Source organism: Hyla sarda, chromosome 9, assembly GCF_029499605.1.
Source record: "Hyla sarda isolate aHylSar1 chromosome 9, aHylSar1.hap1, whole genome shotgun sequence".
NCBI lineage: Eukaryota > Metazoa > Chordata > Amphibia > Anura > Hylidae > Hyla > Hyla sarda.
Genome location: NC_079197.1, coordinates 23626765 through 23680990, shown reverse-complemented (window position 1 = coordinate 23680990; position 54226 = coordinate 23626765). Strand labels below are relative to the sequence as shown.

General features: G+C 43.3%; 1 protein-coding gene across 2 annotated transcripts; it reads left to right on the top strand.

Moving 5' to 3' along the window:
* The first annotated feature begins 5027 nt into the window (after positions 1–5027).
* Positions 5028–49203, top strand: PTGES (prostaglandin E synthase). Of its 2 annotated transcripts, XM_056541000.1 has the most exons (4): positions 8263–8359; positions 9713–9857; positions 19669–19751; positions 48352–49203. In XM_056541000.1, the coding sequence occupies exons 2-4, from the start codon at positions 9765–9767 to the stop codon at positions 48599–48601; spliced, it is 426 nt and encodes a 141-aa protein (XP_056396975.1). In that variant the 5' UTR covers positions 8263–8359; positions 9713–9764; the 3' UTR covers positions 48602–49203. The 2 variants fall into 2 exon arrangements, with proteins under 2 accessions (XP_056396974.1, XP_056396975.1); XM_056540999.1 differs by lacking the exons at positions 8263–8359; positions 9713–9857 and adding an exon at positions 5028–5239.
* Positions 49204–54226: the final 5023 nt, after the last annotated feature.

Below are 54226 nucleotides of genomic sequence, written 5' to 3'. Positions count from 1 at the left end.
AATGTCCCCTATTCGGAGGAGGCAAATACATTAAGTCTTATGGCACTCTGCCGGAGAATGAAAAACTGTCCACTATTGGTAGGTGTCCGCTAGGGGAGATTTTGGGAGGTGTCCGCTAGGGGAGATTTTACTGTATACAGTAAAATAAAGTTTCTTACCAGGTTTGGATATCCTCCTTGTCCTCCTCTTAAGTGGAGAAAAGAATCTTTTTAAATCCCCCATGCTGTATGTAAATTTGGAGCAAGTAGTCCCCAGGGCATCGTGTAGTCACAGGGCTCTGGGCTTCCATTACAGCATGACTGACAGCCCAAACACAGAAAATCCACTGTGCAAAATCTGCAGCAAAATTTGCACATGTGAATGTACCCTTACACCTTTTGTTCATCTCCAACACAGTGAAGCAGCTTCTCCAGCCTTAGGACTGTTGCTCGGGACTGAGAGCACCCTTCATGATCTTGTTTCAGAAAGTCAAATAAAGTTTATCTGACCGCCCACCTTCAGGGAACTGAGCAGAGTCCAGAGTCGTCCTCTCCATTGGTTTATAAATGTTCTTACTATCTTATCTTTTGTTTTCATTGGAACCCAGTAAATTTACAGTATATTTTGTCAGGCATATTTGGTTAAGCCTGTAAACAGCGATCCTACTCATCCTGACGTGTGTTATAGTTGGTTCATTGCTTTAATAAATCCCTTTGGGGAAAAAACAATAGTTCTAATCCTGTAAAAATAAAATATTCTCTTTACCCATTTACCGACCTAACCCTGCTGCCTCTGTGTACTGGACTAACAGGAGGCGTTCTGGACTATCAGGTACCAGGAGATTTCATATTACATATAAGACTCTGGATGTGTGTCCTACAGCTGTAAGGCATCATGCGTCCATCTTGTTCAAGTGTTTTTATGAGGGTGAACATCCTATATACCAGCAGGAGAATGGTTGTCCTTATAAAATGCCTTAGCAGTAAAGTAACATGAAGCTCCTGGACAAAATCTTGGGTCCCCCCAATTGACATGACACACCTTACTACTGGGTCAACAAACCTCCTCTTCATGTAATCTCCTTACTACTGGGGTGACACACTGTAACAACCCCCTACTCGTGTAATCTTCCTACTATTGGGGTGACACACTGTAACAAACCTCCTTCTCATGTAATCTCCTTACTACTGGGGTGACATACTGTAACAAACCTTCTCATGTAATCACCTTACTACTGGGGTGACACACTGTAACAAACCTCCTCCTCATATAATCTCCTTACTACTGGGGTGACACACTGTAACAAACCTCCTTCTCATGTAATCACCTTACTACTGGGGTGACACACTGTAACAAACCTCCTCCTCATGTAATCTCCTTACTACTTGGGTGACATACTGTAACAAACCTTCTCATGTAATCACCTTACTACTGGGGTGACCCACTGTAACAAACCTCCTCCTCATATAATCTCCTTACTACTGGGGTGACACACTGTAACAAACCTCCTTCTCATGTAATCACCTTACTACTGGGGTGACACACTGTAACAAACCTCCTCCTCATGTAATCCCCTTACTACTGGGGTGACACACTGTAACAAACCTCCTCCTCATGTAATCACCTTACAAACTTACTTAGGGTATGTTCACACTGAGGAATTGGAGAGGAATTTCCACGAGTAATTCTGCTCGCTTATTCCTCTCCAATTCATTCAGCAGTGCCATACCCCATAGTATTTCGTTAACTTTCCTCTCCTCAGTTCACGCTGAGGAAATTCCGCTAGCGGAATTCTGTCACAGAATTCCGTTCCGCATGAAGAATATACATGTTCTTTCTTCATGCGGAAATCGCGTCCTAACCCCATTGAAGTGAATGTAAACATTTTTGGCAGCCTGCCATGCTTCCACGCAGAATTTGCGCAGATTTCACATGGAATTTGCGCATTTTACTGTGTGTCCTATCCTCTTTCATTTCCACGCGGAATTTTACTCGGAATTCAGCGCGCAGTCCGCACACATTGCGCGCGGAAAAAAACAGCATTTTTGAGCGAATTTTTTAAGCGACCATTCCGCTCACACCATAACCAGTGTGAACATACCCTTACTAGGAAAATTTCCTAGCTGAATTCCATAGTGTGAACATACTTCTAACCTTAGAAGGAATTAGAAATCAGCTGCAGACTGTCATGAAGTGCTGGGACTTTTGGAGAGGTTACAGACCTGACTGGAATGTATACAATAGATTGGGCACGTGGACACATTGTATTGTGTAAATTCTGTTGTTCAGATTTTTAAGACAGTAGAGGGGGCAGGGATTGTCAGTGTTGATGTGTGAGTTTTTTTGGAGCCCCACTGTGTGTTTTCCTTCTTATTTATTACTGTGGCGCAAGTTTCAGAGAAATTGTGGTGCATTCATTCTGGCGCAGTGTGACACCAAAATAAAAGCACAACATACACTGACCTTCTGACTCCCAACAGGGACTTGGCTTGTGAGGGAAGATGGAAACTTTCTGTCCTGGTAAAGAGCGTAGGTGCGCAACAGGTGGGATTTGTATTTTCTTTAAAAGGTTTATGAACCAAAAACACCTTCAGAACAAAATACTGTTAAAAATATAAATTCCAATGGTCAACAAAGTTCACACAAGAGAATTTTAAAGTTCTCTAAAAAGTATTTTTTTTTTTAATAAAACATACACATTATCACAAATTCTTAAAAAAACAACAACAAACCAATAATATAAAACACATACAATTCAAGACAAAACAGGAAAAAACTAAAAATTGTTGAAAAAACAAAACAAAAACAGGCCATACACTCCTTAGACTATTTTCACACACAGTTTTTGCCATTTTTCTGTTTACAGTTTTCTTCAGTCGGTTTTTGATTTAGGGGAATTTTTTCAGCCAAAAAATTAGACTCAAAAATTGTGCGTGAACATAGCCTGATTCCACAATGTAGCTCAGTGGTCCTAGCTTTAAATCTAGCCAGACATATAGGCCTTTTCTTACAAACCAAAAACATACATAGATCAAACGTCAGTCAGATGTTCACACAGCAGAATATCCGCAATTTTGCAGATATTTGCAGCAGAATTGTGGCAAAATTTCTGTATTCTCAAAACACAGAATTCAAGCCCTATTGATTTCAATAGGATTCCACAACAGAATTCCGCAAAATATAAGACTGGTTGTGTAGTTCTTTCCAGTCTGACCATAGTGCTTTCTGCTGCTACCTCTGTCCAGACCAGGTGCAAATCCCCATAGCCAGTGCCAGATTAAGGCTGCCTGGAAGACGGAGCACTTATTTATGATGCCCCCCCCCCCGACAGATCCCCCACATTAGGTGCAGTATAGTTCCCCCGCATTAGGTTGTAGTTCCCCCACATTATGTGCAGTATAGTTCTCCACATTAGGTACAGTATAGTTCCCCCACATTAGGTGCAGTACAGTTCCCCCACATTAGGTGCAATATAGTTCCTCCACATTATGTGCAGTATAGTTCACCCCACATTAGGTACAGTATAGTTCCCCCACATTAGGTGCAGTACAGTTCGCCCACATTAGGTGCAGTACAGTTCCCCCACATTAGGTGCAGTATAGTTCCCCCACATTAGGTGCAGTACAGTTCCCCCACAGACATACAACCTTTAGCCATATACGGTGTATGGCTGGAGGCTGTATGCCTGTTTATTGCCCCACTTCAGTGTTCTGACCATCGTTCCAGGGTCACGATCTACTGCCCCGGGACCGGAGGTATGAACAAAGAAGATGACATGCTGGTGCTGGATACTTACCATTCACGCGCGTCCTCCTCACTGCTCCGCTCTTCTCCTATGGGCGCACGCAGGGACGTCAGTGACGTCCTTGCGTGCGCTACCTCCTGGCGGCCCCTGCATTTTTAAAGTTAACACGGGGCTGCAGAGAAGTAACATCCTTGTGTCCTGAAAAGATTTTTCGGGACACAGGGATGTTACGAATGTGACGGGGGCCCCCTGCGGACACGGGGCCCGGAGCAGGCTCTCCATGAGCGCCAATGATGATCCAGCCCTGCCCATAGCAAACCTCTACTGCTATGGACAGTTCCTGACAGAGATGTCAGCAGAGAGCACTGTGGTCAGACTGGAAAGAACTACACAACTTCCTCTGGAGCTTACAGCAGCTGATAAATCCTGAAAGGCTGAAAGGATTAAGATTTTTCAATAGAAGTAATTTACCAATCTGTTTAACTTTCTGAAGCCAGTTGATTTGAAAAAATTAAAATTAAAAAAAATAAAACAATAATTGTTCCTCCAGAATACCCCTTAAAAATCCACTTGGTAAGCACAAGATAAAGTAGTCAACATTTGCTACCCTTTGATGCCTGATACCAGTCATACTTATTTAACAAGCCCCTCTCTTCCCCGCCACTTAGTGTGAGTGTAGAAATCTCTGTACAGCGCTGTGGAATATGTTGGCTACAGAAAGAATAACTTAATCTAGCAATAACGCATCCTCTTAAGGTTTCGCTCTCATGGCGGAAAATGGGAGAAATGTCCACCCAGAAAACACGAGTGGACACTCCACAAATAGCATGTTTCCTCAACGCTAGAACAGCTCTGAAATGCGCTGTCTCCATAATGCAATGCGTTTCCAATCGGATTCCTGCCGAGAGAATCAACATGTACATTTTTTCGTCGGAGAGCAGAACCGGAATTTCCGAGGCAGAAACATCTGTCGTGGAAATTCCACTGTGTGCACGGTGCAGCAGAACCCCAGTGAAAACAATGGGACTCTGCTGCAAAGGAATTTCCAGGTGGCATTTTTCCGGTGGAATTCTGCCGTGTGAACATAGCCTTAGTGGCTAAGGACAACCCAATGTCCCATAGCATCCATAGGTTGTCATCGAACATAATGCATAGAAGTTCTAACAACTCGACAAAAGAGAACGACTTAAGGAGTTCTGCAGCTGCTCGGTTCGGTGGTTTCGCCGATCTTTACACAGTAATACCTCCTGTCCACATCACGTTCTGGATTTCTCTGTGGTCACACAGCTGGATCTCTCCCCTCCTTTCTGTTTAGTTACTCCTCCTGCTTCCTTTCCACCCTCTTACTACTGTCTGAGATTCACATTTTACACTTCAGTCCAGGCTTAAGTGCTCCTTTCAGCAGCCAAGATGGAAAACAAAGTGTTCCTGTCGTTCGTCTTCTACAGCACCCTCCTCATCATGAAAATGTACATCCTGGCCATCATCACGGGGCAGATCCGGCTACGGAAAAAAGTAAGTCCCAATACCCGGCAAAGAGTTCTGCATATGCAGCAGTTTACTGTGAAGGTGTATTACAGCGAGTATGGAAACATGTGAAATGCCTGTCCATCCCTGGGGGCTCCCCATGAATAGCAGCGGTGTATATTACTGGCGGGGCAGACTGCGGGGAAACAGATACTGTATCGCTTGAGGGAAAGGGAAGGGTAAGGCTGCATTCACACCACGTTTTTGCAATACAGTTCCCGTATCAGGTTTTTGATGAAAAATGGATTACTCCATTTTTGGACTAAATTGCATCAAAACGTGTGTACAAATTTTAACCCATATACGGCTATGTCCGGTTGCATCCATTTTTTAAAGAAAAAAACGTATACGTTTTTAACTTTTCACTCCATTATGAATAAAGTTTCACTTGTTTGATATTGAAATTCCAAGAAAAAAACTGTGCAAAGTCAAAAACCGTATGGTGCAAACCGGATGGAACCGTACGTACATACGGTTTTCTACGGTTCCCATTGACTCCCATGTAAAAAAAAAACGTATACGTTTTCAATATGGTTTTTCACCCGAACCAAAAACCGGGGTAGGCTACGGTTTTGGGTACGGGGAAAAAAACAGACAAAACCGTACAAGACACAAAACGAATGCAACCTGATGCATCTTTTGGCATACAGTTTTCAATGGAGAGTAAATGCATACGGTTCTCAATACGGTTCCGTGCGGTTTTCAGATTGAAAATGTATACGGGAACTGTATTGCAAAAACGTGGTGTGAATGCAGCAAAGTTTACAGTTTTCCCTTTCGAGTAATAAGAGGTTAATGGTTTTGGGTTGAGTGACACACACTTGTTAAGAGAAAGTGTGAAAGGGAAAATAGATGGTGATGATGGGTGTGTGTGGGGGTAAGAAACCTGAAGTTAACACTTTAGCACAGCGGTCTCTAAACTGTGGACCTCCAGGTGTTGCAAAATTATAACTCCCAGCATGCCTGGACAGCTTAAGGTTAGAGGGCCAATGGTCTAAGGCAGTGGTCATCAAAGTGTGAACCTCCAGATGTTACAAAACTACAACACCTGGCATGCCCGGACAGGTGAAGACAGTTTAGAGGCAATTCTCTAAGGCAGTGGTCATCAAACTGTGAACCTCCAGCTGTTGCAAAACTACAACTCCTAGCATGCCCTGACAGCTAAAGGTTAGAGGCCAATGCTCTAAGGCAGTAGTCTCCAAACTGTGGACCTCCAGATGTTGCAAAACTACAACTCCCAGCATGCCCTGACAACGGAAGGCTAGGGGGCCAATGCTCTAAGGCAATGGTCTCCAAACTGTCGTTACAAAACTACAACTCCCAACATTGCTTTGGCTGTCTGGGCATGCAGGGAGTGGTAGTTTTGCAACAGCTGGAGGTCCCCAGTTTGAAGACCATTGCTTAAGCAAGTATATACATTCCATAAATAAGCTGACAGCATAGTGTGCAGCTGCTGGATCCAACAGTGGTCAGCTGTAATCTGCACGAGAACCTGGTAGCAAGTATTCAATTCCCCTGCAGCGCCACCACAGGTGAAATAAAGCATTACAAGGTGTTTAGTAAAATCATTGAACTGTGCGTAAACTCTTTGACACTAGACACTCTTTGTAGCTACTGTTGTCTTCAACTAAGGTATAGAGGTCATATACAACTCTTCTCTAATAACTTGCATTAAAATTAGTTTTCTAAACTTCTTTATGATAGTTATTATAGGATAATATTTTGTTGTTCGACTTTTGTTTTTATGATGGATGCAGGAGTGGAATGTTGGCATAGCATGTGGTATGATGTATAGCTTAGGGATACCTGTGCTGTATTTTGTACTATCATGTATACTACTATGTATGATTGTAATTTATTGTATCGACTTTTATGATGACTAAATGATCAATAAAGCCTGCAAAAAGCTAACCCTTTCCCTGTGTAAATAAATTGCAGTTATAGAGAAGCTGAAAACAACCCAGAAGTATGCAGCACCAGCTGCAACCACCTGCTTCTCATAGTCTTGTGCACAGTTGTTTCTTAGCAGGTGTCAATCTTGTAGCCAACCTTTAGAACAGTGGTCTCCAAACTGTCGCCCTCCAGATGTTTCAAAACTACAACTCCCAGCATGCCCGGACAGCCGTTGGCTGTCCGGGCATGCTGGGAGTTGTAGTTTTGCAACATCTGGAGGGCCGCAGTTTGGAGACCACTGCTTTAGAAAGCTCAATGATACTGATGAATGGTGTTTTGAGAGGTCAGGTAACACTTGACTTAAGGTAACGCTACAGCCCGCAGCACAGATACACAGGATACACCTGCAAAGTAACTTTGAAAACAACAATATAGAGAATATGATTTTTTTTTTGAGTGTTGTTCCTGGAAGGTATAGGTCTTTACTAGTTTTGTCACTTATCTAACTGACCCCAATTGACCTGCGGAGAATCCGCTTAGTGAAGTGAGGAAGACTGTGCAGGTACTGGTTTAACCTGGACGTCAGTTATCTTTACTGAAATCCCCATATACATGAATCAGTGTTTCCCAACCAGGGCGCCTCCAGCTGTTGCAAAACTACAACTCCCAGCATGCCCGGACAGCCTGGGAGTTGCAGTTTTGCAACAGCTGGAGGCACCCTGATTGGGAAACTCTGATCAAATATGTATGAGCATGTACAGATATACAGATAAGAGATATAAAAAGAAAAGTGTAATGTGCATTTGGCTGTCCGGGCATGCTGGGAGTTGTAATTTAGCAACAGCTGGAGGCACCCTGGTTGGGAAACTCTGATGAAATATGTATGAGCATGTACAGATATACAGATAAGAGATATAAAAAGAAAAGTGTAATGTGCATTTGGCTGTCCGGGCATGCTGGGAGTTGTAATTTTGCAACAGCTGGAGGCACACACTGGTTGAAAAACACTGACATAAATATTTAGTGTGATAAGTTTTATCAATGAGGAGGGGAGGGGTAAGCCGTAGCCTAACAACTCTGTCACTGGCTTATCTTTTTGAGAACAAAAGGGTCGATGGCGAACATTTAACGCACCCAACCCCTCTCTCCACCAACATCATCTATCAGTGGAGCGATGGGGCACTTCCGTACACCTTAGACAATTAACTGTGACAGGTGGAAGTTTCGGACGACTTTAGTATAAGGTTTATGGGTACCTTTAGACATATAGGGGGAGATTTATCAAAACCTGTGCAGAGGCAAAGTTGCCCAGGTGCCCATGGCAACCGATCAGATCACTTCTTTCATTTTTAACAAGGTCTTTGCAAAATGTAAGAAGCGATCTGATTGGTTGCTATGGGCAACTTTTCCTCTGCACAGGTTTTGATAAATCTCCCCCAATAGGCTCTTAGGGGGGGAAGGGGGATTTATCAAAACCGGTCCAGAGGAAAAGTTACTGAGTTGCCCATAGCAACCAATCAGATCGCTTCTTACATTTTGCAGAGGCCTAGTTAAAAATGAAAGAAGCGATCTGATTGGTTGCTATGGGCAACTAAGCATCTTTTCCTCTGGACAGGTTTTGATAAATCTCCCCCTTAAAGGGTACCACAGCAGCCACTGCCCAACTAATAGGGGGAAATTTATCAAAACCTGTCCAGAGAAAAAGTTGCCCAGTTGCCCATAGCAACCAATCAGCTCGCTTCTTTAATTTTTAACAAGAAGAAATCTGATTGGTTGCTATAGGCAATTGGGCTATGAGATGATGAATATCCAGAAATGAAAGTAGCCAGGGTTAGAATGGCCCACAAGAATACCAGAGGATCCTCCAGTGGGTCTAAAGCTGCGTTCACATCACGATTTCTCCATCCTACTTAACTTAAAATGGTATAAAATCGTATATAAAGTCAGATCCATTGATCTCCATTAAAAAAAATCGGATCCATTACACACATCCGATTGGATTCGCATCCGATTTCACACGATTTTTGTTCGGGTCTGAAATTGGGTTTGACCTCAATTTCACACCCTAACAAAAATTGTGTGAAATCGAATGCGGATCAAATCGGATGTGTGTAATGGATCCGATTTTTTAATGGAGGTCAATGGATCCGACTTTATATTCGATTTTAAGTTATAAAATCGTGTACTCAAGACGGATGGAGAAATCGTGATGTGAACGCAGCCTAAGCTGTGACCAACAGGCCTAAAGCTATGTAAGGGGCCTCACAATTTCTGATGGCAGCCCTGTATAGGGTCTCAAAGGTCTAGTAAAATGCCGTATAAACCCATTACTAGATAACCTATTAAAAACTGGATGTGCAATGGTTCCATTAAAGCCAATTTACAAAAAGTTGGGTGGGCCCATAGAATCATTCTCTTTGGTGGGCCCAAGGAACTTCAGTCTGATGCTGACAGTAGCTGTAGGTCCATGGCATGTCAACTGTATTAGTGCATTGTACATCATCACAATGGATCTTTGATGTGCTAAAATGGTAGTATTAGCATATAATCCCTGTCTCCCACGCCCAGGCTCACGTCGCTCAACAAAAGGTCGGATTACGTCTGCACACCTGCTAAATACATGATCTGGAGGCATAGTACGGAGTCAGGGCGTGGGGCCATGTGGACGGAGAATTCGGTCAGCCTCTGGTTATACATCTCCACATTCTATAAGGTATACTGTGACATAAACTCCTCAGCCAAGTCAGTCTTGAGTTGAGCCATTTGAGCCAGGCTGGTTCCTAGGACCACACCATCTGACAGTGTCATATAATAGGAATAGGTTGTAGTTGCTAAATAGTGTATCCCTAGTCACCAATCATATGCTGGCAATGTGCATGCAATATCTGTCAGATGAATGCTTGCATGGCCAAAAGCAAACTCTCCTCAGCTGAGCGTGCATGTTTTCTACATGGGAAGAGGGGAGAAAGCTGCTGCCAGATGCCTCTTATCTTCTCAATAAAGGAAGGATCAGTTGACATCCAATATGCCAAGTCCTCTTCTCGCCCAAGAGAGTCCGGAGGCCCCTAAACATTTTAGGCCTGGCTTGCATGATCAGCTGCCAGTTCAGTTGATCAAAACCACAGTCAGGCTAGGATTTGCAGCCATAAGGGTACAATCAGGGGACATGTCCTTGGAAAAAAAGTGTGGGAGCTCACCCAAGATTTCCACTCAAGGGCTTGTCCGGCAGGACTCCTGCTAATGGGAATGGTGTTTCTGCATCAGAAAAAGTGCAGTTCCCATGTGTTTCTGCAGGACTTGAGCCCTGGGTACGATCAAACTATGTTCCTACCCCCGGTAATCATATCTGTTGGCATCTCGCCGAAAACGGTATGCAGATGTTTACTGTTAACAGGAGCAGCGGACTCTATTGAGTTCTATGGCTGAATGTTGTCACCTAGTGACTCAGTTCGGGATGTATGCTCTCCATCATAAGTCCGCTTAAATTAGCGGATACATCCTGAGCAAAGTGACTAGGGGTGACTACGTTCGGCCATGTGAATGGGGTCACTTGCTTCCATTAACAGTATACGTCAGCATCCCATTTTCGGCGCAATGCTGACAAGTACGAATAATGGGGGCAGAAGGGTAGTGTGATCGTACTCTTATATGGATGCAAAAATGTTTCTGTATTATACTGAACCCAGCCTAAAATGGTGAAACCAGCAGATTTGGCTGACACATATCTAACCTGTATAGTTAGTTATATATCACAAGGGTTTTGCAGATCACTGGGTATTATCGTGTAGGCAACAGAGAAGGCAAATCCAGTTGGGTAGTAATAAGGCCCCACCAATATCCACTTTAGGTATTTTATGGGCATGTTTATATCTTGTTAGCTATGACAATAGCAAAGAAATCGTCAGCACTTCCGATGATCAGTGAAAACCGCGGCCAAAGGCTTTCCGGGCATACGGGGAGTTGTAGTTGTGCAACAGCTGGAGACACACTGTTTGGAAAACACTAAGACAGATATATATGAGATAATTATAGAGTAGATTGTATAGTAATGTACACCTGCTCTGAATGCATAGATCCCCCTACCCCCACCATCTCCACAGCCTGCAACCCGTCAAAGACTTTTTAAGCTCTGCTCTCACCCTGGGCTATATCTGTAACATAGGCAAACTGGGCCAGTGCCTAGGGCGGATCTGATTTAGGGCTATGCTAATACTATTTATCTTCCTATATAAGTGGATAATGCAATGGATTTTCAGCCAACTTTTCCCCCTTTAATTGTCAAATTTTCCTGCAAGAATTAAGTAGTAATGGGACATGTTTGGGTAATTCCATATCATCATAAATTGTTCTGTAGGGCAATAGTTAAAGGAAAAGTTAAGTGTAGGAAAATGTATCCCCTATCTAAAGGATAAGGGATGAGTGTCAGATTGTGTGTGTGTGTGTGTGTGGGGGGGGGGGGGGGTCCCAGTGGCACTCCAACTCTCTTTGGGCATGGAGCCAGGTAGGCATGTGCCCTCCAGCTCGTGTATCTCCGGCTCTCCCATAGAGATGCATTTACTAATCTGGAGTAATTTTGTCTCCGGAGTACCCCTTTTAAGAGATTAAAAAACAAAACAAAAAACCTTTATATTGATGGCCTATCCTTAGGATAGGCAGTTTCCCAACCAGTGTGCCTCCCACTGATGCAAAACTACAACTCTCAGCATGCCCGGACAGCCTTTGGCTGTCCGGGCATGCTGGAAGTTGTAGTTTTGCAACAGCTGGAGGCACACTGGTTGGGAAACACTGGGATAGGCCATCAATATCAGGTCCGTCCTCCAGCACCAGCGTCATCACCTGATTGCAGGGGCCATGGCTTCCTTGTTTCCTACCAGGCATGGCTCTGTACATTTAGTAGTCCCTATGGTATTGCAGCATGTCTCAAAGTGAACCATCGAACAAGCTGCAATACCAAGCACAACCACTAGATTTCTGCATCTTCTATTGACCTCTGTAGGAGCTGTATAAATATACACTGCTCAAAAAAATAAAGGGAACACTTAGATAACACATCCTAGATCTGAATGAATGAATTAATCAAATGAAATACTTTCGTCTTTACATAGTTGAATGCGCGGACAACAAAATCACACAAAAATGATCAATGGAAATCAAATTTATCAACCCATGGAGGTCTGGATATGGAGTCACACTCAAAATCAAAGTGGAAAACCAAACTACAGTCTGATCCAACTTTGATTTAAAGTCCGTAAAACAAGTCAAAATGAGGCTCAGTAGTGTGTGTGGCCTCCACGTGCCCGTATGACCTCCCTACAATGCCTGGGTATGCTCCTGATGAGGTGGCGGATGGTCTCCTGAGGGATGTCCTCCCAGACCTGGACTAAAGCATCCGCCAACTCCTGGAGAGTCTGTGGTGGATGGAGCAAGGCATGATGCCCCAGATGTGCTCATTCGGATTCAGGTCTGGGGAACAGGCGGGCCAGTCCATAGCATCAATGCCTTCCTCTTGCAGGAACTGCTGACACACTCCAGCCACATGACGTATTGTCTTGTATTAGGAGGAACCAAGGGCCAACCGCACCAGCATATGGTCTCACAAGGGGTCTGCGGATCTCATCTCGGTACCTAATGGCAGTCAGGCTACCTCTGGTAAGCACATGGAGGGCTGTGCGGCCCCCCCAAAGAATTGCCACCCCACACCATTAATGACCCACCGCCAAACCGGTCATGCTGGAGGATGTTGCAGGCAGCAGAACGTTCTCCACGGCGTCTCACGTTTGTCACATGTGCTCAGTGTGAACCTGCTTTCATCTGTGAAGAGCACAGGGTGTCAGTGGCGAATTTGCCAATCTTGGTGTTCTCTGGCATATACCAAACGTCCTGCACGGAGTTGGGCTGTAAGCACGACCCCCACCTGTGGATGTCGGGCCCTCATACCACCCTCATGGAGTCTGTTTCTGACCGTTTGAATGGACACATGCACATTTATGGCCTGCTGGAGGTCATTTTGCAGTGCTCTGGCAGTGCTCCTTGTCACGATTCGGCTGGCTGGAGGTGGATCCTCTGTGCCAGAGAGGGATTGGCGTGGACCGTGTTGGTGGACCGGTTCTAAGTTGCTACTGGTATTCACCAGAGCCCGCCGCAAAGCGGGATGGTCTTGCAGCGGCGGTAGCAACCAGGTCGTATCCACCAGCAACGGCTCAACCTCTCTGACTGCTGAAGATAAGCGCGGTACAAGGGAGTAGACAAGAGCAAGGTCGGACGTAGCAGAAGGTCAGGGCAGGCAGCAAGGGTGGTAGTCAGGGGCAACGGCAGGAGGTCTGGAACACAGGCTAGGAACACACAAGGGAACGCTTTCACTGGCACAATGGCAACAAGATCCGGCAAGGGAGTGCAGGGGAAGTGAGGTATAAGTAGGGAGTGCACAGGTGATAACACTGATTAGGCCTGCTGCGCCAATCAGTGACACAGTGGCCCTTTAAATTGCAGAGACCCGGCGCGCGCGCGCCCTAAGGAGCGGGGCCGCGATCCCCGGGACAACACAGACGGGGAACGGGTCAGGTACGGGAGCCGGGATGCGCATCGCGAGCGGCGCCTCTCGCGTCGCAAATCGCATCCCGGCTGGGAGTGATATTGCAGCGCACCCGGTCAGCAGGTCTGACCGGGGCGCTGCGAATGAGAGGATGCTGCGATCGCTCCGGGGAGGAGCGGGGACCCGGAGCGCTCGGCGTAACACTCCTCCTGCTCCTCCTTGCACAAAGGCGGAGGTAGCGGTCCTGCTGCTGGGTTGTTGCCCTCCTACGGCCTCCTCCATGTCTCCTGATGTGCTGGCCTGTCTCCTGGTAGCGCCTATATGCTCTGGACACTATGCTGACAGACACAGCAAACCTTCTTGCCACAGCTCGCATTGATGTGCCATCCTGGATGAGCTGCACTACCTGAGCCACTTTTATGGGTTGTAGATTCCATCTCATGCTACCAACTAGAGTGAAAGCACCGCCAGCATTCGAAAGTGACCAAAACATCATCCAGGAAGCATAGGAACTGAGAAGTGATCAATGGTCACTACCTGCAGAACCACTCCTTTGTTGGGGGTGTCTTGCTAATTGCCTATAATTTCCACCTGTTGTCTGTTCCATTTACACAGCAGCATGTGAAATTGTCAATCAGTGTTGCTTCCTGAGTGGACAGTGGGATTTCACAGAAGTGTCATTGACTTGGAGTTTAAGTATTCCCTTTATTTTTTTGAGCGGTGTATAACCAGTGAGCTCCCCTAGTGGCAGCTTAAGGAAGTCACTATGTAAGTGTCAGGACAAGTTGGGGGAAGATGAGTGTCCTTCCACCAGGGGCATTGTAGTAATTGCATATTCTGCCTCTATGGTAGGTATAAACATTTTTTTATAGAATTTTTTTGTTTGTTTGTGTAACCTGTTGAATACAAGTCTAGGAAAGTATATACTCTTTTACGGTAAATCAGGCTGTGTAATGTTATGTAGTTATGACTTCTGTGTGGCTGCAATGATGTGAGAGAAAACAGATGTGCAGGGAGGACTGGATTTTCTTTTATCTGAGACGCTTGTAAAAAGTAAAAAATAAAAATAAAAAACAAACCAAAAACTCCAAGCAAAGGCCATTTTTTTCTTAGTATATAGTTAATAATGTGTTTTTTTTTTTTGTATTGTATAACACTGGGAAGGTCAAACAGGAAGGGAACATGTGGGAGGTTACTGAGAGGGCACAGAGGGAGCTTATGTTATAGAACTGTAATGGCGTTATATAGATGACCGGAATTTAAAGGGGTACTCCGGTGCTGAGTGTTCGGAACAAATAGTTCCCAAAGCTTAGAGCCTGCGTCGGGGCTCGTGACATCACAGCCCCGCCCCTTTGTGATGTCACGCCCTGCCCCCTCAATGTAAATCTATGGGAGGGGGCGGGGTGTGACGTCTTGAGGGGCGGGGCCGTGATGTCACGAGCCCCGACGCCGACTCTCAGCTTTCGGAACTATTTATTCCGAATGCTCAGCAACAGAGTACCCCTTTAAGTGCCACGCCCCCTTCCATAGACTGGCTTTGAGGGGGTGGGGTGTGACGTCTCAAGGGGCGGGGCCGTGATGTCATGAGCCCTAACGCCGGTTCTCAGCTTTTGGAACTATTTGTTCCGAATGCTCAGCACCGGAGTACCCCTTTAAGTGCAACTCCAGCCACCACAGACATAATAATAAGTAATATAGTAGTCATCCCAAAGGCAAACGCAGCAGACTTTTTTTTTTTTGTCCGGGCATGCTGGGAGTGGTAGTTTTGCAACAGCTGGAGGCACTCAGGTTGGGAAACACTGCTCTACTGTTTAACAACTACCTACATCTCCTACTATCCAAACACTGAGATTTGCTTCCGGAATGTCTGACTACTGTCTACATGGCGAACTGCACATTAACGCCATCAATTATGTTTGATAATAAATTACGGTGACAAATGGTGCATGGAACAAGTCCGAGCTGAGTTACTGTTTAACAACTAGTAAATCTTTATGCCTCGCTCGCCTTCAAATATTAAGCAAAAAGCCAAGTGTTTTTTTTTTTTTTTTTTTTTTTTTTTTTTAAGTTTAAGAATAAAAAGTAGTTTTATATTGGATTTACAGCGTGTACACCATTGTGTGCTGCACAATTCTGCCGATATTATCGAGCGTGGTTACAGCCGCATTTATCGCAGCAGCAATATATAAGTGCCCCTTTATTGCTTTATCTGTGTGTATATATATATATATATATATATATATATATATATATATATATATATATATATTTAAACCAACCTGCAGAGAGCTAGGTCGGTCTATTGAGCGCTTAATTTATCAAAAGTCGCACGGCTCTTGATAAATTCTGCGCACAGACTTTGGGATCTACAGTTTAGACTGTATTTAACCCTGCTCCGGCATGGTCTGACATTTCAGCGTACTTTCGGCCAATGCGACTATTCACCGAAATGTCGCTATTAATAAACTCAGCACCAATGCATTTTTTCCGTTTTAAATAGGCTAGAATGCATCATGTTCTGAAAATCCTCTAAAGCAAAAGTCGTGAAAAAGTTGCACGTATTTAGACTGCGACTTTCGGTGCGACAATTTTAGATGGGAAAAAAACTGTCTAAATCTATATATATAAAACTCAACGGGCACGGGTCCAGTCCTGGGGAAGAAAAGTGAGGAAACCCACCCAAGATTTCCACTTAAGGGCTGGTTCTGTAGGACTGCGAATGGGAATGGTGTTCCTGTTGTGGAAAAAGTGCAGGAACTCAGTTCCCACACGTTCCTGCAGGACTTGAGCCCTGTCAGTGGGGGATATTTATCAAAGCTGTCTATGTCCGCTTCAACATAGACCAAACTGCAGAGAGCTAGGCCGGTCTATTGTGCGCCTGATTTATCAAAAGTCGCGCGGCTCTTGATAAATTCTGCGCACGGACTTTGGGATCTTTGCTTTAGACTGTATTTAAACCTGCTCCAGCATGGTCTGACATTTTGGCGTACTGTCAGCCGATGCGACTTGTCGCTGAAAAGTCGCTTTTGATAAATTCAGCACCAATGCATTTTTTCCCGTCTAAAATAGACTAGAATGCACCATGCTCCAAAAATCCTCTAAAGCAAAAGTCGCAGAAAAGTCGCACATATTTAGACTGCGACTTTCTGTGTGACAAATTTAGACAGGAAAAAACAAGTCTAAATCCTTTGATAAATATCCCCCAATGTGTGTGTGTGTATATGTGTATGTATATATGTATGTGTGTGTATTTATGTATGTATGTATGTGTGTGTATTTATGTATGTATGTATGTATGTATGTGTGTGTATTTATGTATGTGTGTGTATTTATGTATGTATGTATGTGTGTGTATTTATGTATGTATGTATGTGTGTGTATTTATGTATGTATGTATGTGTGTGTATTTATGTATGTATGTATGTGTGTGTATTTATGTATGTATGTATGTGTGTGTATTTATGTATGTATGTATGTGTGTGTGTTTATGTATGTGTGTGTGTATGTATGTGTTCCAGAATCACGTCCAAACGGCTAAAGATATTAACATGAAACTTGGCGCACATGTTGCTTATATGTCAACAACAAACATAGGATAGGTGATTTAACCCTTACTCACCCCCATTTGCCAGGGGCAGGGTTTATGTTTAAAGTCCCATGCAAGTCAATGGCAAATATATGTTACTGCATAACTTCCAAACGGCTGGAGATATTTCGATAATACTTGGTCACATGTTACTTATATGTCCACTTAAAATATAGGATAGTTAATTTAACCCTTAACTACCCCCAATTGTGAGGGTCGGGGTTTTTGTTTAAAGTCCCATGCAAATCTAAGGGAAATGTATGTTCCCACATAACTTCTGTATGGCTGGAGATATTTCAATAATACCTGGTACAAATATTACTTATATGTCAAATAAAAATATATGACAGTTAAATTAACCCTTACATACACCCTTATATAAATGATGGGTTTTTGTTTCAAGTCCCATGCAAGTATATGGGACTTCCAGTACCTTACTCCACAAGCTCCGCTCTGCATCTCCTGGTGAATGTGCAAGTCTGGCTTGCAAGCCAAACCCCATCTCACAAAGACATGCCCACTGTTTAAGCCCCACCCCTTTTATTATCTATCCTTTTTGTGCATCGGTCTGGCTTGCAAATCACGCCCAGTCCCACAAAGCCACATCCCCTACTATTTTCAGCTTATAATATCTTCATCACAAATCAGTCCCACCTGAGGACGGGATATGAGGTCGGGATATGAGGAAGGGATAAGAGGACGGCATATGAGGACAGCATATGAGGACGGGATATGAGGTCAGGATATAAGGACGGGATATGAGGTCAGGACATGAGGACATGATATGAGAATGGGATATGAGGATGGGATAGGAGGTGGGGATAGGAGGATGGCATATGAGGATGGGATATGAGGTTGAGATATGGGGATGGGATATGGGGTCGGGATATGGGGTCGGGATATGAGGACGGGATAGGAGGTTGGCATAGGAGGTCGGGATATGAGGTCAGGATAGGAGGTCGGGATATGAGGACGGGATATGAGGTAGAGATATGAGGACGGGATATGAGGACGGGATATAAGGTCGGGATATGAGGACGGGATATAAGGTCGGGATATGAGGATGGGATATGAGGTTGGGATATGAAGTCAAAAGCTTCCTCCTTTCTTGATTTTCCTCCCCAACAAGAATTAGAAAGGAAAAACCGGGCAACGCTGGGTACTCAGCTAGTATCTTCTAAAAAATAAATAAATAAATAAACAACTTTGCAAACTGTCCTGAATGATAAAAATGAACAAATTCACTTTTGTGTATACAGCTCCTGTGCAGACTTATGTGACCCTAAGGCAGTGTTTTCCAAACAGTATGGGGGGAGATTTATCAAAACCCGTCCAGAGGAAAAGTTGCCCATAGCAACCAATCAGCTCGCTTCTTTCATTTTTAACAAGGCCTCTGCAAAATGAAAGAAGCCATCTCATTGGTTGCTATGGGCAACTGGGTAACTTTTCCTATACACAGGTTTTGATAAATCTACTCTTATGTCTCCAGCTGTTGCAAATCTACAACTCCCAGCCTGCCTGGACAGCCTTCGGATTTTTTTTTTTTATATACATTTTAAATGCATTGGATTAACAAATCCATTAACATAGAAAAAAAAATGTCCTAATGTTTTATTTTCTAATTTACTACAGTATCTATATTTTAAAATAATATTGCAGTTTTAAAAATATTGCAGTTTCCATTCTGTCCACTAGGGCCCAAAACTAAGCTGAGACTTCTTGTTGTTTGAAAATTGGTAAATTGTTTGAATTTACAGAATAAAGATAAGGTGTCATTTTTACCAAATTGTTCACTGCATAGAAAATAAATCCCCCCAAAAGCTGCAAAATTGCTATATATATATATATATATATATATATATATATATATATATATATATATATAATTTTTTTTTTTTTTACCCACAAATAATTTTTGGGGGGTTTTGCGGTAGATTTTGTGTTAAAATGTCATTAAAAAGTACAATTGGTGGTGCAAAAAATAAGCCCTTATATGGCTCTGTAGGTGGGAAATTGAAAGTGTTATGGCTATTAGAAGGCGAGAAGGAAAATACTAAAGTGCAGGTACTCTGCCCCTAGACATCTTATCCCTTATCCAAAGGACGCCATTCCACTCCCCCTCCATTAATGTCTATGGGAGGGGGCATGGGTGCTGAACAGAGATCTCAGGGGGTCCCAACACCAGAACCCTTCACAATCAGAAATCTTATCCCCCATCCTTTGGATAGGGGATAAGATGTCTAGGGGCAGATTACCTCTTTAAGAGGTTAAAAAAAAGTTGCAATACCAAATATAGTAAATAGACAACGGTGGCGTTGTTTCTGAAAAATAAGTCTTTTTTTCTCTTATCTCAGACTACTTTAGACCTGCTATAACTAACACATATTTTATGCCTCTTTCCAACAGGCTTTTGCCAACCCTGAAGATGCCCTGAGACACGGAGGCCTCGAGTTCAATCGTGAAGATCCTGATGTAGAACGTTATAGGAGGTATGTTTCCTACAGACTAAGGGGAGACCACTGATCTAGACTATGTACAATTGTAACAAACTCTCAGCTGTGACAGATATTAGGTCTGTATGGATTTTCAGCTTCTGGATATAAAGAAGAATGTTTCCGTTGTGGAAATAAAACTCTTTCGCACTGTGGCAGTGTGACGCCCATCGGGGGAGCCGGGGAGAATAGCGGGAGAAAAATGACTGCATGTGCTGTCTTTTTCTCCTGCTACAAAATAACGGCACCCGACGAACCCCATTATGGTAAATGGGATCCATCGGGACCTATTATTGCCCATTGTGCCCCATCCCAATAACGTCCATAAAAGGCTGGGGGAAAAAAGAGCCTAACGGCTGTTTAAGGTTGGGGCTCGACGGCAGTGCGAAAGTAGCCTAATACGCAACGATAAAATGTATTGTCTCCCAAAAGTACCTCTCTCAAAGGCACCATGCCACCTTCCCGGAATCAAGCTACATTGCAGCTTAGGATTCTTTCACACTGCCATTAGGACACGGCAGTGTGATGGCCATGAGGGGAGCCGGGGAGAATAGCAGGAGAAAAATGACTGCATGTGCCGTCTTTTTCTCCCACTACTCCGAATACAAAATAATGGTGCCTGATGGATGGAAAGCAAATGTCAATGAGGTTAAGTTGTAACCTGCATGGGGCAATGACTGTGACCCAATGGCTGGGCTACCATGGTCATCTTCTGATATATAAAGCATATTTTCCCAGCTGAAGGCCACACAGCAGCAGGTCTCATCCATCAGCATTAACTACTAGGCCTTGTTACCCATAAAAACAATTCATACCTTAATTTTCATTTACTTAAAGGGGTATTACAGGCCAAAACTTTTTTTTATATATCAACTGGCTCCGGAAAGTAAAACAGATTTGTAAATGACTTCTATAAAAAAATCTTAATCCTTCCAATAGTTATTAGCTTCTAAAGTTGAGATAGTTATTAGCTTCTAAAGTGGTTTTTTGTCTAACTGCTCTCTGATGACTCACGTCCCGGGAGCTGTGCAGCTCCTATGGGGATATTCTCCCATCATGCACAGCTCCCGGGACGTGACATCATCATTGAGCAGTTAGACAGAAAACTTCAGAAGCTAATAACTATTGGAAGGATTAAGATTTTTTAATAGAAGTAATTTACAAATCTGTTTAACTTTCCGGAGCCAGTTGATATATATATAAAAGGTTTTGCCTGGAATACCCCTTTAACCTTCCATGGAGGCATTAAGTGTTTATGGAGTGGGTTTAGAAGCTGGTGCTATGGGAAGCTGACACCTGTAGTGACTGGCATCAAAGTTCAGTCTGATGCTTTTCACATTTAACCTCCTATATGCCGCAGTCAGTAGTGTGCAGGCTGTATTAATAGATCACTTATCTAACAGTACACTGTAATATAATAATGTAAGGATTGCTTGTACAAGTCTCCTAGAGGGACAAATATATATATATATATATATATATATATATATATATATATATATATGTGCTACTAAAAAATTAACATAATTTCTAATGCTGCATCTTTAAATATCCAAACTCTTAAAATATGATGTAAGTTATCCTGGCAGGGTGAACATCGTAAACTAAGAAAGTGCTTGAATTACAATTTTTCTTTCACTTCACGTCACATTCCAATATAAAATACGAAAAGCCCCATGTACCTGAAGATGATACAAGTACAGCTAATTGCACAAAAAAGTGAGCCCTCGGGCAGCTCTGTAGACAAAATAAATAAATAAATATATCACAATATCCGACATACCTTCTTTGGTGTTGATGAATTTGCCACAACTCCTAAAACAATAATTTTTCCTGGGATTAAGTGTCAAGGAGGCGGGGCTGTGCTTCTTAAAGGGGTACCCCGCTGCCCTGCTTCCGGAGCTCTGCTCCCCAGCGTCCGGAAGTTTATTGTTCCGAACGCTGTGTGCGGGCTTCCGTGTTCAGGGCCACCCCTCGTGATGTCACAAGGGGGTGGGCGTGATGTCATGAGGGGCAGCCCGGAACACGGAAGCCCGCACACAGCGTTCGGAACAATAAACTTCCGGACGCTGGGGAGCAGAGCTCCGGAAGCAGGGCAGCGGAGTACCCCTTTAAAGGAATACTGTAGTGAAAACTAGCTTTTCCCCTATTCACAGGATTTTAAAGATGGTTATGTCTGGGTCATTGCAATGAATGCTCAGTGACTAAGCACGGGGTGTAACTCTAGAGGGTACAGAGGTGGCAATCCCAATGGGGCCCTATCACAGACACCAGCTTTATGAATGGCACATGATAGACTTGGGCCCCATTACAGATGCCTCTGGTGAGAACCCTCACGATAGGTGGTGGTGGTGGTGGTGGGGGGGGGGGGGTTGATTGCTGGTAAGGGGAACAGCAGCGTTATATACTTCTAACTATGTTGTTTAGTAAGTGAGCTAGACACATTGGTATTTCAGAAATTACCATCACTATAGAAAGAGGTAGGAGTAGCGGGTGGCAATATTAGGAGTAATTTAAAGTTAGCAATGAACAGTATGGAGGAGCATTGCACAAGAGGATTGCACTGTATCTGTTCATCCTGACATTCCTGGTTCACAAATTTAATGCAGAACCTGAAAGCCTAATGTACTGATAAAACAAAGGCAGCATAGGGGGTACTACAAGTCTGCAGAACGAACCGGGATCTATGTGGAGCTGGTGAAGACCCTTGTGATGACGACACAAATGGCTCTTATTAGGGGTTGTCACCCTGCAACTTGTGGATCTTTCTTCCTGTCATAATCTCTGACATCATCCTATCATTTCCACACCCTATGACATTGTAGCCTCCCTCAGATACTCAGGATTTGAGTATTTCATTATGTGCAGAAACCTGATATCTACCATGTCTGGGAAGAATTACTTTTTGGCCGACATGAAATGTTAATACGCTATGCCAACACCCACAGCATGAAGCAATCCAAAGAGAAATTATTTTCCAAAAGCTTTAATCTATGCTCAGATGTCACTTGTTTGGTTATATATCTTGGTGATGTTAGTGCTGACTAATATTACTGACAAGCGTAACAAAGGCTGAGCTGTATGGTGGCATTGTGGTTGGCACTTGTGATTCACTGCATATGGGACAGAGGTTCAACTCCCACTTGGACTTTAAAGGAAATCTGTCACCATTGTCACCGACCAACAGGTAGTGCAGGTGACACTGATGACAACGGTACTTACCTTGTCCCATTCCGTGGAGGGGATCTTCGGTAATCTCCTCCGTCAGCTCCGCTGCGGGTACGCGGCTTGGGGCACAGGCGGAGCTTACCGACATCAAGGTAAGGTACCAGGTAAGTACCGTTGTCATCAGTGTCATCTGCACTATCTGTCGGTACCGACAAGTTAGTGCAGGTGACACTGGTGACAGATTTCCTTTAACTGCAAAAACAGGGGCATACACATATGGATGTTATAGACTATGTTATTGTGTCTGTTCATACCAATATTCCTCTACATACATATGTATGTATACAGTGGGGATCAAAAGTTTGGGCACCCCAGGTAAAAAATGTGTATTAATGTGCATAAAGAAGCGAAGGAAAGATGGAAAAATCTCCAAAAGGCATCAAATTACAGATTAGACATTCTTATAATATGTCAACAAAAGTTAGATTTTATTTCCATCATTTACACTTTCAAAATAACAGAAAACAAAAAAAATGGCATCTGCAAAAGTTTGGGCACCCTGCAGAGTTAATATCTTGTACTGCCCCCTTTGGCAAGTATCACAGCTTGTAAACGCTTTTTGTAGCCAGCCAAGTGTCTTTCAATTCTTTTTTGAGGTATCTTTTCCCATTCTTCCTTACAAAAGTCTTCCAGTTCTTTGAGATTTCTAGGCTGTCTGTCACGCACTGCTCTTTTAAGGTCTATCCATAGATTTTCAATTATGTTGAGGTCAGGAGATTGTGAAGGCCATGGCAAAACCTTCAGTTTACGCCTCTTGATGTAATCCCCCGTGGATTTCGAGGTATGTTTAGGATCATTATCTATTAGCCATCCTCTCTTTAACTTCAGCTTTTTCACAGATGGCATCAAGTTAGCATCCAAAATTTTATGAAATTATATTGAATCAATTTTTCCTGTGAGATGTTCCCTGTGCCACTGGCTGCAATACCACCCCAAAGCATGATTGATCCACCCCCATGCTTAACAGTTGGACAGAGGTTCTTTTCATTAAATTCTGTTCCCCTTCTTCTCCAAATGTACCTTTGCTCATTCCGGCCAAAAAGTAAAATTTTAACCTCATCGGTCCACAGAACTTGTTTCCAAAATGTATCAGGCTTGTCTATATGTTCATTTGCAAAGTTCAAACACTGATTTTTGTGGTGAGGACGTAGAAGAGGTTTTCTTCTGATGACTCTTCAATGAAGACCATGTTTGTACAAGTATCTCTTTTAGGGGAATAGTGTACCACAACTCCAGTGTCTGCCAGATCTTTCTGGAGGGATTGTGCAGTCAAACGTGGGTTTTGAATTATTTTTCTCACAATCCTGCGAGCTGTTCTGTCTGATATTTTCTTGGTCTTCCAGATCTTGCTTTAACTTCCACTGTTCCTGATGACTGCCATTTCTTAATTACATTCCGAACAGAGGATATTGACATCTGAAAACATTTTGCTATCTTCTTATAGCCTTCTCCAGCTTTGTGAGTGTCAACTATTTTCAGTTTCAGATTTCTAGACAACTGCTCAGAAGAACCCATGGTGCTGATTGTTGGGGCAAGGTCAGATGAGTCTGGGCATTGAAAACCTTTGCGATTGACATCACCTGGTCTTCCCAGATGATGATTGAGAACAATCCATGACACTGGCAGGTCTCAGCTTTGCAAAGGGGGCAGTGCATGCTATAAATTCTGCAGGGTGCCCAAACTTTTGCAGACGCCATTTTTTCGGTTTCTGTTATTTTGAAAGTGTAAATGATGGAAATAAAATCTAACTTTTGTTGACATATTATAAGAATGTCTAATCTGTAATTTGATGCCTTTTGGAGATTTTTCCCATCTTTCCTTGGCTTCTTTATGAACATTAATACAAATTTTTACCTTGGGTGCCCAAACTTTTGATCCCCACTGTATATTGTGGGAGATTAGCGCCATAGAGCCAGGCAAATATAAGTCAGAGACAGGCACACGGAATTAAAGTTTAGACAGGGCTTTTCCTACTTTTTATTTTTAGCCTTACACAATAAACCCTTTTACATTCAGGCACAAAATACAATATAAACGCTGCTTGTTCAAGCACTTACTCACATAAATCTTCCCTATCTATACAGATGGCTTACTACCAGCCACCCAACAAAATAGTCTTTAAAATGTGTTGCTCACACAAGGCAAATGTCTCTTTTGAGGCTGCCACCCTCAGGACTCCAACTTCTATCAGAGTTTCAGGTTCCTCACAACCTCAGCCTGCAGACTGTGTTACACCTTGTTTTAAAGCCTAATAACCAGCTGTCTTCAGCACCTGTGCTGATTTTGGACCACACTGATAACCTTGACTGGACAGAAAGGGAATTATAGGCCCCACTACCAACCTGTTTTCATTCCATAACAATTCAGACCTGAAAATGACCTTCACCATAGGTTGCTTAGCAGCTATGGTCTGGTACGGATTTACCATTACCTTGGATTTTCCATATCTAACCAACCTTCCCCTGGATAACGTATGCGCTTCATTTAGACCTTGTGCCTGCATATTCCTGTCTCTCTCTCTCTCTCTCTCTCTCTCTCTCTCTCTATCTCTCTCTCTCTCTCTCTCTCTCTCTCTCTATCTCTCTCTCTCTCTCTCTCCCTCTCTATATAATATATACTATATATCTTCACACATGGTTCATTAGGGCCTCATTTTCAATAAGAATGTAGAAATATGTATCATACAGGGACTCTGGTACTTACATATGAAGCTCCAGGATGTGGTAATGTAAAGTATGATACCTGTACGTGAGAATGACACAGCAGCTAAGACGATGTTATCATGTGTAGGAACCATCATTCATATACATGATAACATTATTTTAGCTGCTGTGTCATCCTCACGTACAGGTATCACACTTTACATCACCGGATACGGTATTTGGTAAGAAACCGCCGTGCAGAAGATGTTGGACTCCTCAGCAAGGTCCCTCAAGCATACTTGCTGTAGCTTGGCATTTGTTGGCAGCAATGGAATAGTATCTCGGGCTTGGCACTGTGTCCACACTGACTAAGAGGAGAGATATTTTTCATAGATATAATGTGCCTGCTTCTGACCAGCCCGTATATGGCTGTATTAATAGAAGGATGGATCGCAGATGGATCCTATGTAATGTTGTCACATTTCTCATCTATTTGTCAGCCTACGTAGCACCGACCATCGCTGTCCCGGCCAAGTCTGACCACACTATTACTTTTTCTTCCGTAATAAAAGCAAACTTTTGGCATAAACAGCCTAATGCTCTTCACACTTAAATAAAACAGAAGTTGTAGGAAACATCGGCATGAGTCACTTTCTTTTCCGCAGTTCAGAAAGACACCGGTCATTCTCTTAGTACTGTTTACTAAAGAGCAGAACGTTAGTAATCCGTGAGGTCAAGTCTAGTCTGTGGCCAACACGTTCAGTACATAGGCTTTATACTCAAAGGGTAAGTAGTCTTTTGTAACCACTTTTAATGGTTAAAGGGAATGTGTCATTACAAAATGACCTATTGCGTAAATAACCTTTTTTTTTTTTTTATGAAAAAAATTTGTAAAATTTTCTGTGATTCCCCCCCCCCCCCCCCGAATTTTTTATTCTTTTTACTGTCTATATTATAATAACTAGCAGGGTGCCCAGCGTTGCCCAGTCTTTCTACCTAAATCTTGTGCAAAAGAAGAAACACTTGGTCATAAAATGACCAAGTGTTTCTTCTTTTGCGCAATACTAAATTGACACATAGGTCTCTCTCTCTCTCTCTCTCTCTCTGTATATATATATACATAGGTCTCTCTCTCTCTCTCTCTCTCTCTCTCTCTCTCTCTCTGTATATGTATATATATATATATATATATATATATATATATATATATATATATATATATGTATTGCTCCCCCCCCTATTCTATACCTAAATCTTGTGGGAAAGTAAAAGCTACAATGACGCTCTGGCCCTCATAACCTGATGTGAACCCAGCCTAACATACAGACAGTAGAAGTATACAGTGATCCCTCAACTTACAATGGCCTCAACATACAATAGTTTCAACATACAGTGGTCTTTTCTGGACCACTGTAACTTGAAACCAGACTCAACATACAATGCTATGGAATCTGCGAAACGTGTCAATGGCTGGAAGAACCGACCAATCAGAATGGACATTTCACTGGTAAAACCCCCTGTATTCCTAAAGTGCATGCACTGACTGGTGTCTGGTAGCACCCCCTACAGTACAGGGAGGTATTACATGTTCTGTACTACTCTTTACCTGTATTACTGAAGCGTATGCACTGACTGGTGTCTGGTAGTGCCCCCTACAGTACAGGGAGGTATTACATGTTCTGTACTCTTTACCTGGGCCAGGGTTAGCTGCTTCTTTGTACACTAGGTGAGGGCGGCTCTATTTTCCTTTCTTTAGGACATTGCGTGTTCTGTACAGGACCCTGAAGAAGCTTCTGTCCTCTACATAGACCAGTGTTTTTCAAAGAGGGTGTCTCCAGCTGTTGCAAAACTACAACTCCCAGCATGCCCGGACAGCCTCCGGCTGTCCGGGCATGCTGGGAGTTGTAGTTTTGCAACAGCTGGAGGTGTCCTGGTTGGGAAACACTGAAATAGACAGTGATTACAGCTCCCAGCAGATCTTTCTTACTTTTATATGTAAGGACTTGCTTTATCTGTATTAGTTATCTATTTATTTATGTTTAATCCTCACTTTTTCCTATTTTTGGATGACATTTTGGGGCTTCAGAACCAATTACCAGGTTTCCATAGAGTTATGGTCTCAACATACGATGGTTTCCACATACAATGGTCGTCCTGGAACAAATTAATATTGTAACTTGAGAGACCACTGTACATGTATCATTGTGACTTTTACAAAGACAAGTGGTGTATTCCAGCTCACTCCCACAGGTGCGCCGGACTGGACGTATCCACACAAATGGCAAGAAGAAACAAAATGTCCAGCGCTGGCTCGTGAAAACGGAACTTCTTTATTAAGACAAAGTGGTTGCCATAGGAAACAACAAGGGTTCAGAAAATGTGACGCATTTCGGGCCACAGAGCCTTAGTCATACATATGTTACAGGGGCTAGGATCCTTTATATATGCATGGTGAGAGTGACTGCAAACGGACGGGACATCACAAACTCCCCTGCACACATAATTACACATATCAGGTAATAAAAACATAATCATAGAAAAAAACGTGTATAAAAGCATTAAAAATTTAATGTTAAAAATCTCCTTCCAAACTGCTTGCCCCCCTACATGCCTCTCAAAATTCTCCTTCTGCTGTTCGGATATATATATTAAATAACTTTTATATCGTGGTACTGTATATATTTTAATAATCACCACATTATCTAAATTCCAAAACAGTAAAAACAGAGGGAAGAAATAGAGAAAGAGCGGAGGAAAGAAAGAAAAGAGAGAAAACCATGGCAGGAGAAATATGATGTTTCGCTGCGATTGTCACAAGAATGAAACAAAAAATAGAATATACACATAGAAAAGAACAGAGGCACAGAGTAAAGGGAGAAGGGGAAAAAATAACCTTCAAACATGTGAATAGTAGGAATGCCAAAATCATAAGGATCAACATACAGAAATAAATGGAGACATCGGATTACAAATACAGTGACCCCCCCCCCCCCCCGACCTACGATGTCCCCGACATACGATCATTTCAACATACGATGGCCTCTTAGAGGCCATCGCATGTTGAAGGCAGCATCAACATACGATGCTTTTTTATGTCGGGGCCATCGCATAAACGGCTATCCGGCAGAGCAGACTGCTTCAGCTGCCACCGGATAGCCGTTTACGGTGCCCCGTGTGGTCCGCTGACGATCACTTACTTGTCCTCGGGGCTCCGACGCGTCCTCTTCGGGATCCCCTGCATCGTCGGCGCTCTCCATCGTCGTCATCACGTCGTTGCGCACGCCGTTCCATCATCCAATAGGAGCGGCATGCGTAGCAACGTGATGGCGGTGACGGAGAGCGAGGATGCCGGGTAAGCAGAGGTAGAATGTCTTTGCTTCAAAGGGTGGAATGACCGCTGGGTGGGAGAGAGATCATTCTGCAACTAATTGTATTTTTGCAACAGCTGGAGGCATCCTGGTTAGAAAACACTGGTCTTTTGAATGGAATGCAGCTCATTTATGTTTCAGCGCCCCCCCCCACTCACATACACATAGCTGGACTCCACTTACCAGCCCCCCTTCCCCTCACACACACACGTATACACACATTGTAGGATTCCCAGCCCCTTCCCTCACACAGCCGTTGGCTGTCCGGGCATGCTGGGAGTTGTAGTTTTGAAACAGCTAGACCGTGCACCATTTTTGTAATTCCTGCCTATTTTCTGATCTGATCACTGCACCTCATATGGAGAAGACGTTATCGCTGACCCTGAAGCGTTTATGACGTTTTTACAGCTTGGTCAGAAAACTGCGAATTCCCTTTGTGCAACAGACGGATGGGAAATAAAACTCGACTCGCATTTGTTTTGTTTGCATTGAATGTTAAGTAGACTATAAAAAGTCAGTTTCCATTAACTAGATGAGAACTTGAGCTCTGGGGGGGGGGGGCTCCTGAGGGGGTCATGCTGGCTTGACCCGGCTGAGCCTCGTCTTTTATGGCTTGACTGTCCTACGTTGTATCTGAATGATGTTACTGCAGTTTACTTTGTACACAGTGTTAAAGAAGCACTCCGGAAAATGTAATTTTTGCTTACATAATGTAAAATAGGCTATTATTAGGGAACAATGTAGAGGTTCTTGCAGGGGCCACGTCCTGGGAAAAAAAGTGTGGGAACTCACCCAAGATTTCCAGCCACACCCCTTCCCCTAACCACACCCTCTGCCACGCCCCCAGAATATATATATATATATATATATATATATATATATATATATATATATATATCTCCAGCACCACTGAGGTGGACACAGGTGGAGGGCTGGCATTTGATTTTCACTGGCAGCAGAATTTCCTCTGGAGGAAATATGGCACAGACCCAATTGAATTCAATAGGGTCTGCAGCAGATTTTCAGCAAGGGAAATTCTGCTGTCGAAAAGGTCTGCTGCGGACAGCCCGCCCTAATTCAAACTCGCAGTGGGAAAAACACTGCAAGTTTGCTAGCAAATCCGTCCGTGTGAACGAGCCCTAAGGGTCAGTTCACATGTGCATATTTTCTGCTGCAGATTTGCTGTAGCAGATATTGCTACCCATCAAAGTCAATGACCAGCAAAATCTGCTGCAGCAAAAGCAGGGACCCCTGAGGGTCCGTTCACACAAACGGATTTTGTTCATATTTCAGGCAGCGTTTTTTCTGCAGAAAATCTGCAGGGGCTTTTGCTACCATTGAATTCGATGGGTCCGCAGAAAATCTGCAAATCTGACACTATTGCAGATTTTCTGCTGATCTGGTAGCAAAATCCGCAGTTGATTTTCTGCAGCAAAAATCTGTGCAAAATCAGCTTGCGTTTACAGACCCTAAGGGCTCGTTCACATGGGCGGATTTTATTGCGAGTTAGCAAAGTGTGTCCTGCCGCGAGTTTGAATGGGGGCGGGCTCTCTATTGCATATTTTATCTGATGCAGCAGGTATGAGATTGGCTTCATGTTGCGTTGCAAGTCCATCACTGAAGTGGTTCTGTACAGGGCTGTTCTGTGGTTCTGTACAAGGATTTTTGCCACCCTAGGTGAAAGCTGATTTGGCCGCCACCTTTGACACCCCACCTCACTTCTGGGGTTACACACTGTAAGAAACCTCCTCCTCATGTAATCTTCTTACTATTGGGGTGACAATGTAACAGGGGGAGTGGTGCTGGCTGTGAGCGGGAGGTTCGTATGCCAACTGGCTACGTTTCTTGCGGTGGGCAGAGCAGTGCCCCCCTCAAGAGGGCGCTCTAGGTGGCTGATGATTTTGCCTATAGGCCAGTGGTTCTCAACCTTTTTCCCAACTGTACCCCCAAAGGGTGAAGGTATGTCCGCGGGTACCCCTTGTGTGTAAATTTGCGTGGAACTTCCGCACGTCATAAAATTACTTATTTTCATAATGGCGTGTGCTTACCTTTATACTAATGCGATACTTAATCCCCTTGTGCCATTATCCCCCCCCCCCCTCCATCTTAATCCCCTTGTGCTATTATTATCCGATATGGCAAAAGGGATCAGAGGGAGGGGGGAATAATGCCACAGGGGGATTAAGATGGAGGGTAGGGGGGGGGGGAATAATCATTACCCCCCCCCCCCCCCGTCCATCTTTACCCCCCTGTGCCATTATTCCCCTTTTGCCATTATTCACAATGTCAGGGAACATCACACGTCTGCCTGGCAACCACGCAGCTCCCGTAAAATAGCCGCGGCCGGAGATACCACGGCCATTCCCCGCAGTGCGCTGAGGAATACTGGACAATGCATAGCCGGTATTTGTCAGCGCATCGGCGTACCCCCGCACAACCAGTGGCGTACCACTAGAGGTACGCCTACCACCGGATGAGAACCCCTGCTATAGGCAGAGCAGGCCCTGGTTCTGTAATGCAGCCTCCATTTCCCACCATGAATCCTCTAGTTTTGGGTATGGTCCTTGATCATTGCAACTGGTTATCTAATTAGATTGCTGGTGCTGGAGATCCCCGATATGCTGGGAGTTGTAGTTTTCAACAGCTGGAGGCACTCTGGTTGGGAAACACTGCGATGCATAAATGGGGTAAGGGGGACAGCAGGGATTGTTTTCTGGCTCCAGAGCTGCAGCAGCTATAGATGGCGCAAAGGTAGCAGTCAAACATGGAAAATGCATGCCCCCTGCAGGGACATTGTAGCATTGCAGTGCAGGGTTGCAATCCAAAGGCAGTTGCCTATGAAATGCATGGATACAGATTTTAAATTACTTCTATATAAAAATCTTAACCCTTCCAGTACTTATCAGCTGCTGTATGCTATAGAGGAAGTTGTGTAGTTCTTCCCAGTCTGACCACAGTGCTCTCTGCTGACACCTCTGTCCATTTCAGGAATTGTCCAGAGCAGGAGAGGTTTGCTATAGGGATTTGCTCATGCTCTGGACAGTTCCTGACATGAACAGAGGTGTCAGCAGAGAGCACTGTAGTTAGACTGGGAAGAACTACACAACTTCCTGTGGAGCATAAAGCAGCTGATAAGTACTGGAAGGATTAAGATTTTTAAATAGAAGTAATTTACAAATCTGTTTAACTTTCTGGCACCAATTGAGTTGAATAATTGTTTTTCCTCCGGGGTACCCCTTTAAATATCTGTATATTGAAGAATTGTTTAATATTCAATTTCCTAATATATTTGCGTAGTTTTACCAAGGCAGGGACTACACAAGCCTCTCGTGCTGGGGCCATATTAAAGGGGGAGAGGTACAGAAAACACGCCACGAACATGAATCACATCCCAGAAACCACAGTGGAAGAGGGCCCTTTGTTGTGTGTCTGGCCCTTTGCAGGATTTCCTGTTCTTTTTATTCCCAGGTCTGTAGTTATCCAGGAATCCAATGTTCCAAATCATTTATATTCTGCAGCTTTAGATGCCAACATTCAGCGCTGCTCAACCGAACGCTCTGTAACTTTTGTGTATATCAGTGTTTTCCAACCAGGGGGCCTCCAGCTGTTGCAAAACTACAATTATATATACAGTGGTCCCTCAACATTCGATGGTAATCCGTTCCAAATGGACCATCGTTTGTTGAAACCATCGTATGTTGAGGGATCCGTGCAATGTAAAGTATAGGACAGCGGTCTACAACCTGCGGACCTCCAGATGTTGCAAAACTACAACACCCAGCATGCCCGGACAGCCAACGGCTGTCCGGGCATGCTGGGAGTTGTAGTTTTGCAACATCTGGAGGTCCGCAGGTTGAAGACCACTGGTATTGGAGGTTATACTCACATGTCCCCGACGCTCCGGACCGTCACCCCTCGTCACCGCTGCCCTGGATGTCGCCTTCCATCGCTGTCGCCGCGTTCCCGAGGTGTCCCCGACGCTCCGGCAAGGCCTCTGCTTACCCGGAACCCTCGCTCTCCGTCGCCACCATCACGTTGCTACGCACACTGCTCCTATTGGATGACGGGACGGCATGCGCAACGACATGATGACGACGATGGAGAGCGCCGACGATGCAGAGGAACCCGAAGAGGACGCGCCGGAGCCCCGAGGACAGGTAAGTGATCGTCAGCGGTCCACACGGGGCACCGTAAATGGCTATCCTGTGGTAGCTGAAGCAGTCTGCGCTGCCAGATAGCCGTTTATGCGATGGCCCCGACATACAAAAGCATCGTATGTTGATGCTGCCTTCAACATGCGATGGCCTCTGAGAGACCATCGTATGTTGAAATGATTGTATGTTGGGGCCATCGTAGGTCAGGGGTCAAAATAAGGTATTACATGCTGGGAAGTGAACCTTCAGGTGGAACAATGAAGTAGGACTATTCACTACTATGTTAGGGTCCAAAAGATTTGGGAACAATAGGGTACAGCCCCAAAAGATGCCCAACTCCAAATTCCTTGCTTGCCTTTATACTATGGTAAAAAATAAAATTCTGCCTCACTGCATATATCTGTGTGTATATATATATATATATATATATATATATATATATATATATAGTCATCCTGGAACCGATTAATATTGTAACTTGAGGGACCACTGTATATGTATGTGTATATATATATATATATATATATATATATACACACACACACACACACACCTACCACTGACCTGAATGGGAAGCGTAGGCCGATGCTCTAGTGATAATAGCAGATAAGGGTAATGCCCACCTTCTTGGGAGACTCCTCCGCACTCCTCAGGATCTAAATACCAGTCTTAAAAGCTTTGGCTTCATCATCCAGGACTCAAGCCAGTGTTATCTGCTCAATGAGTAGCCTTATTATTTATCATGTAGTGTATGGCGGTATTATTACGCCCTTATATGACTGTATTATTTAGGTATTTTATGACTTTATCCACAAAAAAGGCAAGAAAATCAATCAGCACCTCTCCCATACGTTAAGCAACAATTATGCCCCCCCCCCATTATTGCACCATATGCAATGGACATCAGCTGCTACAATGGTTGTTTGGGATATATTGAATTACTCCATCTGTAATCCATAAGGTAGTGTTTCCCAACCAGGGTGCCTCCAGCTGTTGCAAAAAATATTAATGCCTCTATATGTTACTCACTAGGTCATGCAGATGCTTTACATGTCTTTTTTTATGTGTCTAGCTTTTGTATTTGGCTCACAAATTCCTTCGTTTCTGCTGTTCACTCATTCTGACATCCACTGCTCTGGAAGGGGCATGTCCGAGACAAGCACTGAGCCCACCCTCACTCACCATGCATTCACTTCCTCCCTGAGTCTGCTGTATTGTGCTGGGTCTCCTTATCCAATCACTGCAGGCTGCTCTGTAACTCCCTCCTCTTTGTTTTCAGACAGGAGTCTGATAGGACAGGAGTGAGCACAGAGTAATGCTAGTCCGAAGCTAGTCCGGACAAAGATGCTGCTGCAGCCGGATAGGATTATGTTCTGGATGGTATGGGGACCCCTAGTGGTTTTATAAGCCATGATTTCTATAAAAAGGATATACATTTTTTTTTATATAAAGTATATTAGAAAGGTTAATATTTTGCCAAGATGTACAACATTTTTATCGTGACAGTTATCCAGGGATAGAAAAACAGAGCTGATTTCTTCCTAAAACAGCACCACCCTGTCCTCAGGTTGTGTGTAGTATTACAACTTGGCTCCATTCAGGGCAATGGAACAGAGCTGTAACACCACACTCAACTTGAGGACAGGTGTGATGCTGTTTTTGAAAGAAATGACCTCTGTTTTTATAATACTGGATAATCCCTTGTACCATTGTAATCTGCTCATAGAGTAGCACTATTATTTATTGTGTAGTGTGTGGCGGTATTGATACAGGACTCTATGTCGGTATTATTAAGCCACTATATGATATGTCAATTCTTTCTGCAGAGGCTGGAATCAGAATATCCACGCCAGATATTTCTGCTGCAGAAATTCTGCCATGTGCATGGTGCAGCGGAATCTCACTGAAAACAATAGGACTCTGCTGCAACAGAATTTCCAAGCTAAATTTCTAGGCCGGATTCCACTCTGTGTGAACATGGCTTAAAGGTGTACTCCGCTGGAAAAAATTTTTTTTAGAATCAACTGGTGCCAGAAAGTTAAACAGATTTGTAAATGATTTCAATTAAAAAATCTTAATCCTTCTAGTACTTATCAGCTGCTGTATGCTCCACAGGAAGTTCTTTTCTTTTTGAATGTCCTTTCTGTCTGACCACAGTGCTCTCTGCTGACACATCTGTTCTTGTCAGGAACTGTCCAGAGCAGGATAGGTTTTCTATGGGGATTTGCTCCCTCTCTGGACAGTTCCTAAAATGGACAGAGGTGTCAGCAGAGAGCACTGTGGTCAGGCAGAAAGGAAATTCAAAAAGAAAAGGACTTCCTGTGGATCATACAGCAGCTGACAAGTACTGGAAAGATTAAGATTTTTTTTTAAATAAAAGTAATTTACAAATATGTGTAACTTTCTGGCACCAGATGATTTAAAAAACATTTTTTCCAGCGGAGTACCCCTTTAAGGGTCATGGAAATCAAGGCTAAATTAACGCCAGGTCTTCTTGTCATGGAATGGGGGATGCAAATCCAGACGCTATAATCAGTCTTTGCTATGGGGTCCCATTTCTTGTATGTACGCCACTGGTTGTTTGTACATGTATGTAGCATTAAACAGTTCTTGATTAATATGAACTAAATGGGTCCTATAGAAATGTGGGGTAAAAATTATTACCGTGCAGTGTCCAGATAATACCGCCACTGCGGTAATACCCCACATTTCTATAGGACCCATTTAGTTCACATTAAAGTGGGTACTTATTTTTATTTATTTTTTTTAACTGGTGCCAGAAAGTAAAACCGATTTGTAAATTAGTTCTATTTAAAAATCTTAATCCTTCTAGTACTTATCAGCTTCTATTTGCTCCACAGGAAGTTCTTTTCTTTTTGATTTTCCTTTTCAGTCTGACCACAGTGCTCTCTGCTGACACCTCTCTCCATTTTAGGAACTGTCCGGAGCAGGATAGGTTTGCTGTGGGGATTTGCTCCTACTCTGGACAGTTCCTAAAATGAACAGAGATGTCAGCAGAGAGCGCTGCGGTCAGACAGAAAGGAAATTCAAAGAGAAAAGAACTTCCTGTGGAGCAAATAGAAGATGATAAGTACTAGAAGGATTAAGATTTTTAAATAGAAATAATTTACAAATCTGTTTAACTTTCTGGCACCAGTTGATTTAAAAAAAAAAAATAAATCCAGGGGAGTGTCCCTTTAGGTTGGAATTCCACTGAGGATTTTTTTGCAAAAACGTCATAAAAACCGCCAATTTTCCTGCACGGCTTTTTTTCAGCAAAAAAAAAAGATGTTAGCTGCAAGTCAATAGTAAACTGCAAAATGTCAGATCTACTTGGCGTTTTTCAGTTTGGCACTTTTTTTTAAATCCTTTTGGTGTTTTTTTTTTTTTTTTTTTAGCAATTTTAGGCTCAGTTTGTGCTCAGGCTGGTTTTTCAAAATGCCCGACATAACCTAGTTTGGCGTTTTTTGCACAGAAATTGTGGCGTTTTCCTCCCTTAGAAGTCTATGGGAGAGCAAAAACGCCAAGAAAAACGCCATGTTGGTTTTAACTTTGGCGTTTTTGCCGGCGGTTTTTATTCTTTTTTGGACTTTAAAGATCCAAAAAAGTGATGTAGATACCTTTTTTATTAAAATTTCGTTATAAAAAAAAAACATTTAGTTAAAAAATTTTACATCCCTACTGCATCCTTTTTTTTGGGTACCCAACTAACTTTGTACAAAAAACGCCAAAGGGGCCAAAAAAGGCAAATTCCACACAAAGGTAAAAACGCAAGAAAAAATGCCAAAATGCAGGAAAAAACAGTGGCAGTTTTTCTGGCGTTTTTTCTCGCATTTTTAAACCCAAAAAAATGCAGGTCAAAAACCTCAGTGGAATTCTAGCCTTAGGCTGCGTTCACATCACGATTTCTCCATCCGACTTGAGGAAACGATTTTATAACTTAAAAATCGTATAAATCGTATATAAAGTCGGATCCATTGACCTCCATTAAAAAATCTGATCCATTACACACATCCGATTTGATCCGCATCCGATTTCACACGATTTTTGTTCGGGTCTGAAATCGGATTTGACCACGATTTCAGACCTGAACAAAAATCGTGTGAAATCGGATGCGGATCAAATCGGATGTGTGTAATGGATCCGATTTTTTAATGGAGGTCAATGGATCCGACTTTATATACGATTTCATACGATTTTAAGTTATAAAAATCGTGTACTCAGTTCGGATGGAGAAATCGTGATGAGAACGCGGCCTTAATTATGAACCGTTGTTTAGAGCTGGAAAGCAATGGGACTGTTGTGGGGCCCCCTCCCTGCAGAGCCGTAGGTTACTGTATACATTACATACTGCTGTCCTAATAATTTAGACTGTTTTGCTCCTTTTCTATGCCCTTTGGATTCCTCGGGGAAGACTTTTCCTGCATGGGAATGTCAACATACGTAACTATCCAGGAAGCCACAATTGAGAAGGACACTAATCCCTATTTAACGTGTGTTTTTTCCCATAGTAAACATAATATTTAGGGCAGTTTTACAACGTTTAGCTAATAACCTGGCAGTGAGATGTTAGGTGGTTTTTGAGGCGCGTACAAAGTTTCTTCTGTTTTTGGTATTTACTGCAACGTTCTGCTTGGGAGATGGAAAACTGGGGCGAGGGAGATCTGCAAGTATAAAGGAAGACATTGATATATACTGTGCGTTACACAGGAAACAGTAGGCATACAACATATATATATATATATATATATATATATATATATATATATATATATATATATAGCTTCACTGCCTTTTGCATGCCCCTCGGGACTTCCTAATTTTTTGCACAGCTGACAGCAATTGAACGGTATCCATTACAAGACTTATTATGGGGGAATTCTGAACACTGGACAAACCTTGTTCACTTCTCTCCCATCACATGGGAACAACCTACTCCTCTGCTCACTGATGCCCCCTGCTGACTAATGAACAATGGGAAAGTGACCATGAACTCTGGGGGAAGCAAAGGGACATAAAAAGCTGCAATGTACGGGACTTAACCCCTTAAAGGGGTACTCCCACCTTAGACATCTTATCCCCTATCCAAAGGATAGGGGATAAGATGTCTGATCTTGGGGGTCCCGCCGCTGGGGACCCCCGCAGTATTGCATGCGGCACCCACCTGTTTTTTGTCTGGAAGCGCTGGACGGTTTGAGTCGCGACTACGGGAACGGAAGTTTGTGTCGCGCGTCCCCTCAATGCAAGTCTATGGGAGGGGGCGTCAAGCCCCCTCCCATAGACTAGCATTAAGGGGACGGGTGTGACGTCACACGGGGGCGGAGTCCTGATGTCACGGACTTCCGTTCCCGTAGTCGCGACTCAAACAATCCAGCGCTTCCGGACAAAAAACAGGTGGGTGCCGCATGCAATACTGCGGAGGTCCCCAGCGGCGGGACCCCCAAGATCAGCCATCTTATGCCCTATCCTTTGAATAGGGGATAAGATGTCTAGGGTGGGAGTACCCCTTAAAGGACCAGGGGTTTTTCCGTTTTTGCACTTTCATTTTTTCCTCCTTACCTTTAAAAAAAATGATAACATTTTACTTTGTAATGACATCAGTCATTTTACCCAAAACCCTACGAAATGAAACGGAAAAAAAAAATCATTGTGAGGCAAAATTGAAGAAAAACACAATTTTGTAACTTTTGGGGGCTTCCGTTTCTACGCAGTACATTTTTTGGTATCTTTCTTCTTATTTATTTTTATTTACACAGTTTTTTTTTAAATGGGAAAAGGGGGGTGATTCAACCTTTTATTAGGGAAGGGGTTAAATAATCTTTATTAACTTTTTTTTTTTTTTTCACTTTTTTTTTTTTTGCAATGTTATAGCTCCCATAGGAGGCTATAACACTGCACACACTGATCTTTTACATTGATCTTTGTTATCCCATAGGATAACATAGATCAATGATTCTGCTACTTGACTGGTCATACCTGGATCTCAGGCACTGAGCAGTCATTCGGCGATCGGACACCAGGAGGCAGGTAAGGGGACCCTCCTCGTGTCCTACAGCTGTTTAAGATGCCGCAATTTCACCGCGGCGGTCCCGAACAGCCCACTGAGCTAGCCGGGAGCAGTTTAGTTTCACTTTAGACGTGGGGATCAACTTTGAACGCTGCGTCTAAAGTGTTAATAACACGCTGCACCGCGATCAGTGCCGCGCTATTAGCCACAGGTCCCGGCCGTTGTTATAGAAAGCGAGCGGACTCAGAGCGTACAAGGTTAACAGGTTAAAGGGGTACTCTGTTGGAAAACAAATGTTTTCAAATCAACTGGTGGCAGAAAGTTAAACAGATTTGTACATTACTTCTATTTAAAAATCTTAATCCTTCCAGTACTTATCAGCTGCTGTATGCTCCAGAGAAAGTTGTGTAGTTCTTTCCAGTTTGACCACAGTTCTTTTTGTTGCAACCTCTGTCCATGTCAAGAGCTATCTAGAGCAGGAGAGGTTTTCTGTGGGGATTTACTTTTCTGTGGGGATTTACAGACAGAGGTGGCAGCAGAGAGCACTGTGGTCAGACTGGAAAGAACTACACAACTTCCTCTGCAGCATACAGCAGCTGATAAGTACTGGAAGGATTAACATTTTTTGTATAGAAGTAATTTAGAAATCTGTTTAACTTTTTGGCACCAGTTAATTTGAAAACATTTTCTTTCCTCCTGAGTACCCCTATAATGTTGAGGTTGTGGGTTTGAGCCCCATGTTGGGTGGCAGACCCATCCTGCCTTGTTTATTAGAGGGTGCTATGTAATGTTTAATTTTCCCTGTTGTGGCGGTGGTAGGAAAATGAACACTTTCAGCCAGCCTTCCCAACAGATCAACAATAGCTGGAGTTCCCAGCAGTGATACACTTTTATTGTCAAGGGGTCCAATAACTTTCTGGCACCAGTTGAAAATGTTTGTTTTCCACCAGAGTACCCCTTTAAGTCCCATTCTTTGCAGCCGCCATGTAGTGCACATACCCACGGCTCTGCCTATCAATTGCAGAATGGAAGTTTATGCCCCAAATATGGCCTTAAAGGGGTATTCCAGGAAAAGTTAAACAGATTTGTAAATTACATCTATCAAAAAATCTTAATCCTTTCAATAATTATCAGCTGCTGAAGTTGAGTTGTTGCTTTCTGTCTGGCAACCGTGCTCTCTGCTGACATCTGTTTTGCAACAGCTGGAGGCACCCTGGTTGGGAAGCACTGGTCTATATAGTGACCTGGGGTTTAGGTTCAGTCCATGCTCTAGTTTGCAGTGACACTGAAGAATGCTTTTTGGCTTTTTGGTTTTAGGATGTGGTTTGTGGAATGTTACGGTTGTAAACACGATCTGGACCATTAATGTTTCTGACGTCATCTCCTAAATTCCACTATTTCATGTGTTTTATGGTCCTATGGGCCCCCAACAACTGTAAAGTCCTTTTCAAATTTAGGAGACCGAGTGTTTTACAGGGCGCAGACACATAGACCTTGGGTGTGAATTTGGGGACCTTTGTTTAAGATTCCCATCATTCCATGTTTTATTTGGACAGTAAAGCCCGGAGCAGGAGGTCAGCGGCGATTCCCATGCGCTCAGTGTTTGTCTAGATGCAGCTTTACCTTGATCTCTATGGATTAGTGCATTGGGCGCTGGGATCTTCTTTACAAAGAGCAGTTTACTTAGTTGTTAGGTGAAGTTACCTCTCTAATAGGACAATAAAACCGTGTCTGCCTTTACTTGCTGCTGACGGGTACAGGGAATGACACAGCATATGGGGTGGGGGGGTGTCTGCCAAAATATATTGGGCATTCCGTCGTGTAGGACCACTCCTGAGATGTAGAGAGGCTTTCTGTAATGATATGATGCTTCACCAGACATATACATAATAACATGTTACATTTTATGATAATTCCACCCAAAGCTGACTGTTCGTTTTGGCAGAATTACAATGCAGTCTAAAGGGACGTATCAGCAATAAATGCAGGCCATGCCACTGGGATGTCCCAGTATGGGATATAGTCCTGTACTACACTTAGGCCCTGTCAGGTTGAGTCCCTCTGTGTCCTAGGGGCTCTCCTGCAGTGTCTACCCCCATATTAATATATGTAATGTATAGTGTTATGTATAAAAGACCTTTAAGGACCTTTGAGTTAGTCACATGATAATGTGTTCACATGATGTGTTTGTTACCCAGAGAGCACCAGCTAACCAGGTGACCTGGTTGAGTTTCTGGTTTAGTTGGGCTCACTGATAGCCTCATTGGGGGAAGGGGGGATTCATCAACATCAGTGTATGGTAGAGCTTTTTTTTTTTTTTTTTACCCCTTTCTGCTGCGTGTATTTGTCATTTACCTGCGCAAAATTTACTAAACTTGCGCACGGGTCTCTGTGAATCATGTGCAGTAATAGAATCCATCTCAGCTCTTGAAAAAAAATATAAGGCAGACTTGTACGTGTGCTCGGAGCTGGTGTATATTTGCGCAAGAAAATGACACTTGCGGCCTTTCTTGCGCAAAAAAAAAAAAAAGACGCAGTTAATAAATTCATGTCTACAGGAAAAATGGCACTACGGTACACCTGAAGGGTGACATCTTTAGAAAAAGTTCCACCAAAAAAGACGCACAAAAAGAACGCAGGAAATATCCTTGCGCAAGATTTTGCGGAAGAAAATACACCTAAAATGACTCTATATAGATTGATGAATCCCCCCCATTGGCTTTATGTGAACTTGGTCCTAGCAGTAATGCCATTCAGATTTGCAGCAAATTGTTCCCTCTTCCTTCTGAGGGGGGGGGGGGGGGGGGGGGGGTTCACACCACGTTTTTGCAATACAGTTTTGTATCAGGTTTTTGATGGAAAAAAAATGGATTCCTCAAAACTTGACTAAACTATATCAAAACGCGTGTACAAATTTTTATCTGTATACAGTTTGAAAAATGATGTCTGGTTGCATCAGTTTTTTAAGAAAAAAACGTATACGTTTTTAACTTTTCAATCCATTATGAATAAAGTTTAACTTGTTTGATTGAAATTCCAAGAAAAAAAACTGAGCAAAGCCAAAAACCGTATGGTGAAAACCGGATGGAACCGTACGCACATACGGTTCTGTACGGTTCCCATTGACTCCCATGTTTAAAAAAAAAAATGTATACGGTTTAATACAGTTTTTCACCCGGACCAAAAACCTTGATAGGCCACGGTTTTCTGTCCGGGAAAAAAAAAAGTAAACAACCGTATGGTTTGAAAAACTGAGACAACCGCATACATTATGGTGCATACGGTTTTGAATGGGAAGTCTATGGGCGCGGTTTTCTGTACGGTTGCATACATTTTGTTTAATGAAACCGTATGCTGAAACCGTATAGTAAAATCGTGGTGTGAACCCACCCTGACAGTGGTCGTATTTGCAAAGCATGTGGTGGCAGCTACAGTATGACCTACGAGGAGGAGACACCATAGTGACGTCACCATGCTGTCTTCTCATGTCACTGATCTAGTGGGGAGTCAGAGATCTATCACATGGGCAAACTAGCAAATTTACCATTCACCGTCTGATCAGGTCATTTTGACCCTTAAAAAAAAATTATTGGCTGAATATCTCCCCATGTAATGATGGTAGCAATGAGCTGCACAAGTGATCCTTGGTATCGCCCTCCTCACATACTACTTAAAGGGGTACTGTAGTGGAATATAACTTATCCCCTTATTCCCTTGCACCCCTGTACCCTTGCTGCACTGTCGGGTGGACTCTATTCAGTGACCCCTCTACATCACGCTCTATTCGGGTGGTGTTGAGGTTAAACCATGCCCTGGCATCACGAACACAAGAGTTAATGCCATCTGCCCCTAGGGTAATTCCATCTGCCCTCATCACACCCACACCACAGGGAATAAGTTATAGATCTCCTGTACAGAGCCGCAGCAGTCCACAGGAAGGGGGCAATCTTTCCCCGCATGATGCGGCGGCCAACATGCCCCCCTCTATGTATCCCATAGAGATACATGGAGGGGGCGTGCCGGCCGCGGCTTCCTGTGGGAGACGGCACGGTGCTTCCTGCGGACTGCCACGGCCCCATACAGGAGATCGTGGGGGTCCCAGTGGTCGGACCCCCCGCGATCTATAACTTATCCCTTTATACTTCGGAGAGGGGATAAGTTATATGCCACTACAGTACTCCTTTAAAGGGGTATTCTGATGCTAGACATCTTATCCCGTATCCAAAGGATAAGATTTCTGATCATGGGGGTCCTGACACTGGGACCCCCACGATCTCTGTTCAGCACTTGGCATTAAGAATAAACTCTGATTTCCGGCGGCAGTGGCCGTGACATCACGCTACACCCCCTTCATGCATGTCTATGGGAGGGAGCATGACGGATGCCTCGCCCCCTCCAAAGACATGCAAGGAGGAGGCGGGGCATGACGTCACGACCACTGAAACAGGAACCCAGCATTCATTCAGAATATTGGGTGTTGCGAGATCATCGCGGGAGACCCAGCTGCCGGACCGCCGCGATCAGACATCTTATCCCTTATCCAAAGGATATTTAGCAGCAGAGTACCCCTTTAAGCCTTGTAATAGGCTCTGTAACTGGTTTACAGTGAGCATAGGCCATTCAATAAGACCCTTAGTAGCAAAAAAAACACTAGATGGTCCCCGTTTGCAGCAGGGACAATAGGACAACATCAAGCCACTGCTTCTTTTTCCCCATTCTTTAAACTAGCTGGGATTTTAAAGGGGTATTCCAGGAAAAAAACTATTTTTTATATATCAACTGGCTCCAGAAAGTTAAACAGATGTGTAAATTACTTATATTAAAAAATCTTAATCCTTTCAGTACTTATGAGCTTCTGAAGTTAAGGTTGTTCTTTTCTGTCTAAGTGCTCTCTGATGACATGTGTCTCGGGAAACGCCCAGCTTAGAAGAGGTTTGCTATGGGGATTTGCTTCTAAACTGGGCGTTTCCCGAGACAGGTGTCATCAGAGAGCACTTAGACAGAAAAGAACAACCTTAACTTCAGAAGCTCATAAGTACTGAAAGGATTAAGATGTTTTTAATAGAAGTAATTTACAAATCTGTTTAAAGGGGTATTCCATGCAAAACCTTTTTTATATATATATCAACTGGCTCCGGAAAGTTAAACAGATTTCTAAATTCCTTCTATAAAAAAAATCTTAATCCTTTCAGTACTTATGAGCTTCTGAAGTTAAGGTTGTTCTCTTCTGTCTAAATCCTCTCTGTTGACACCTGTCTCAGGAATTGCACATAGTAGAAGAGGTTTGCTACGGGGATTTGCTTCTAAACTGGGCGTTTCTCGAGACACGTGTCATCAGAGAGCACTTAGACAGAAAAGAACAACCTTAACTTCAGAAGCTCATAAGTACTGAAAGGATTAAGATTTTTTAATAGAAGTAATTTACAAATCTGTTTAACTTTCTGGAGCCAGTTGATATATATATATATAAAAAAAAAGTTTTTTCCTGGATAACCCCTTTAAGGCATGCAGAAAGAACTGAAAGACGGGCTCATACCATGTATACACACATATACAGCTGAGATTTGTGTATACATAGCTTTTGCTTGTGTTGCTAATGAAAAGGGAACTCCCTAGCTAAAGTTTATACAACCCCTGTTTATATAACGTCTCACTTGTCGTCCTGATTCTCCCTTTAGAGAAAGTGGAGCAGGGATCCATCCCAAATGGGGTCTGCACTTAATTACTCGCAGGAGGAGAGTGTCTACTTTAGAGACAGCCTTTCATTCTGTCCAGATTTTTTCCCCGGATCACGTTCCAAGCTCAAGGCTACATGGGAAATTGGAGACAAGTTAGAGAATGAAAAGATTCAGCTGCAGAACTTCTGTAGTCGCTCAGTCTGCTGTTGCTCGCTGAGATTTTGAGGGTGCGTTCACAAGGCCGTCTGTCCCCGTTTTTTTTTTTTTTTTTATCCCCGTTTCGGTTACGTTCTTGCAGGCTGTAAATGGATTAAAAAAAAGTTTAAAAAAAATCCCATTCATGTCAATGGGATTTTTTTTTAACAATCCGTTAACATGCGTTTGTACCCGTCTGCACTCATTTCCGTTTTTTTTTTACGGCAGAAAAAAAACGGCACATGTAGTATTGTTTCTTCCGTCAGAAAAACGGAAGAAAAAACGGATACAGTAAATTTAACATTTAAAAGGGGTATTCCAGGAAAAAACTTTTTTTTATATATCAACTGGCTCCAGAAAGTTAAACAGAATTGTAAATTACTTCTATTAAAAAATCTTAATCCTTTCAGTACTTATGAGCTTCTGAAGTTAAGGTTGTTCTTTTCTGTCTAAGTGCTCTCTGATGACACGTGTCTCGGGAACCGCCCAGTTTAGAAGCAAATCCCCATAGCAAACCTCTTCTAAACTGGGCGGTTCCCGAGACACGTGTCATCAGAGAGCACTTAGACAGAAAAGAACAACTCAACTTCAGAAGCTCATAAGTACTGAAAGAATTAAGATTTTTTAATAGAACTAATTTACAAATCTGTTTAACTTTCTGGAGCCAGTTGATATATATATATATATATATATATATATATATATATATATATATATATATATATATATATATATACATATATATACATATATATATATAAAAAAAGTTTTTTCCTGGATAACCCCTTTAAGTCTATGGAAAACAGATGAGCCTTTAATGTCATCCTTTTGCATCTGTTTTTTGGTCCGTTTTTACTTCTGAGCATGCTCAGAACAAAAAACATTTTTTTTTGGTTTATTAACTGAAAAATAACGGACAGATGTAGTTTTGCAACATCTGGAGGTCCGCAGGTTGAAGACCACTGGTATTGGAGGTTATACTGTACTCACATGTCTCCCCGCCGCTCCGGACCGTCACTGCTGCCCTGGATGTTGCCCTCCATCGCTGTTGCCATGTCCCCGTGGTGTCCCTGACGCTCCGGGAAGGTCTCTGCTGCCTGGGAACGTCGCTCTCCATCGCCGCCATCACGTCGCTACGCACGCTGCTCCTATTGGGTGACGGGACGGTGTGCTTGGCGGCGTGATTACGACGAAGGAGAGCAACGGCGATGCAGGGGATCCCGAGGAGTACGCTACGGAGCCCCGAGGACAAGTAAGTGATCGTCAGCGGACCACACGGAGCACCGTAAACGGCTATCCGGTGACAGCTGAAGCAGTCTGCGCTGCCGGATAGCCGTTTATGCGATGGCCCCGACATACAAAAGCATCGTATGTTGAAATGATCGTATGTGGGGGCCATCATAGGTCGGGGGGTCACTGTATATAGGTACTTAAAGGGGTAGTCCAGTGGTGAAAAACTTATCCCCTATCCTAAGGATAGGGGATAAGTTTGAGATCGCGGGGGGTCCGACCGCTGGGGCCCCCTGCGATCTCTCTGTACGGGGCCCCGGCTCTCCGCCGAGATAGCGGGTGTCGACCCCCGCACGAGGCGGCGGCCGACACGCCCCCTCAGTACATCTCTATGGCAGAGCCGGAGATTGCCGAAGGCAGCGCTTCGGCTCTGCCATAGAGTTGTATTGAGGGGGCGTGTCGGCCGCCGCCTCGTGCGGAGGTCGACACGCCCCCTTCCAGCGGGCTGTCGGGGCTCCGTACAGGAGATCGCGGGGGGCCCCAGGGGTCGAACCCCCTCGATCTGCAACTTATCCCCTATCCTTAGGATAGGGGATAAGTTGTTCACCACTGAATCACCACTGGACTACTCCTTTAAGGTGGCCATATACATTAAACAGGAGAAGGTTGATGGTTGAACAACTATTGAATGACTGTTTAGCAGACGCAGCCATACATTTTCTATATTGGTTACATTAATGATCAATGGCAAAGGATTAAATGGAGACTTGTGCGCCACCTTTCGCTGCATGAACTATGATCCAGCCCTGACGCTGAGAAGATATCCCTTCCTGATAGGTCACTCATAGACATAGAAAATCTGGACTCTGGACTTTCATTGCATGACCAGGACTAGATCCCAACTTCAGACATGTGGTAACTAGAGAAAGGCGTACCCATACAAAGGCAATTTGTTCTACCTGATGCCACTGCAGCTGCATCTCGGGCATGATTCAGCAGTTGTGTGAAAATCACACGGATATAAAAGGTGAATATTAACGTCATTAGAGGTGATTCTATTAGCCAGGTACTTGGCACAGATGTCACAAAGTTAGTTTCGCACCATTACACATGACTGGCATCACATTGCACTGGCATCACATTGCACTGGCCTTACACTGCTATATTGAAAGGGCAAACCCTACTGATTAAGAAATGTCCATAGCAAATCTATCCTGCTCTGGACAGTTCCTGACACAGACAGAGGTGGCAGCAGAGAGCACTGTGGTAAGACTGGAAAGAACTATACAATTTCCTCTGGAGCATACAGCAGCTGATAAGTACTGGAAGGGTTAAGATTTTTTAAATTAAAGTAATTTACAAATCTATTTAACTTTCTGGCACCAGTTGATTTCAGTACCCCTTTAAGAGTCACATGCTCTACCGACTGAGCTAGCCAGGCAACTGGTTTTTAAAGGTCCTTTTTAAGGGTTTGAACCAGAGGTTGGGTGGAAGAGGGTACTTAAAGGAGTAGTCCAGACCGGAAAAAATGATCCCCTAGCCTAAGGATAGGGGATACGTTTCAGAACGTGGGGGGGGGTCTGACCGCTGGGGCCCCCCGCGATCTCCTGTACGGGGGGGGGGGGGGGCGACACCCCCCCCTCAATACAGCGGTATGGCAGAGCCTGAGCTTCGTGCGGTGGTCAACACGCTGCCTTCCGGCAGGAGACTGCAGGGGCCCCCGGTCGGACCCCCCGCGATCTGAAACTTATCCCCTATCCTTACGATGGGGGATACGTTTTTCAGGACTACTCCTTTAACGACAGAGCACCCAGACCATTGAATGAAGAATGACCTATAAAGGGTGTGTGAAAATGGGGCAGTGCTTCCCATCCAGGGTGCCTCCAGCTGTTGCAGAACTACAACACCCAGCATCCCCATAGTTTTTCAACCGCTAGAGGCACCCTGGTTGGGAAACACTGTATCAGGGTATCTGGAGTTACTACTATATATTACTATAAGACAATCCGGTTAAAATATTTCTTTCTGCTTCTTATACCTATTGATTTCCTATGATATAAAAGACTGTAAAATGAATGTGTTTTGTTTCCTCCAGGGCTCACCGCAACGACATGGAGAACATCTTCCCGTTCCTGTTCCTCGGAGCCATTTACTCCTTACTGGAACCCAATCCAAGCATCGCCAGGATCCATTTTGTCGTTTTCTTCATCGGTCGCTTGGTGCACACAGCAGCCTATGTATTGGCCCTAAAAGCTCCAACGCGTTCCATGGCCTACAGCATAGCCCAGCTACCATGCTTTTCTATGGCTCTCCAAATTCTTTTTTCTGTCGCCTCCTACTGGTAGACTAAGGCATAACGCGTTTCACGCACCAGATAGCCATGGCCGGGATTCAGTTCAATATTTTGTGTCTGCAATCGTAGTGAGGTTCATTTACCTCCAGCTGTTGCAAAACTACAACTCCCAGCATGCCCGGACAGCCAAAGGCTGTCCGGGCATGCTGGGAGTTGTAGTTTTTGCAACAGCTGTAGGCACCCTGGTTGAAAAACACTGACCTAAGTGCAGTAAAACATCACCCTCCTGCGTTTTGTAAATGGTCTTTGTTATGTAACCAAACCTCAGTATTTGGACTGTCCATTGTTTCACTAATAATGTCGACTGTTTGTAGCTTTTTTTTGTATCATTTGTATACGATCAATTAAGTTTTTTTTGTTTTTTTTTCACTGCAAAATAATTTCTTTAAAGGAGCAATTTTTTTCTCTCCCTAAAACAGCACCACACCTGTCCTCAGGTTGTGTATGGTGTTAAAACTTGGCTCCATTCACTTCAGTGAAACTGAGTTGCAGTACCTCACACAACCTAAGGACAGGGGTGGTGCTGTTTTTTTTGTTTGTTTGTTTGTTTATTTTTAGAAGAAATCAGCTCTGGTTTATTTTCCAAATTCTGGAAAAAACCCTTTAAAGGGGTTATCCAGGGGAAAAAAAACGTTATATATATTTCAACTGGTTCCAGAAAGTTAAACAGATTTGTAAATTACTTCTATAAAAAAAATCTTAACCCTTTCAGTACTTATGAGCTGCTGAAGTTGAGTTGTTCTTTTCTGTCTAAGTCCTCTCTGATGACACGTGTCTCGGGAACTGTCCAGAGTAGCAAATAGCAAACCTCTCCCACTCTGTGCAGTTCCCGAGACGAGCAGAGAGGTCAGCAGAGAGCACTGTTGCCAGACAGAAAAGAACAACTCAACTTCAGCAGCTGATAATTATTGAAAGGATTAAGATTTTTTAATAGAAGGAATTTACAAAATCTGTCTAACTTTCTGGAGCCAGCTGATATATATATATATATATATATATATATATATATATAAAAGTTTTTTTTCCTAGAATACCCCTTTAATTTTACTTTTAAGACCTTAAAGGAGTACTCCAGAGGAAAACATGTTTTCAAACCAACTAATGCCAGGAAGTTATACAAGTTTGTAAATTACTTCTATTTTAAAATCTTAATCCTTCCAGTACTTCTCAGCTGCTGGATGCTCCAGAGGAAGTTGTGTCGTTCTTTCCAGTCTGAGCACAGTGCTCTCTGCTGACACCTCTGTCCGTGTCAGGAACTGTCCGGAGCAGGAGAGGTTTATTATGGGGATTTTCTCCTACTTTGGACAGTTCCTAATACAGACAGAGGTGGCAGCAGAGAGCACTGTGGTCAGACTGACAGGAACAATGCAACTTCCTCTGGAGCATACAGCAGCTGATAAGTACCGGAAGGATTAAGATTGTTAAATAGAAGCAATTTACATATCTGTATAATTTTTCCCTCCGGAGTACCCCTTTAAAAGGGGAATTTCTGAAAAGAGGGCTGAGCTTGCAGACGACTGGCGATTTGGGATACAAATGTTGGCAGGTATGATGTATATGCTTAATGTAATGTGAATTATTTTCTCAGACCTCGTAAGATGAAGTATTATTTGCAAACCTGGTTCTCCATCCAGGCTGCAGACCACGACTATATGGTCCACGTTTGGGTCACGTTCTGAAGATCCAGGTGTCCTGTGGTTGATACAATACGTACACATTTTGGGGGAGAGTTATCAAAACCTGTCCAGAGGAAAAGTTGACCAGTTGTCCATAGCAACCAATCAGATCGCTGCTTTCACTTTAATAAAAGGCCTCTAAAGAAAAAAAGTGATCTGATTGGTTGCTATGGGCAACTGCACTACTTTTCCTCTGCACAGGTTTTGGTAAATCTCCCCCATTGTACTTACATGCAAATCAATGAAGGCAGAAGGAGCTGCTCCTGGAGCTGCTGGAAGGCCCATGAAGAGGGATTCTAGCTTCCATATTGGGCAGGGGTCACCTCCTCCACATGTACAAGATTACTAACCCAGAGGTCATGCTAACCCTTTGTTTTGCAATGGGTAGAAGACCTTCCCTTCTAGTTAAAGGGGTACTCCACTGCCCGAGCTTTCAGACCATTTAGTTCCCAAAGCTCAGTGCGTGGTCGTGATGTCACGACCACGCCACCTCAATGCAAGTCTATGGGAGGGGGCGTATGCCCCCTCCCATAGACTTGCATTGAGTGGGCGTGGCGGAACTAAATGGGCTTTTGGAACCAAATGTTCTGAACACTGGGGCAGTGGAGTACCCCTTTAAAGCAGCGTTTCCCAACCAGGGCGCCTCCAGCTGTTGCAAAACTACAATGCCCAGCATGCCGGGAATTGTAGTTTTGCAACAGCTGGTGGCACCCTGGTCGGGAAACACTGAATTCGGGTGGGTTCACACCACGTATTTCAAGTACTGTACGTTTTCCGTATCCGTTTTCATTATTGAAAACGTATGGAACGGTTTCAAAACCGTACAGCAACCGCATAAGTTTTTTTTTTTTAACATGGACGTCAATGGGAAACGCACATGTATACGTTTCCATGCGGTAAACCGTATACGGTTTTTACTTTGCACATGCGCATTTGCATCCTGAGGTTCCCACCCAAGACCCCTCCCATTAAAAATGGACAACATTTTCACAAACATATGGGTTTTTTTTCTATAAAAACTGACGGAACTGTATGCACTTTTGAAAACAGTATACGGTTTAAAAACGCATACTTTTTACTTTTTTCCATACTGTTCCATCCGTTTTTTTGCCATACGGTTTTCTTTAGAAAAATGGATTGAAAACAGTATGGCAAAAACGTGATGTGAACCCAGCCTTATAGAATTTGTTCAAAGTGTAACTAACTGTGCTTCCAAATTTTACTTACAAAGGGGTACTTTACCTTAAAGGGGTACTCTGCCGGAAAGCATCTTATCCCCTATCCAAAGGATAGGGGATAAGATGTCTAATCGCGGGGGTCCCACCGCTGGGGACCCCTGCGATCTCCGCTGCGGCACCCCAGACATCCGGAACACAGAGGGAACTCTGCTCTGTGCCGGATGACTGGCGACTACTGCCGCCACGCACCCTCCATTTATGTCTATGGGAGGAAGGGGGCGGGGCGTGATGTATGAACATGAAGCTCCAAGCTTCCGTCTTCCGGATGCCGACGCTGCCGGCCCGGAGATCAGCGGCGGGACCCCTGTGATTAGACATCTTATTCCCTATCCTTTGGATATAGGATAAAATGTTTTCTGGCGGAGTACCCCTTTAAAGGGAAGATCCATGTTTGCAAAATTGTTACTGCACTAATGTATCAAAGAAAAAAAGGAAAAATAAAAATTCTAAGGCACATCCGATGATGGTTTTAGCGTTAGGATGTGTTCAATTTTGGAGTCCTAGACTTGGTCGTCACTACAAGAGATGGATTTGCCGGAAGTTCTATATACATGCATGGGACTTCCGGCAAATCCACATCCTGATCACTGTATCCTCGGGCAAGTCTTGTGTTCCCAAAATTTAAAGGCACATTCTAACGCCGGTGCCATCATGGAATGTACGCTTTAGGGCCATGTTCACCTGACGTAAAATGTGCAGAATGTTCGCAGAGGAAAACACGTGCACACATTTGTCCGTTCCGGCAGGCGCTAGGAATTCTCGGAAATGCGCCGTCTCATAGACGGCAATGCATTTTGCAGCAAAATCTGCATAAAGAATAGACGTCTATTCTTTTTCTGTACACTGGATTTCCGCAGCAGAAACATCTACCGCTGAAACATCTACCGCCGTGTGAACAGTGCAGCAGAATCCAATTGAAATCAATGGCACTCTGCTACGGCGGAATGTTTGTGTGGAATATTCCGGCAGAATTTCGCACGGACATTCTGCCTTGTGAACATACCCTAAGTGTATAGTCACACATACAGCATTCACAGCATACTTTGCACAAATTTTCTGCTACCGTTTTTCCCATTCATTGAAGTCAATTGGTAGAAAAATCAGGAGCAGAAAACATGCAGCAAAATATGCTGCGAATGCTCTATGTGTGACCATACCCTTAAATGGGTACTCTGATGGAATAAAAAAAAAAAAAAAAAACAACAACCAACTGGTGCCAGAAAGTTAAACAGATTTGTAAATTACTTCTATTAAAAAATCTTAATCCTTCCAGTACTTATTAGCTACTGAATACTACAGAGGAAATTCTTTTCTTTTGGGAACACAGAGCTCTCTGCTGACATCTCTGTCCATTTTAAGAACTGTCCAGAGTAGGAGAAAATCCCCATAGCAAACATATGCTGCTCTGGACAGTTCCTAAAATGGATAAAGGTGTCAGCAGAGAGCACTGTGTTCCAAAAAGAAAATAATTTCCTCTGTAGTATTCAGCAGCTAATAAGTACTGGAAGGATTAAGATTTTTTAATAGAAGTAATATACAAATCTGTTTAACTTTCTGGCACCAGTTGATTTAAAAAGAAAAAAAAAAAAAAAAGTTTTCCACCGGAGTACCCCTCTAAGCATTTTTTTTTTTAAACGTGTGTAGCTGCTATGCAGACTGATGTGTCTCCATGGTTACAGACAACAAACAAACCCTGTGTAGTCTGGTTCTGCCGTCAAACTCACTTTCTCACCTTGCCAATGTAGGTTGCAAAGAAGTTGGGAAGGGATTGGGAGTGCAGGGTCAGACTACAAAGGATTTGTGCGCTGCTTATATCCATGGAGACACATCGGAGACGCATAGGAGCTGTATACACAGAATAGTAGATTTTCCAATTGAGACTATTAACAAATTTGTATCTTTTTTTGTTGTTGTGTGTGTGTATGTATATATATATAGTTTTTTTTTTCTTTAATTTCAGATGCATTAGAGCAGTAAAAAAAAAAAAAAAATGGTTGCATAATTACCATAATGTTAATGACATTTGGAAGATGTTGAGCAGGGTCATGCTTAGACCTGGGCTCCACTATAGTCGCACATTGACTCCACATCTATCAGCTGTCTTTGCATTATACAGTTTTGTTTAAAAGACACTAAACATTTGGTTTTTCATGCTAGAAAAACTTTTTTCTTGATGATTCTGAAGACATTGTAGAAATAAATTGAAATAGGAATGTTAATGTCTGGGAGGACTGTTTATGTTTTAGAATTTATTGTTTTTACTGTTTGTTTAAATTTTATTGTGCAAAAATAAAGCATGCTTCATATATTGTTGTACGTGTGAACACCGCCGTCTAGTGGATTATCCTGCACATTGTCAGATGTCTGGGTCCTATGAACTGGTGAAGCTGAGGTATTACATGCTGCAACTAAAGAGATGACAACTTGCAGGAGCTGGCAGAAGAGAAAGTGGCACTCCGATTTCACAGCACTGATAACACTTTGTTCTAGCGATTGGCTTTGGCAGGGGTCGTGGTGGTCATATTCATCCTGGCATTATATATTCTATCCATACATTAATATCTCTACTATGACAACCTCTTTAGGAATCAAAGGGATACTTCAATCTTAACCCTCCAGTACTTATCAGCTGCTGCATGCTCCAGAGGAAGTTTTGTAGTTCTTTCTAGTCTAACCACAGTGCTCTCTGCTGCCACCTCTGTC

What these genes read in the sequence shown, in the direction of transcription:
- PTGES (XM_056540999.1), top strand. Translation starts at nt 5,135, where the DNA reads ATGGAAAACAAAGTGTTCCTGTCGTTCGTCTTCTACAGCACCCTCCTC. An exon ending in AGATCCGGCTACGGAAAAAA is followed by an intron (nt 5,240 to 19,668) that starts GTAAGTCCCAAT and finishes TCTTTCCAACAG; the next exon opens with GCTTTTGCCAACCCTGAAGA. An exon ending in GATGTAGAACGTTATAGGAG is followed by an intron (nt 19,752 to 48,351) that starts GTATGTTTCCTA and finishes TGTTTCCTCCAG; the next exon opens with GGCTCACCGCAACGACATGG.